The sequence below is a fragment of the Arachis hypogaea genome, chromosome 3 (assembly GCF_003086295.3).
Source record: "Arachis hypogaea cultivar Tifrunner chromosome 3, arahy.Tifrunner.gnm2.J5K5, whole genome shotgun sequence".
Taxonomy (NCBI): Eukaryota; Viridiplantae; Streptophyta; class Magnoliopsida; order Fabales; family Fabaceae; genus Arachis; species Arachis hypogaea.
This window is the reverse complement of record NC_092038.1, coordinates 128158680-128230768: the sequence shown is the minus strand read 5'-3', so window position 1 is coordinate 128230768 and position 72089 is coordinate 128158680. Positions and strand designations below refer to the sequence as shown.

The 72089-nt window shown below is 35.7% G+C and overlaps 3 protein-coding genes across 3 annotated transcripts; 1 reads left to right on the top strand and 2 right to left on the bottom strand.

Annotated features, from left to right (window-relative positions):
• Positions 1-2809: 2809 nt before the first annotated feature.
• LOC112791485 (dof zinc finger protein DOF1.4) lies at positions 2810-5930 on the top strand. Its single transcript, XM_072233503.1, has 2 exons — positions 2810-3991; positions 4154-5930. Exons 1-2 carry the CDS (start codon positions 3944-3946, stop codon positions 5138-5140), a joined length of 1035 nt encoding a protein of 344 aa, XP_072089604.1. The 5' UTR covers positions 2810-3943; the 3' UTR covers positions 5141-5930.
• A 20210-nt stretch (positions 5931-26140) lies between these two features.
• On the bottom strand, positions 26141-27225 carry LOC112791484 (uncharacterized). Its single transcript, XM_025834337.3, has 2 exons — positions 27087-27225; positions 26141-26957 (listed from the first exon to the last, which is right to left on the bottom strand). Exon 2 carries the CDS (start codon positions 26901-26903, stop codon positions 26292-26294), a length of 612 nt encoding a protein of 203 aa, XP_025690122.1. The 5' UTR covers positions 26904-26957; positions 27087-27225; the 3' UTR covers positions 26141-26291.
• Positions 27226-28735: 1510 nt separating this feature from the next.
• LOC112791483 (small ribosomal subunit protein eS6) lies at positions 28736-30718 on the bottom strand. The gene is made up of 6 exons (XM_025834336.3): positions 30544-30718; positions 30386-30450; positions 29906-29963; positions 29713-29821; positions 29264-29536; positions 28736-29149 (listed from the first exon to the last, which is right to left on the bottom strand). The coding sequence occupies exons 1-6, from the start codon at positions 30547-30549 to the stop codon at positions 28914-28916; spliced, it is 747 nt and encodes a 248-aa protein (XP_025690121.1). The 5' UTR covers positions 30550-30718; the 3' UTR covers positions 28736-28913.
• Between the last annotated feature and the right edge of the window lie 41371 nt (positions 30719-72089).

Genomic DNA, 72089 nt, shown 5'->3' with positions numbered 1-72089 from the left:
TGCATGGTGGTTGAGAGAGGACCATCCATTTCCGTTAATTACCATCAAACATACATCCAAGTTGGCATGTGTGGTTTTAATAGATATTTTGGATTATTATAATAAACTAGATTTAGACCAACGCGCAGAATTTGAATGGATATCTAAATTAAAAAGAAATGTTAAACTTATTTTTGATAATGTTATTTGTTACATAGGTTTTTTTTTTATTGTATTTGGTATGAATTTGTATAGTAATATTTTTAGATACAATGCAAATGAGGGTATAATATTTCAATAACTGAAAATAACATTTAGTTTTTTAATTTTAATTTTCATGAATTACAACACCATATATTTTTAATATTATTATTATAATTAAATAATATTCAAAAATATAAAATATTTAAATGGTAAAAACAATATATCTAACAAAGATAATATATATGACCAATGAATATAATTAGACATAATAAAACAAAAATTATAAGAAAATATACATTTTAGTATTTTTGAAAATTCGTTCTAATACATAATGAGTTAATTGTTTAACAAAACGAGGAAAAAAACTTTAATTATAAAAATAATTGTGCAAATATTAGCAAGAATGAAGAGAAGTTAGAATAAGAGGTATGAGATTATGTGCAAAAGATAAAAAAAAATATGAAGTAGATGTTAATTTATTATATAGTAAATATGAGTAGAAGTGAGCATAAAGATAAAAGAATGAATATTTGGTGATTATGATTTGAAAATGAGTGTGAGAGAAAAATATTGTGTATAATTAATAATAGTAATGAGTGAGATCGAGTTAGTGATTGTAATGAGTGAAAAAAAGAATGCAATTGTAATTGTTTTTAGAAATATTATCGATAGAAATCAAATTTGGATAGTAATATAAGAAAAAGATAGACATTTATAGAGTAATATTTATGTGACAAAATTAAAAAATGGTAGAATGTTAAGTTGTTAACTTTTTTATTGTGTGACAATATTAATATTAGTTTTTATATAAATAAAGACTTACATACAGTTATATTTATATAAAATTAATAATTAAAATTATATTATTAAATAATAATTTAATTAAATTTATTAAATTATTTAATAATTTTTAAATATTAATTTTATATGAACACAACTATATATAAATTTTAATTTTTTCTATAATATAAATAGATGTGTATCGGTGCATATATAAGTACAACAGGTACACGCATGATGTCTGAATCTACATATATGTGGAATATTATTAGGCTACGGAAAAATCCATTCACATTCATCTTTGGACTATCATCAATTTTAATCCTTTTAGCATAAAAAATATATGCATAGTGATAACTGAGAAAACAACAAGCAAGAGTGATTTGATGAGCAGCGTATAAGAAGCATCCAACTGTTGTAATATTCATAGAGAAATACGAGACATAACAAATAAAGCAAAGGAAGCAGACAAGGAGGACATCAAAGTCTTTCCACATGAAAAATCTCTCAAAGCAAACAAATTAAATAAGTGGTGGTCACAAATAAAAACAATTGAGATATTATTGAGTTTAGATTAAATTGAATATATTTAACTATTGGTAATATCATATTCTCGTGAAAAAATGAAGTAACATTTCTTTTTCTATTTATGTTTGCATAGGGACATTAAAATGGATTGAATTATGGTTACTAATTATGCTAAAGGAGGAAATGGAGAGTGGAGAGTGGGATCATGTATGTGTGGTCACGTTTTGGTGTGTAGAGTTGGCATGGATTTGATGGTTTGGTCCCCATAATATACATAGCTTCATTCTCTCTCCCTTTAACGTGCGCGTTGGGTTTCTTTCATGTCTGGTGGTGATGCCTAAGGAGGGCCCCACCTCCACCTTCAACCTCTAACGTTGACCAATCTCGCGTGCTTCTTTATTTTCTTCTACTTACCCACATATTTGTACTAATAATCATAATCACACTACCACCACTCATCACCTTTTACAACAACTGATCAATGATGCTGATTGTTCTACATCAAACCTAATCAATTGTTTTATCTTCTATTGCACCCATCTTTATCTTTTTCACAATATATGTTAACCATAGAGTATTAGGTGGGTTAAATTATTTTTCCAATTTTCCTTCACATGAAAATAGTACTACTTAATCATGGCCCATATAGTGTGACTCAATAGAAGAATTATTGAAGAGATATAGTATATAGTAGTGGTAGTCAGTAGTCACCAATTAAAATCCACTTCCTATCATCGTGTTTGTACTGCATAAACATTTATCTTCTAGTGCTGTACTTATTAGAAACATATTACATTTTTTATAGATAACTAAAAATTTGTCACCTATCATAAGTGAATGTTTAGCTTTCATATTTTTTTAAATACAATGAACAATCCTAATAGTATACATATTAAGTAATAAAAGAATTAAATAAAACGAAGGGTGTATAGTGTATAGTGTGTTAGCAACTAGCAAGATCTAAGATGGAGTTGAAGTGGGAAAGAATAATGATGTTGGTAGGGAAGAAGAGAAGATCCCTTGGGGGACTACAAAATCCTCTTGTTCCCTTTATCTCTGCTTTATTTGCTTTTTTCTTTCTTTTTTAATTTTTGGCCTTGCGAGCTGAGTTGCTCACCACATGGTTATGCATGGTTCCTCCCTTGATCACTACTTTCTGACAAATCTCACATTCCATTAACGGTTTACTGTCAACTAGTCTCAACCATTTCAAAAGCAAATTAAGATAGAATAAAAAAGGGGCAAGATCAAGAGAGAATAAAGAGCAACAATGCAAGAGGATATATATATATATATATATATATATATATATATATATATATAGCTAGAGGCTCTTAACTGCAAAGCGTGGTCTATTTATGTTCGAGTGTTGTGACATAAATATCTAGCATAGTGTAGTGGCTTTTTGTCCCTTTCAATTCTTTGCAACTTTTTTGTTTAGTCCCTAATGCAAATACATATATATGCAGGTCTCTCCTTTTATATATAAATCCCGGCAGAGAACAGAAAGCATCTTATATATGCTTGTGTAGTACTCTAACTCTAGCTACTCTCTGCCTTATCTGTAACTATAAATAGTTCATACAATGCCATCAATATGTCTCTTGCTTACTTTTCTTCAGGATAAGATTTGATATTACATGTCTTCACCAAACAAGGAGAAATTTGTGACATTAAACTTAAATTTGTTCCTGTCTTGAGTTACTATATGCTATACTAATTAATTAATTATTTAAGCAAATTGTAAGTGGGATTTTCTCTAATTAATAATGCTTTGGGCATTGAGCCCTTAGGGATTCTCTCTACATATGTTTGTAGTCATCTGATTCTCTCTCCCTCTACATATATTACTTATTCTCTATAAGAAGTGTAAACTCAAGTACCGTTGATTTTACGTAAAATTGATAATTGAGAGACATTAGATGAAAATTTAGTCAAATTATTTAACAGCTCTTAACTATCAACTTTATATAAAATTGACTGCAGTTGAGTTTTCACCCTATACCGACTATACACATACATAATTATAAAAGTACTCGTTATTAAATATAAATTTTATAATAAACGTTAGAGAGAGAGAGAGTAGGGGTTGAGGCACTCGAGATTCATCCTGATATTTGTGCTTTTACCTGTATGTCCTGTAGTTGGATTTCGAATGTCCTTTATTTTCCAATATTCCATTGCATTAAATTAATGATAGAAGGTTTATCTTAGACCAAACTCATGAGCACGTGAAACTAGGCACAATTGAGAGTAGAGACTAGAGAGAGATAATAAATTATTATTATTATTATTCGGTGATTAAATAATAGCAATGAATTATGTACATAGATACATGTGATGATGATGAATTTCTGTTATGGTGTATAAGCATAGGCATATTGAAATCCAGCAAGGTATAGGTAGCAAGCTAGTCCCCATATTTGTTTGAAGTAACGATTCAGATTCCAAAATGTTGGTTAATATCATGCCTCCATCAACGACTAACGAATGGACACAGGTCTTTCTCTCTCTCTCACTCACTCACTCACTCAATTATTTGACAAATACATGACCACCCCAATTTTGTTGTTTTCCTTTTGGAAGAGAATATCGCCCACTGTCTTGTTATTTTTACCCACCTTCTTTCTGCATTATTGTTTAATTAATTTCTCTCATGTAGACTCAAATCATAGATGATCAAAATCACAACACCAAAGCTGAAGCTCCACCACCATCATCGTCATCATCAGCTGCTAGGGTTATGGAAAAACAAGGTCAAGAACATGTTCAGCAGCAGCAGCAGCAACAAGCTCTCAAGTGCCCTCGCTGCGATTCATCCAACACCAAATTCTGCTACTACAACAACTACAGCTTATCGCAGCCTAGACACTTCTGCAAAGCCTGCAAGCGATACTGGACAAGAGGTGGAACCCTCCGCAACGTCCCCGTCGGCGGTGGCTGCAGAAAAAACACCAAGCGTCTCAAGCGCCAATCATCTTCTTCCATCGATGCCACTCCTTCTCCTTCTTCTTCTTCCACTCATCCTCCGGCTTCTAATATCAACCCTTTGTTTTATGGGGTACCTAGTAGTAATAATAATAACAACAACAATAACTCTTGTGATTTGTTGAACCTACCTTCTTTCCCTGGGTTCAGAGTGAGTTCTGGGTATGATAATGATGTTCAGCCTCACCTAAGTGGGTTAGGTTTTTCATCAGGGATCATGTCCAATATGGAAGCTACTGGATTTGGTTCAAATGAGAGTAACTCATTTCTTTCGGCCTACAATTCCATCTTCGGTTCGTGTTCTTCATCAGCTTCTACTACCTTGCTGAGTTCCACTCTACTGCAGCATAAATTCATGAATGGTGGTGGATTCCAAGGGCTAGCTACTCCTGAGGTTGAAGAGATGCAAATGAGAGAGAGGCGTGAGGGAGAAAGAGGAGGAGTCATGGGTTGTTCTTCTTTGAAAGAAGTGAAAGGTGAATTATTGGGAGAAGAAAGAGGGAGAGAGAGGTTGGAGTGGCAGAATCAGATGATGGAACATACCATGGGCTTTTCTGATCCCTCTTCTTCGCTTTATTGGAGCACATCATCATCACCCATGGCTGCTTCTTCTTGGAATGATCAACCCAATATTGGTCCTTCTGTCACTTCACTCATCTAGAGAAACGAAAAACATCCCATGAACCATCCTTTTCAAATCTCTTTCTCTTTGTTTAAGCTCTTTCTTTTTTTCTTTTTAATTTCTCTTTTGGGTTTTGCTTACTACATTGGAACCAAAAAAAAGAAGGGTATTAGATAGTACTAATAATTAGTAATTAAATGGGAACGGGTAATTAGAGATGAGAGGAGTTTGGGATCGGAGCGATCATGTCAGCTGCAAATATTACTCTTTGCCGATCATCATCATCATCTTCTTCTTCTTCTTCAGCTTTGTTAGTTTTAATTTGTCAAGGCTGAATGAAGATTCGCTTCTATTGCGCTGAGAGGAACCTCGGATCCTCTTCTCTCATCAACATAAGAGGAGATATATATCCCAATTTGGTGCAAGTCTACTGTGTTCTTCATATAGTTGAGTAAGTTGGTTATTTTCATTAATTACTGTTGTTATGTAATGTATGTGTATATATTGCAATGACATGTACTTTAATTAGTCTATGCTTTGCTAATGTATTGTGATTAGTTAGATAGGGTGGGGGTGGGGTTTAATTACTTGCTGCATATGTCCTTAATCAAAGGAACTAATTAATATTGGTTTCACTTTTGTTAACTTTTCCAAATTTGGGTTTATCTTGGGGGTCAGTTAAGTATAATGATTAATGGTATAGATGGAAGAGAAGGAGATTATTATTATCATTTATTTTGGATTCGGATTACTTTTGTGTGTATGTTGAGTTTATGGACTAGTTTGGTTGAATTTGATTGATATGTATGTTCAACATTGTGGTTCGAAATTTGGTTCATGCAAAGAAAGAACATTATATTGCATTATTGCTACTGAAATTTTTATGTATCCACTTTAGACAATTAAGATTGAAACTAACCCTACCAAACATATCCTGAAATGGTGTGGGCTAGGAAGTGTTGCGCAAAATAGGAATTGAATTGCAGTGCTCAAACTCACATATTGTCTTTTAGTGACAGTGGGAATTTCGTCAACATGTCATTTCAGGTGCCTAGAGTCAAGCAATAGCTATAGCTGACAGGGATAACTACTGCATTATTATTTTTATGCATTCACAGATAAATAGTGCTTTTCTAGATATAAAGTATTGCTTTTAAATTTACTTATTCAGTAATTTTATCACCATTATTGATTTATTGGTATATATGCATTTTTAGTTACACACTATATATATATTACCAAAAGAAAAAATATAGGTAACTAATTAGAGGTTAAGTAAATTTGATTAAACATTTTAAATTTTTAAAACACGCATTCCCATTATGTATATTGGTCTTCTCCTTCCTCCTCCTCACAATTTCACCTTGAATAGTTTCCTGTACATATTTTCATCATTTTATTAGTATATATGCATTGTTACACACGCTATATATAATATTACAAAAAAAATATAACTAATTAATTAGAGGTGAAGCAAATTTGAGTCAACTTTTAAAATTTTAAAATGATAAAATTTTACGTGCAGTCGACTTCACGTGAAATTGATAACTGAGAGTTGTTAAATAAAAATTTAGTCAAATTAATTAAATTATCTCTCAATTATCAACTTCAAGTAAATTGTACCTGAGTTTTCACTTTTTAAAAAACGTATTCCCAATATTTGCGTTATGTGTGTTCGTCTTCTCCTTCCTCTACTTCCTCAAAATTTCACCTTGAATAGTTTCCTCTTTCCTGTACATATTTTCACTTCCATCACCCTGACCATCATATAAGTTCTTATTTACATTTGAAACTTTTTTTTCCTACTACTTATTTTATCATTTGATTTACATAATTTGACGAGTTCCTAGTTGCAGTGATGAGTCCACTAATAACGCTTAAGCATGCATGAGATGTATATTCTTTGGTACCCGGTATCCCTAAATTAAGAGAGTTTTGAAGTGATTAATTTGAACTTATGATGATATATACTATAGTCTATATGAATAAATAAACTTTAAATAAGTTTTAGAAAATTCCCATTCTTTTTTATTTTGGTCATACAAATTTGTTTCATTAGGTTGTGTTCAATTTGTCATGTAACCATCCTTTCAAAAATTGCCTTTACCATATTAAGTATAGACATTAGTAAAAATATGTAATTCAGTCTATTTAGATATAGTATAATAGAGACCTTATCTCTAAACTAAGTTGGGATTTCTAATATATATATATATATATATATATATATATATATTAAGTATAAATAGTACGGCTATATATGAATGAATAGAATAGTGAGATATGGTATTTTTTATTTTAATAGGCTAAAGATTAATTTATTATAGATCTAAATTTTATTTAAAAATTTATTATTAATTAATAAATTACTATATATATATATATATATATATATATATATAACCGCTCAAATAGTGAAGATGTGAATATGTGCATGCAAAGAAGTGTTCTTCATAATTTGACTGTAAATCTAGTATAGCCTGTTATTAAAATTTATTTTTATCATTGATTAATTATTAATATTTAAAAATATAAACTAAAATATATTATTAAATTATTAAACTAAATAAATTAAATTAATAACTAAATTAAAAATAATAATAATAAATAATAAATTTTGATAATTTTTTAATATTTTTTAATTATGAATTCAACATACTAAATATGTTAACATGGAGTATATGTTCAATTGGAATTTAATAACAAGACATTCAAATAAATCAGATACAGGTTGTTTTTATTAGTTTGAAAAATAATAAAAAAAAACCGTGGACATGCATTAGCTAGGGGATGTTGAATTAATTAATTTAAATTTTCAAAGCTTGCTGCAGTAATAAAACTGAGCCGTTCTTTTCATTGAAAATAACTAGAGAGAAAAATAGAATTTGAGACGCGTGTCTGCCTCCCAGCAAAGAAGCAACCTTCGACCTTAAAATGCTTTACCATGCCTAGTTCTGGTCATTTCTGCAAACAGCATAAATAATGCAAACTCTGCTCTTGAAAAATCAAGATAGACAACAAAAAAAAGAGATTATTATTATTATTATTATTATTATTATTATTATTATTATTATTATTATTATTATACACAAAAAATTATTTACGATAGATTATTCATATAAAATATATGTTAAAAATAAACTAAAATATATAAATATACATGAATATATATAATAACTTAATTATTTGTTATAATTATATAACTATTTTTGTTGTTATTATTATGCAAATACTTTGATAAAGTAGACTACAAATATTTTTAAATAAAATATTATAATCAAATAATAAAAAACATGAGTAAACCATATGAATTAACCATTTTTTTAAACAAAATAAAATAAAATAGTAACTGAAATAAACACATATTCTTAATAACCAATATTAATTTCAAAGGGGTTTGTCGTCTTAACCGTGAACTTGTCCTTAACAATTTTAAAAAAAATTGATTAGTTTGGTTAGTTTAGTAATTCTGAATTTAATTATTTTTAATTTAACTAAAAAATCAAATTTAATTGGTAATGAAAGTTTGTAATATGCCATGTTTCATCGTTTAAATATATTACAACAACAACAAAGCCTTGTTCTACTAGATGGGGTTGACTACAATACATGAATCAAATAATATCATTGTGCTATGTCATGTATCATGTTTACAGAGAGACCGTTACCGTTTACATGTAGATTTCGTTTAACTATTTTATGGATGGTCTTTTTATTAGGTCTTCCTATGCCTTTCACCCATTGTCCATCTTCCATCTCATCCACCCTTCTAACTGGGTGTTCTGTCGGTCTTCTTCTCACATGTCTAAATCACCTGAGACGCGATTCAACCATCTTTTCCATAATGGGTGCTACTCCAACTCTCTCCCTTATATCTTCGTTCCTTATTTTATCCAATCGCGTATGGCCACTCATCCATCTCAACATCTTCATCTCTGCCACACTCACCTTATGTTCGTGTTCCCCTTTGACCGCCCACCACTCTGTACCATAAAACATAGCCGGTCTTATAGCAGTGCGATAGAATTTACCTTTAAGTTTTAAAGATACTTTTTTGTCGCATATAAAATCAGATGCACTCCACAATTTTAACCAACCTGCTTGGATCCTATGATTTACATCTTGTTCAATCTCTCCATTATCCTGTATGATGCACCCAAGATACTTAAAACTTTTAACATTTGGTAGGATGTTTTCTCTTATTTTCACCTCTATCATTTAAATATACTACTTTATCTAAAACAGATATGCTGCACATCCAAATTTTTTGGTAACTAAGTTTAACTAAGTTGGTATAAGTATAACAAAAATCAGTTTTATTAGTAGAGTATGAATACACACTCCAACAACTATGTAAAACGGTTTTGCATTTTTCCTCCTTCTTCTTTCTTCTTTTTCGAGTTCCTTCTTCTTATTTGCATGTTTTTTTCTCATAGTTGTTCTTTTATTGTTATTGCGGGTTTTTTTTCTTTTTCTCCTATTCCTAGTAATTTTGTATCATTATACGTTTCTTTTTTTCTTTCTTTGATTTTTTCTTGTTTTTATTCTTTTTAAAAAAATAAATGAAAAAGTTAAACAAGAAAAAAATAACAAAAAAAAAAAAGAAGAAAATGATGATAATGATGAAGCAGAAGAAGGAAGAGGAGAAGTTTTGAGTTATCATTAAGTAATTTTGGTGCATTCAGGATTTAAATAAGGTAAGCTTTTGGTTTGTTCTTGTTTTGAATTGAGTTTGTTTATGTCTCGTCATTATTAGGTAATTTCGGTGCAATTTGGATTTGAATTTCAGTGAATTCTGAATTTAAATAAGGTGCACTTTTGGCTTGAATTTGTTTTAAATTGAATTTATTTGTGTGTCGTCATTATTAAGTAATTGCAGTGCATTCTGGATTTAAATAAAGTATACTTGTAGTTTGTACTTGTTTTAAATTGAGTTTGTTTGTGTGTCGTTATCGTTAAAGAATTTTGATGTATTCTAAATTTGAACTGTTATACGTATAAAAAGAAAACAATGATAATAACAATAACAATAATAAAAGAAAAAAATGAAAAAAAATGAGAAGAAGAAAAAGCAGCAACTTCTTCTTCAAGTATGTGAAAAGCCATCCCAACCTTTGGGATAAACAGACAAAAAAACATTGAAAACTTATAAGTACGACACATAACATTGAAAATAATACCAAATTATGTTTCAAAATGTATTGAAACTACCATTAAACGTATCATAAATAGATTAATCGAAAAAACAATTCAAAACTCTAGCATTCCATTCAAATTCAAACATTCAACTATGAACACTGATTTTTACAAAAAAAAAAGAAATTATTCAACTCGTAGACAAAACAATTATACCAGCATCAACTACTAATGAACTACATTAACGAGGTTTGAATAAAATTTCATCCACTTAATTCGTTTTAAAATAATAATTCAATTTGCCCTGATTCAATTGACAGTGTGAATTTATATCATTCATTGTCTTCGAAAACAAAATATATGTTTAAACCTGATTTTAAAACTTGATTTAAAAAAAATTGATCCAAATCTTCAAATCAGATAAAAAAAGCATTGATCGTGAATCAAGAAAATATAGAAAGAATAACACAAAAAATGTTGAGAAATTTTGAAAAGAAAAAACAAAATTCGCATAAAAAAACCAGTTATATATAATAGTGGGTTAAATAAAAAAATTGTTAAAAGTAATAATATGTGAAGCTGAATTAAATCATAATAATTTAGTTAGACTTAATTGATTAAATGTATTGGATGTAAAGTTTTATTTTATCTAAAAATATTTGTCCCATACTTAATTTAAAAATCTTTTCATCATTATTGTTATTTTGTATGAGGGGAAAGGGTTAGGGGAGGGAATTGGAGTAATCCGACGGTGCCATCTGGTTAACATCATGAAATTTGATTGGTCAAAGGGGTTTGCCACCACGCATGAAATAGCCAAACACAATTTGAGTTCCAATTCTAACACGTATTCTTTTGAGCCTTTTTTTTCCCTCTTGACTGGTTGTAGAAGATAAAATCAAGAGGAAAAAGAATTCTTAATGATGTCAGAAGAGAGATGTCTTTTAGTGTAGTTAATTAGACATTAGACGATAATATCAAAAGAGAAATATTATATGAGTTGATTAATATTCTTATGTTTATTTTATACTTGAATTAATACTATTTAATTTCGAATTTTTTTTCTATTAAAAATATTATCTCTTAAGTATCTAAAAAAATTATTGAAATTTAAAAGTTTGAAATTCAAGATTTACATTAATTGGTTTTTGTCAATTTTTTTTTTCACTCCTAACATGAATAAGAATATATTACTACTCTTAAATTTTGTGCAAGGAAAAAAAATTAGAATAGAAAAAAATTAATCATCTAAAGAAATAAGAGAAAAAATAATTTTATTGATAAAATTAAAAAAAGATACAAATTATAAATTTTATACTTGTATGACTTTATTACTACTATTTTATTTATAATAAATTTTATTTCTAATAAAAATTTTTAATTAGACCTAATTAAATTTTTTCGCTCATTTTTACTCATCAGATCTTAATTAAGAAAATGAAAAGAATATCTAGCATGTATTCTCATGTTCAGAAAGTTAACCCCCCTCTCTCTCTCTCTCTCTCTCTCTCTCTCTCTCTCTCTCTCTCTCTCTCTCTCTCTCTCTCTCTCTCTCTCTCTCTCTCTCTCTCTCTCTCTCTGGGGTTTTCTCATTTATAATTGCATAAAATATTAGGCCAACAATACAATTCAATGAAGTCCAATGTCATGTTTTAAGTTGGGCCAGTCTTCTGACCTTTCCTAATGTTTAATCGTCCAACCAAAAACCATAGAGTATGCTTACCAAAATAAAAAAAAATTATAGAATATTACCTGAAAAAAGTATAGAATAAATTATTTTTTTATCCATAAAAATTTAAAATATTAATAAATTTATTTATAAATAAATAAAATTAACTTTATATTTATAAAAAAATTATTATTTTTATTATAAAATTCGAAATATTAACAAATATATACATAAATAAAATTCATATTTCAATATTTTTATCACATAAAAACTATTTTTATGAATATAAAATTAATTTTATTGATTCATAATTAAATTTATTAATATTTTAAAATTTTATAGCTAAAAATGATAGTTTATTTAAAAAACCTTCGGATAACAGAACTTCTTTCGAGAGTCGTGGTTTTTATGTTTTTGGCAGCTGCAGTTTTTTCCTCTTCAATTTTCATCTCCTCTATATCTTTACTTATATAATAGTTACATAGTCTCCAACAAATATGTTTATTTGGTAACTTAGTATAGATTTATGAAAAATGGTAGATGGTTATTATCAGAATTTATTGTTTTTTTATTATTTAGTTAGTTATTAATGTATAAAAATATATTATTAGATTATTAAATTAAAAGAATTATACTAAAATAATTGAATTAATAATTAAATAATAATTAAAAATAATAAATTTTAATGATCTTCTAATATTTTTAATATTTATTTAGTGTATATTATTGTGCTATATAACGCATATTTCCTCTTATTTAATATATTCTTATTTTTAATTAAAGTGACTCATAATAAAAATAATTTTATATAAAAATAATAGTTAAAATTACTAAATAATTTAATGTATTTAACATAATATGTGCTAACACTTTAATTATTATCTTTATATAAAAATATTATCACGTGAATAATTACTATGATTAAATTATTTAAAATACTATATTTTTTAACTGTATACCACTTTTGTTTTATATTATTATTATTATTATTTCTTGAACGTGTTTTTTTGGTCCCATGATCCTTGCGTGTTAATGCTTCAATCTCGTTTCATTCTGATATTGGTGGGTACTCTGTTCTTTTATTTCCTCTGTTTCTCATGCATGTGGTTCCACTGATCTACTCCATATATCTCAATCACTGGTTGGATTTGGTGGTATGAGATCTATGTTTGACTAGACCAAAGTATTCTATCTTTTCCTTTTTGAACCAACCTTTGTTTTTAATTAATACCCTCAATTACTAAAACTTTACAATTATTTTAAACTACACAGAAAATTGAATTTATTATTAAAATTTATCTATCATGTACTTAAAGATATATGTTAAATTTTTAATGCATTTATTTGTATTTATTAAATAAAACTTTTAAAAATTTTTACTAACAATCAATTTATTATATGTCCTAAGACCGTGTTTGTTTTATGTACAGTAACACATGTTCATTATTTATTGGTTACTAAGACAAATTTTTAAAGACACGCTCACACACAAATAAACATAATAGACATATATTTAGTGTCTCTACAAAAAATTGAGACACAAGAATGAGTATAGACATTAATTTTTGTGAATTAGTCAATGTCTTTGTAATCAAACAAATTTAATATTAAAGTGTTCTTTTGTGTTTATGTCGTTATATATATTTGTGTCTATATCGAGTAAATCTCTAAAATGGTCTTTTAGATTGAATCTGTGCACCAATGTTGCCCTTCAGTTTTTAAATGTTCTAAATACATCCCGCAATTTAAATTTCGTGCAAAATTCTGGTCCTTCCACTCAATTCCGACATGACTCAATAGTCGGAGCACTGAGCTGGCGGTTCCACCACCTCCATGTAGGCTTCATCACCTTCCACCATCACCATCATTCCTCCTCTTCTCCCAACGGAGCCATTACCATTCTCTCTTCTTCCAATCCTCCTTTCCCTTTCTCCCTTCCTCAAGCATTGTAGCCTTTTCTATTGGCCTAAGGCTGAACCACCGCCGCAAGCCACCATAGCCTCCACTATCTGCGACCACTGCGTCCAACCTCCTCCCTCTATCCTCTCCTTTCCCGCCAGATCCAGAGACGTCGAGCTTTGTTCTTGAAGAACCACCTCCGTCGGACCCGAGCTTATTGTCGCTACCAATCTGCCATCTTCATCACCCTCTTCCACGCACCGAACCCTAGCCTTATCGCAGCTTCCAGCATCTCCATCGCCACCACCATCACCTCCGGCCTTTACCCAGCGCTGCCACATCTTCCTCCCCCATTTCCTCTTCTCAACTAAAGAGTCGGGTACCTTCATCTTTGTTCCTCATCACCGAACTACTGCTACCGCAATAGTCGCTGTAACCACTACTCTGCCAGTGTCCTCCCCTCGTCTACTTCTCCTTGTCATTTCCATCACCCACGATGACTAACCCCCTTCTCCTTTCTCATGTTTCAGTTTGTCTTCTTTCCTTGTCTGACCACCCCAACTTTCCCTATTAGTTTAGGTTTATTTAGAATTTAGTTTTAATTTTCACTAGTCTTAGGCTTAGTTTAGTTTAATTATCTGTTGTAATTGATTTTAGGTGGTTATGATAGGTTAATTTAGTTTGTTGGATTCTGATTGTTGCTGAAAGTGTATGGAAATATTCTCCAAACTTGAGGAAGAAGAGAAAAGAAGAGAGGAAGAAGAAAAGAGAAAGGGTTGCGACGGTGGTTCTGAGGTAGTGATCTGAAGGCTGGTGAACTGAGAGAAGGAAAGGGCTACAATGCTTGAAGAAGAAAGAAAGGGAAAGGAGGATTGGACGAAAAGAGAAGGGTAGTGGCTCTGTTGGGAGAAGAGGAGAAATGATGGTGATGGTGAAGGGTGATGAAGCCTACGTGGAGGTGGTGGAACTGCCAGCTCAACGTTCCGGCTGCTGAGTCATGTCGAAATTAGGTGGATGGACTAGAATTTCGCACGGAACTGGAATTGGATGGTGCATTTAGAGCATTAAGAAACTGAAGGACAATATTGGTGCATGGACCCAATCTGGAGGACTATTTTGGAGATTTACTCGTCTATATCTCAAAATTTTGAGACACTGACAAAATGGAACCTAAAATACATATTAGCTAAACGTATATTATTATTATTAGCAATTGATAATTAATGAAACCTTGACTTAATTAATTATGAACAACATCAGTTTCATCTCATTGCTTTCTTGCCGACATAATCAATAATACAAAAAACCATAGGTATAACTAGAATCAATTCCTGCTGACGAAAACGAGTCTCTAATAACAATATACTCCTATTTTCCTTTCAAGTAGTGGCAATTAAGCCAAACAAAATGTTAGTACTTGATGTTTATCTTACCCACCAAATTCATTAACAAACTTGGGTTAGTTAAACATTCTTTAATCAAAGTTCACTACTCACCAAATAGGAAGAAGACAAGTGATCCCAACCAAACAGGAGCATAGTTGTATGGTTGTGACTTGTGAGTTGACAAATTTCATCATCCCTTTTTTTCTCTGAAGCAGACAACAACTTAATTAACTGTTACAAGCATGCCTGCCCTTATGTGCAAAACCATATAAATTCGTCAAATCTTAATTAGCAAAACTTTAGCCACAAGCAATCCCAACATAAAAAGTCATTAGGAGAATATTTGAACATGTGTTGCCTGGTCAAAACTAGCTAGGTTGAAATATGTGTGAGTGCCAATTATATTCCTTCTTCTTCAGGTTAAAGAAAAGGATCAACTGTATTCACTACTATTCACTCAACTTTTTATATTATTTTTTCTTTTTCAAATAAATCCCCCACCATGCATGCATGTATGCTCTCCTTTTCGGTTTCGGACTTTATTGAAGGCCTTCCCTTCAGTGCACTATAGCAATGTAAAACGATATTTAATACAACAACAATAATAATAAAGTAATTTTATTATTAATATTGTTTCTCAATTGTGAAAGCAAATCTAATATAAAGACGAGAATTCGAGTTTTGTCTAATATGGTTAAGACTCATATTTTAGTAAGTGATTTATAAATAGTTTATAAGCACTCATTGAATAAATATTTCTAATTAATATTAATCAGATTGAACTCTAGATTTTTTGGTCATCGAAATTTTATATCATAAAATTATTTTTTTTAAAAAAAATTAAACTGATAAAAGAGTTATATGAATAGTTATATTTTTAACGAAAAAAAATAATAATTGTATTTTATTATATATGCGATTACACGAAGGTTCAAGCATGACGTAAGAATTATGTGGCTAATTTTAAGTGATAAACAATTTTAGGGTTTCAGCACTCATATTGTGTTAGTTCATGACGAGATAATTACAGCATCGTTCAAGAACTGCATCCTAGCTAGGGGATAAATTTGGGTCCAGGTGGGGGCTTTAATTTTCGTGTTACTTGAAGAAATTATGGTTTATTCATCATGAGAAGTAAAACCTAACGAGCATAATATAATTAGAAAGTGACATCCAATATGAAAAAGTATTTAATAAATGCCTCAGTGAATAATATGGTCGAGAGATATTGAGTGCTTGAGTACTTGTTACTTCATCTTAAAAGTTTAAAGTTCAAATTTTATTTTAATAAATAATGCGTGCTAGGATTGCTACTTGGTTAATTTATTGCTTTTGTGTTAGTTGTACTGCCTTTATGATCTTGTATTCTCTTTTAGTTGTTTGTGGTATTTTCTTGTATTTTTTTACTGTATTTATCAATTATAAAATGAGTTTAATTAAAAAATTAACTTTTTTAACCAATAACTTTTGTTATTTTAAATTTTAAATCTTAAATTTTAATTTAAAATTTAAAATTTTTTAAAAATAAAAATTAAAAATAATTTTATGATAAAAAATTAGCTAATTATATATATATATATATATATATATATATATATATATATATATATATATATATATATATATATATATATATATATATATATATATATATATATACGAATAATTTATGTAAGAACATTTTATATTATAAATTTTAGGAGAAAGTTTTAGACGTTCCTACATATGAGAGCTGCATGATGTTCCCTATGTGACATATATTATATATAGGGTAAAGTATATTTTTTGTCCTTTAAGTTTGGTAAAAGTTTTAAAAATATCTCTAAGTTTTATTTTATTTTAATTTTGTCTTAAAAAAATTTTATTTGCATTAAATATACCATCGACGGCTAAATTTTCAAGAAATTTAAGACCAATAATCTAGCAATAATGCATGAAAATTATACTTGATTTGCTTGTATTGAGGGTTATTCTTATGAAGTTGTTGTTGAATTGGTCTTAAATTTTTTTAAAACTTAGCCATCAAAAGTATATTTAATGCAAATAAAAAATTTTTAGGACAAAATTGAAATAAAATAAAACTTAGGGATATTTTTAAAACTTTTGTCAAACTTCAAAGACAACAAATATATTTTACCCTTATATATATAATCGATAAAAGAGTTGTTATTAGAAAATATTAATTATATATTAAAATCAACTACTATAATATATATATATATATATATATTAATTTATTTTTAATATATAATTATACTTCATATATATTTATATTTAGCTTATTTTAATAATTAGTTTTAATATATATTTAGCATAGTTAATCATTATATATAAATACAAGTTTAATTTATACATCTTTTTTACACTAGTTACTGATACGAAAATAAATTTATTAATATTAGTCAATTCTTAATTAGTTAAAATTAGTCAATTTTAGAGAATTTAAGTCTATAATTTAAAATTTAGGATTAAAAGATTATAATTTAGAGTTTAGATTTAAGATAAATAAAATAATTTTTTAAAAAGTAAAAAAAGTTATATATAGTATAATTATCAGAATTTAATTAGTAATTGGTCAAAATGTAATTGTATCCATTTATTAATTCAATGCACAAGACTCTCTCTTTCTTTCTCTCTCTCTTTCTCTCTCCAACTCAAATTTCTGATACCTTCCATGATATTATAGCTTCAGTTATGATCCATAAAAAAATCCACAATTTTCGCTCCTAACAATCAAGCATTGTCGTTAATAGCCAACTTTCTAGCAACAATCAACTCAATGAAAATAATCACAAAACATAGAAATGCTAAGCCCTAGCATGCATTAAGGCGAACCAATTGCAAAATCACATCAGCAATGGATTAGTTCCAAGAAGGTTTGTCAATGATAAAGACAAAGCAGAAGGAAATGTCTCTCAGGAATTTGACAATTGGGAGCAACGAGATCAATGCTTAGTCGCATGGATACTATTAGCGATGGATGAGACGTTTGTGCACAAAGTTGTAGAATACGAGTTTGCATACGAGGTCTGGGAAGCGTTAGAAGAAAATTTTGCAGCAAGATTGAAATCAAAGATGGGAGTGCTAAAAACTCAGCTCAAGTCAATCAAGAAGTTCAATTCTACAGCCGCATAATATATAACCAAGATTAACAAGGTAACAAATGCGTTAGTAGCTTTTGGAGCACTATTGTCCAAAGAGGAATTTTTTGAGTTTGCATTAGGAGGCTTAAATGTAGAATTTAGTACTTTCATCACCATGATCAATGAAAAATCTGAGCACATGTCAATCAGTGAGTTTGAATCCCAACTTCTTGCTCAAGAAGAGGTAAACGAATGGTTTAGAAAGTCATATTTAACTATGATGCATGCTAATTTAGTTAAAAAAGAACCAGAATCTGAAAAAGAAGAAACCAGATATCTTGAGTATGATAACTATGGCAGAGATTATGGAAGAGGCCAAACTAGTAAAAGAGGTAGAGGAAGAAACTTTAGAGGAAGACGCTCTTAGTGGCAAGGTCGCGAACCCCAATGCTAATTGTGCGGAAGGATTGGCCACACTGTCTGGCAATGTTACCATAGATTGAACCCCAATTATCAAAATTCTCAGCTGCAAAACTCAAATGACCCTCCCCCACCCAATGTCTATTTTCATCATGAACTCCATCTTCAATCCCTCCTTATAGTTCCATCCAGCAACTTGGATTTAGGGTGATATCCAGATTCAGGCGCCTCTCACCACATCACTTTTGATAAGATGAACCTGGTCTCTAGCTCAGAATATGATAGACCTAAATAGGTGTTTAGAGGTAATGAAAAATGTACGAGTATTGCTAATATTGGAAGATCTATCATGCATGCACCTAAATCAAACAAGTTTTTTAAACTTTAGAATTTGATATATGTTCCAACTATCTCAAAAACTTTGGTCAATGTTTCAAAATTTGCATTAGACAATAGGGTAATTTTCAAATTTTGGCCTTATACATATACTGTAAAATGCCAGGAGTAAAAGAAAATCCTCTTACAAGGCAAGCTTAGAAACGGTCTGTATAAGTTTGAGGATGTTCAGATTTCAAGGTCAATTTGGAATGCATAAAAAGTAAAAGAATTCAGCAATGATTAAAAGCATATGTATGCAAACATTGCTACAAAAAGACTAATACAAAATTAAGAAAGCATGACAAGCTCAGAATCAGCAAAAGACTATAATATCACAGCAAAAGTCACAAATAGTAGTGGGAGTAGCTTAGATTGTAACATTGATAGTAAAATTGATAATGAATCTAATGAGAATGTTGTAAACAATCAAAACAATTATGACAATGTAACATTTTCTTTTGCAAATAAATAAGAGCCAAATAAAACTTTCAATAAGTGTTTTATAAACTCTGACCAATCTAAACATTCAATTCTTACTGCATCTGCAAATTCTGAACTCAACTACATCCATCTCATCTCATACTGTATTTGCATAACTCTATAACTTCAAACCTTGACAGCAACTCTCACACTCCAACAGATTCACCACAAATAAACCCACACCAAACCTCTACTACTACTCCTTGCTATAATCCCTCACCCCTTCACCTCATCATATCAGCATCTCACTTGACCCATGGCACAGAAAGCTTGGTCATCCCTCCACCCAAATAACCAAATACATACTGAGCAACAATAATATCTCCATACCAAAAACTAACTCAACCATAAATCCTCAGCCTTGTAAAGGCTGCTACATTAATAAAATCCATCAACTACCTTTCCTCCCTTTAACACTCAATACACTCAATCTTTAGAACTCATCTATTCAGATATTTGGAGATTAGTACTAACTCCCAGCAAGTCTAGTCCTTTATTGATGCCTTCAGCAGATATACATATACTTATATCTTAAATGCAAAATCCCAAACCTTCAATATCTTCTGTCAATTCAAAACATCAATAGAAACCAAAACAAGCCATAAAATCAAGTCTTTACAAACTGACAATAGGGGGAGGGGAATATATGCCCACAGCCTTCACCCGGATTATTAACTCCCACGACATCCAACTAGGCTATCATGCCCATACACACATACACACAAACATCAGCAGAATAGCTATGCTGAAAGAAAGCGCATGTATCTAACCGAGACCTCATTAGCACTCTTGTCTCAAGCATCCTTACCTCTATTCTTTTGGGATGAAGCCCTTCTTATTGCAAGCTACCTAATCAATCGGTTATCCATGTAAGTGCTCAATCTCAAATAGCCAATTGAAATATTTTTTTAGCAAATTTCAGATTATAATTTTCTCAAACTATTCGAATGTGCCTGTTTTCCCTCCTGAGGCCATACAATCGCCACAAATCTAATCACAAATCTCACAAGTGTGTCTTCATTGGCTCCAACCAAAATCATAAGGGATACAAATATCTATCCCCAACTGGCAGAGTTTACATAGCTAAAAATATCGTGTTCAATGAAAATGAATTTCCCTTTCTCTCCTTCTTCAGCAAAGTCTCTCCGAAATAAACTCTCTCATCCACAACAACTATCCTCACAATGACATACACAATCCTTCCCAAATCTCAAAACCAATCCTCTCTCTCACAGTCCAACCACACCAACCCACAGTCTTAGATGTTTATGATGCATCTCCCACTAATATCAATACTATATATACTTCATTGCCTATTACATTAGTTTCCTTTCCTAAAAATTTTGCATCTTCTACTACTCATGAATTTTTACATACAACACCGAATGAGGCTCTCCCTTCACAGGTCATGCCCAGTTGACAAGCACCAGCGGCTTCCGTTCCTCTTCAGCAAACCTAAATTATTCATCCTATGTAGTCCAGAAGCAAAAGTGATATCTTCAAACCAAAGACACTCACGGCCACAATCTCCAAAGCCGCTGATTCTGCTGCCCAAATAGATACTGCTTAACTTCTTCTGAAGACAATTACTAAAGTCCTTGTCCACCCCCGGTGGAAGTGGAAGGCCACAATGGAAGAGGAATATAACGCGCTTTTAAAGAACAATACCTGGAAACTTGTTGATCCACCACCAAACTCCACAACAATTGGTTGTCGATGGGTTTTTAGAGTCAAATGGCACCCTAATGGGACTATCCAAAAATACAAAGCTAGGCTAGTAGTCAAGGGTTTTCATAAAAAAATAGGGATAAATTATTATGAGATTTGTCAGAGTAGTATTAACTGTAGCACTTGCAAAAGGGTGGAGAATCTATCAATAGGATTTCAACAATGCCTTCCTTAACGATAGTCTCCATCAAACAGTTCACATGTCACAACCAGAAGGTTTTGTCTCGCAGTCATCCTATCAATTTTGCAAGCTTCAGAGGTCTATCTACGGCCTCAAACAGGCTCCTCGAGCTTGGTTCACCAAGTTAAGCTCGACCCTTCAACAATTCGGATTTGTCAACACAAAGTTTGATGTCTCCTTATTCACCAGATTCTCGCCCTCTTTTACTACCTACATTGTTGTCTATGTTGACAACATCCTGGTCACCAAAAACTCAGAATCAGAAATCAACAATCTCATTTCGCAATTACACTGTGTCTTCTCACTAAAAGTCTTAGGTGAAATCGGTTACTTTTTTGGAATCAAAACTAAAAGAGAGCCAAATGGATCTATGACTTTAACACAGACAAAAATACATCAAAGACTTACTGAAAAAGGCTGATATGAGCAATTCTAAGCCAATGCCCACGCCCATGACTGCTGCCCTAAAAGTATTAGCCTTTGAAGGTATCCCTTTTGACAATCCAACCTTGTACATGTCGGTTGTTAGAGGACTATAATATGCTACACTAGACCAAAAATCTCTTATGTTGTTAACAAGGTAGCTCAATTTCTGCACTGTCCACTTGAGACTCACTGGAAGGTAGTAAAAAGGATCTTACGTTACTTGTCAGGAACAATGCATCATGATCTCCACTTCAGTTCGTCTCCAAACCTAAGAATCTACAGCTTCTGTGACTTATATTGGACAAGTGATGTTGATGATAGAAAATTCACAAATGAATTTGATATGTTTCTAGCTTTGAACTTGGTGTCCTCAGCCAGTAAAACATAAACGGCAGTATTGAAAAGCATCATAGAGACTGAATTTAGAGAAATCACTGACACATTATGGAAATGAAACTAGTCTGTTCCACTAAGCCAGTCATCTATTGTGATAATCAAAGCGCAGTGATGCTATCATCAAATTCAATCATGCACAACAGATCCAAACACTTTGTTTTCAACCAATCTTCTGTCAGAGATTATGTTGTTAGGAAAGAAGTTTTTGTCTAATACATTCCAGCACAAGATCAATTAGCCGATACTCTCACCAAAACTTTGTTAGCATCAACCTTCCTAAAATTTAAAAAACAACTAAGAGTTTAAGAAGCACAGCAACAATTCTAGCTAAAATGTTAGACAGTTAGAGTATGAATCTCAGAATAACCGGTGCAGGCAGAGTTAGTTAGCCACTGCCAAAATCAGTTTAAGTTCACCCTAGCTTATACTCAATATAAATGCCCAAAATGTAATTGTATCCATTTATTAATTCAATACACAAAACTCATTTTCTCTCGCTCTCCTTCTTTCTCTCCCTCTCTATTTCTCTTTTATCTCTTTTAAGCTCAAACTTCTGTTAACTGAATGATCCAGAAAAAAAATTAAATAATTATGTAAAAGTAAACTCTACTATTTATAGTAATAAATATCACTTTTTAAAACAATGTTATACGCTTTTTTTTGTGTCTCAATTTTTTTTTTGTTTCTAATGTTATACTTATTACATTCTTTTAAGTATTTATTGAAAAAAATAATAATAATAAAGATCATAATAAAAAAAAGAAAATATATTTTTATATTTTTCTTTTAAATATGTAGGTATTCAATAAAGTTTAATGATTATTTTAATAATTACATACAATTAAAAAGTAGTCCCAAATAAAATTGAGAAGGAATAAATAGGTTAAAAACTAAAGTTTAATAAATATATGTTATTATTAAAAATTATATAAAAATATTATGTATACAATAAAATCAACCATTTTATATTTTTGTATAAATATATGTGTAGTTTAATTTATTTTTAATATATATTTTATATTTTATGTGTATTCTATATTAGTAGATGATTTTAATAACCAATTTTAATGTACATCTAATATAGTATGATTAAAAGTTATATACTTTTGTGGGTTTTTTTATGGGTTGTTAAGCTTTAGACTTTTTAATTAAAGTAATTCGATAACTGATTATATTAATTTATTACTCCGCTAGATAACCAACTAGGAGTATAGCCAATTAGAACCAATTAATTGAAAAATAATAGATTTATTATAGAAAAAAATTATCCCTCACTATTCTAATTTTCAAATTTTTCTAGACTTATACATTAATTTAATAGTTAATAAATAGAGCCATGCTACACATACAAGTCTTTTTGACTTACAAGTCTTACAAATTGCTACACATACGGGCCTTTTAATGCGTTATTCAACCGTTTCATATTTTCAAACCGCTACACTCACCATGTATTATGAACGACTCTTCTTCTTCTTCTCATTCTTCTTCCTCTTTCTCTCCCTCTCCCTCTCCCTCTCCCTCTCCCTCCTCTTCTTCTTCTTCTTATTCGTTTTTTTTATTTTCATGGTTTCTGAAATCAAGCTTTGAAATTGTTTGAATATAATGGAATTTCAGAAATACACCCAAACGATTACAGAAATACACCCAAATAGTTACAGAAATTCACCCAAACGATTATAGAAATACACCCAAAAGATTACAGAAATACACCCAAAGGATTTAAGAAATACACCCAAAATTCGTTGAAGTACACCTTATGCATAATTCAGAATTCTTTCTCTTTCTCCTCTTTATCTTATGCTGCTTCTTCTTCTTCAAAAACGATTTCAGAGCTTGATGTCAAAAAACAGTGGAAATTGAAAATAACGAAGAAAGAAAACAGAGAGAAAAGCACGTAAATGAAGAAGAAGAAGAAGACGAGGAAGAAGAACGTGCAGTAAGAAGAAGAAGAATGAGAAAGAGAAGGCAAAAAGAAACGAAAGAAAATGAGAAGAAGAAGAGTAAGAGAAAGAAGAACGTGCAGCAAGAAGAAGAAGAAGGAGAAAGAGAAGGCAAGAAACGAAAGAAAAGAAGAAGAAGAAGATGAAGAGGAAGAAGAACCGTTCGAAACGCGTTTTGAGCGTTGGTTTTAATTAGACTTGTAAGACCTACAAGCCTTAATCGCTTGTATGCGAAAAATTTCTCTAAAAAATAATATCAGATGTCCAATAACAAATAAAGGAACTTACAACAAACGGTTTAACATTGTTTTTAAATAGTTGGTCCAGCAGCTATAGATCAAATAATTATTTGATTTTTAAGCTCAAAAGGCTAGGTCTATTAAGCTATAAGCTAGTCAATGAAATGGATGAGTTATACCCAAAATCACGAATCAGCGATAGAAAGTAGGCAACCCTAGTTCAACCGATTTGATGGTCCAATTGACTAATCACTAAGGTAAGTAATGAGATGTGTGGGTCCACCTTTCATTCATGCTAAAGTTGTTATTGATATATATACATTTCTCTCATAGATCAGAGACTAGAGAAGAAGCTAATTAGATATGAAAGATTAGGTCCACAAACATATATCTAGAGTGATGAATATATTTCATCAGAATCATATATAGTGATAGTGGTAATTAAGTTTATACACTAGAATGGTTGTACATGCATGTGTCACTCACAGCTTTATGATGAAGAAATTGCTAATTAGACCAATGAATAATGGAACAGATGGAGAAGGTTCCCCACTCCCACTTTCTTCAATTTCATTATATGTGACCAAGGTTTAAACTTTTAACAACTTTGGATTCTCCAAATCACATCATGTTGAAGTCGACTTTAATCTTAAACAACCAAACAAATTAAACTTCAGTCAGCTTCACGCATGCCACACAAATTATATTATTCGTGCAAGATCACTATTCAAGAATTGAATTAGATCAGATGATTGCCACTTTTTAACCGTGTATGAGTACGTACAGTCCATGATATAGTTTGTATATGATTCTTATTTCCACAAATTTTCTGTTTTTCGAAAATTCACTGCCTCAACATCCAAATATGACTTGGTCCAGATATATATGACTTGGTCTCATCATTCATAAAATGCACATGGTAGAAATGTCACGACTAGTATTAACAATTAACAACTATTTAAATAAAAATATCAAAAATATTTTTTTTGCAGATATTTTGTATAAAAATATAATTTATTTATTTAGCCATACTCTAAATAAAAAAATATTTTTATAATATATCAAAATCTAGTTGCTATATCAAAATCCGCTATTACTCAGCTCTGATTTATGCTGTCTTAATTAGTTGGTTTGTTCGTAGAATATTTTGTGAGCTTGAATGTTTGCAGCAAATTAATTAATGAGGAGTGATAGAGTCAGTAATTTTTATGATTTGTAGCTATCAAGTAGTCATCAATGATGTTTTTAATGGTGTGTGATTATTCATTTTTCTTTTACTGATTACATGTTGTCCAGAATTTAATAAAGTTGTTCGCTGCTAAACTTTTCCTAGTATCTAAAAGCTTGATTAAAGCTTCTGCTTTCAGAAGTCCTCTAAGTGTATGTGAAGTAAATTAACCTTAATTCTAATGGAAAACAATGACAATTAAATAAACTAGTTTTGCATACTGCACCATAAAGCATAGCAGCGATGACGTACTGATGAGTGAACCGCGCACAGAGCTGAGTTGTGAATCTTAGAGCATTTGGATCGACAATGCTCAACACGGAACCATCTTTTCCAATTCTTCCATCGTCTTTTTGAACTAAGAAAGAAAATGGACACTCTTGATTTCTTGGTGATCACCAATTATACATATTATATCTTCATTTTAGACGTCAGTTTGGGCATATATATCTTTGGTGGAATTAAATGGTAAAGAAATTAAAATTAGATTTCCAAACCTAATACAAATTAAACCAGAAAAGGAAATGACGAAATTAAACATTAGGTGGTAAACTGGTAATAATTAATAATATGATGATGGAGATGGTGCAAATGCAATGCAATCATGGAGGAGGCATAGGGTGGTTCCATTTGAGATGTGGCCATTGATTTGGTGTGATGAAAGAAGGAGAGGAAGAAGCTGCTGTTCTTGGCATGATATTGGTCTGTGACTGAGAAGAGTTGTTATTATTAGCGCTTATGGAAGAAGTGGTGCAGACAGTAGTACTCCAGAAAGAGTAGTTGGCATGAGAGGGCCATTGATGATGAAGGTGAGAAGCAGCAGCAGTTGTATATTCTGCCATGCTGCTCCCTGATGTTGCTGCTGCTGCTGCTGCTGATGATGCAGTAGAACCAGCAGCATGATGATGAGAGGAAGAAGAAGTAGTAGTAGCAGTGTTGAAGGTACGCTTGTTGGGCTTGTTCTTGATCTTGTTCTTGGAAGCACCAAGAGGAATATTCCTGAGGGTTCCACCTTGTGTCCAGTACCTCTTACATGCTTTGCACAAGTATCGAGGCTGTGACAGGCTGTAGTTATTGTAATAGCAGAACTTGGTGTTGTCTGAATCACACCGTGGGCATTTATGCTGTGGCGGCGGCCGAGGCGGAGGCAGAGGCGGAGGTGGAGGCAGAGGCCCAGCAACTTGCTCTTTACTGACCTCTCCTTCTTTCTCCATAGTGAGAGACAGTGAGACAGCTAGCTATATATGCATGGTATCATATTTGGAGGACTGAACAATGATTGATTATAGTTGGCATGTTAAATTAATTAAAGGAGTAATGAAATTGCTGCATGTCATATAGTATACTATACAGTGCACAAGAAATAATAATGCACTGAAAAAGTGCAAAGACCAAACCTAATTTTCTCAGAGGGGAGGGGAGGGAGTGGCGCGTTCTCTTGCTGCTTCCACTCTTTTCGTACATGCATGTGCTATTATATATAATGTCACTTTCTTTTTCTACTAGATAAACAATCATTCTTTATCGACATTTCTTTTCAAATTTTAGCAACAAACATAACCACTTACTCTAAATTATTTTATATGACTTACTTATGAATCAAAACGTATTATAAGAATCTGGTTCATTATCCCCTTCTATGCTTGTTGTTAATCTTTTTTAAAAGCAATAATAGATTATAGGTACATATGTGAAGCAGATCTAGATTCCGGCCTCGTTAAGCACATGATGGAAAGAGAGTGGGAGTTCAATGTACTTCACAAACTGCAAGGAGCATACATGTGTGTCGTGTATGTATGTCATCCAGAAAAATCTGGGAACAAGCTAAGTAATGCAGACCTTATACATAACAATAACTTTTGAATAGTCGTAGTCGTAGAGATTAGAGAATATGGATGTATGTATATATGATGTTATATTATAGGGAGCTACTCAAATGAAGATGCAAAAAACATCTTTTTATGAAGATGCTTTGTATAAAAATGTGATTTATTGATTTGGCCACACTTCAAATAAAAACAACACTTTTATAACATATCAAAATCTAACCCTACACTCTATCATCTAAGGGTCAAAAAGAAAAATCATCACATGAAGATAATTATAATATCTTCATGGGAGTACCCACCTATATTATATCCACCTCATGGCTTGTTTGTGTCTATAATGATTATGCGTAGTTAAAAAAGAATGATAGGTAGGTTGAAATGACGCATATCTAAGGTTGTGGTCTCATCCAGATGTCATGCATGAGATGACCTCCTTTGACCAACTGCTCCAACCACCTGGCTTTTCACGCTAGTGCCTACACGTTGTCTTAAGTAATCATTTCTGTGAATGAGGAGTTGGGTAGTTATGCATAACTGTTCCTATTGAGCGACATTAGATCTCGCCCGCCAAGTTCAACTCTTTTCCTGAATGGAGCTATTAATCAGCCACAGTATGCAGATTTTGCCGCTTTCTTTCATGTTTCTTGTTTAATTAAAAATTTAGAGCTAGTATTAGGAAATAGAAACTCTTGTTGGAACTTTTATTTCTTGCCTCATTCATTCTCTCGCTCAAGGCTCTGTTTCACGCCCTTCCTTTGTAGCATCTCTCCCTATTATAACGTTTTTACCTGAAACCAAACCCCCAAAAGGGAAAGACCTATACATACATGCTGAATAATTTGAAGCACTAATGGAGACTAGCCTATAAGGGACGCCAAGGAAAGCTTTGCAAGTGCAACTGATCGATACTCAAGTCAAAAGGTATGGTGGGGGGCTAGACGGCTAACGCGTGGAGATGTGCACACTGTCACGTTCTAATTGTTCATTTTTCTTTGTTGGATAACCTGTATTATTCAGTATTGCTTATTGAATGTATCAACCAATTTCATCAAGCCATCGCATTATATGGCTATCCTGCGGTTATTTAATTCGGCTGCAGTACTGTTGAAGTGAGTGTTTTCATTACATGTAATAACACTTGAGATCAGACCCACCCACTGCAAACATACAATTTCAAGGCAATAATCAAAGTAATCCATTCGTTAGGAAATTTCAGCTAGACGAAAATCTTCAATTCAATTTAACTCTCAAACAAATAGGTGCCAAATCCGTCAATAAACTCGACATAATAAAGAAATCATTAATGTTCATCACAATCACCCTCATGGAAAATAAGGACTACCAAAAACTAGGATGAAGTTTACAACTTCACCACACTACCCCTGAAATGAGGGCCTACGCAGTTGCCTTGGCAGCCGCACTGGAAAGCTTGGATCTCCTCTTGGCCAAGCTCTCACTACGGCGCTCCCTCTGTTCCTTCAACCTCGATGCAAGCAACTTCTGATACTCTGCTGCTTCTGACTTGGCCTTGGCAATTCTCTTCTTCTTGTCAGCAATCCTTGCTCGCTTCCTTTGGAGTGTCAAAGGTGTCACCAGTCTTTGTATCTTAGGAGCCTTGCTCACCTTTTTGCCTGAAACCAAACATCCACTACTCAGCCTAGAATTCATCACTAATTGAACCAATATTGGTTCATATCGACAGAAGCATAAAGAGACTAAGAAATTTCGGTGCATAACAAAATTACCATTTTTGGTTGTAAAGGTTCTGCGGTAGGTGTTAACATACTTCCTCACATCATCCTCCTTTGAGAGGTTGAACAGCTTGCGGATTTTGGATGCTCTCTTTGGCCCCCTCATCCTTGGCTTCTCAACATCAGTCAGGCCGGGAAGATCATTGTCACCCTTCTTCACAATCACCAAGTTCAAAACTGAGAGATCAGGGCTGACAATGCACCCGCGAACAGACTTTCTCCTACGCTCTCCATTGCGCCTTCCATATCCACGGAAGCAAGGAGTTCCTGCCCAGTGCATGGCAATCAACATTAAGTCAAAAGAGCTAAAAAACACTTGGTAATGAAAATCATGAATCATGCACCCTACTTATTGCAGGACAAAGCCAAAATGAATGGCGTGTATTATTTAACAGTTTATAGTCAACCAAGGAAGGAACCTTTAAGCTTTACAATAATCATACCTCTGTGAAGCAAAAGACGAACACGACCAGGGGTCAACACTCCTTGCTTCATTGGGAATCCTTGCTTGTCACAGCCACCAGTGATTTTGAAGACATAGCCTTTGAATTCCTGTATGAAAAAGGTTTATAAATAATGGAACAACTATTGAAGAGATAGAGAAGACATCGAATATTCAAGGGGAATCCAACATACCTCTCCAAGAGCATCACCAAGGACCTCCTGTGAGATCCTCTTGTCCCAAAATGCACGTCTGCATTTTAAAGTAGAATAACAATATGACGAACAAAATTCAGTATGAACAAATCTCTACCGAAAAACTAACAATCTAACATCATCTATCGAAAGTCAGCATAATGAACAACCAGAAGAACAAACTCACAATCAATCTAAAGCACGAACATGTTGCCATAAGGAAACTAGGGTTCATTATGTAATCGATATCAATAGATGAATCTGAAAAAAAATACTACATTTGCACTAAACAGCAATGGGGCAAAAAATACAAAGCTTCAAATTCTAACAAGAAATCCGGAGCACGATAATGTATAAAGCAAAATTAAAAGAAGCACTGTTCCAGAGCAGCGCCACTTCAAAGTGGCAATCTTTAACATAACACAGTATACAACAACAATAGCAATAAGAAAGAATTGAAAAGAGGAACGAAGAAATTACAGCTTCTGGTCATCGTCGATCTCGAGCTTCTTCTGGCATCCAGTAGTGGGATTAGCAATGTTGAACTGCAGAAAAAAAAAATTCGAAGATTGTTGCTCAGCCACAAAAACATTAAAAAAAATCGAAGCTGAAGACAAAGTAGGGTTTTGAAAGAAGACCTTCATTGTGATGCCGCCGCTGCGAGCTCTCTGCGTGCCTTCCGATTTTGAGCTTAGAACATGCGGCTGGTCAGAGAAGATAGGGTTAACTCGTTCTCTGCTTTTATATATTCTACTCCTCTCTTAAGGGCCCCTTAATTGGGCTTCATAAGCCCATATCCTAACAAACCCAGGCAAAAGCTTGGAAGGAGTATGGGCTTCATATTCTGTACGAGGCCCACTCATCCGTAGTTTAAGTCCCTTAACCTTTTTTCTTTAAATTTACAGTTTAACTTTAACATTCCCTTTACCTGTTATACTATGTGGCTATGTGCACTTTAGCCTTAAAATGGTTTATAATGCAAATAGTTCCCTCTTAAACTTTGAAAATTTTTAAATATGCAAATTTATAACTTAAATTTTTGTTGGTTTTATTAACATTTAATCGAAAAATGACAGATAAATGATTAGATCAAAAGAGATTGTATTTAATGAAATTTTAGTTAAAATTTTGAGAATGGATTAAAATCTAGGATCACTAACGGTAATAAGGTAGATAGGAATTGTATAATTTGAAGGAAATTAATGTTAAGGATCCATATGAATAATTGATTAATTACTAATTTGAATTATTGACATTTTTTATCTACAAATAATTTTAACGAAATGAAGATTAGCTTTTTTTTTTTTAAAGAAAAGCTCAATAGATAAAGTGAAACAACAAAGACGAAACAAAATTTAGTTAATCTAAAGTTATTATGAATAACATAAATTCAAATAGAAGGACATATAATATAACTTTTGCATATAAACATCAATGCCCTCTATATATTGTTCATTTCAGTGCGAGTAATCTTTTTACCTCACGACAAGCTATGAATGAAATCTGAAATGATTTCATTTCCATTATTGGTCTTCCTCCTTCATTCTTTCTTCTTCCTTCCTACGACATTTTGGATTTTCTTGATCACTTGTCAAGAACATATAAATCATTGATTCTCTTCCACCTTTGTTTGTATTTCTATAGACATATACGGCGTAGAACATAGACCACCATTCTTTTAGGAATTCTCCTTCGGGTGCATCAATCTCTGAAAGTAACTAATAAATTTTAGGTGAATTTCAAGGTTTGCATACTCTTTATTTGTACCTGGCCAGATTCTCCATACAAACCAAGAAACGATGACAAAACTGTCGACATTTCAGCATTGTTTCTGAATCAAAAGGAGTAGAGATCCATTTCCTTTTCTAAACAAGGCCACTTCTTAAACTCCATAGTGTTTTCTAAGTTTTACTTATCATTCTCTGTATTATAAGAGGATTTCTTTATTCTTCTGCGAAATTCCTTACAGTGAAGCTTCCACAAACAATATTCAGCATCTTGACGGCTGCGTAGGGACACAAAGACACAAAACAGAGGAGATATGGATAGAAACAATATGTTCATGGATATTAAATTAGTATATTTTGTATTCATCCTTATAGGAAGGACACAACTTATTTTTTATTTTTTTATTTTTTTGTTAATTTTTTATTATTATATTTTTCGTCTCAAATTTTTTTAAATAAAAAAATGAGAATAAATTAGATTTTTATAATTTTTTTAGTTTATTACCGAATAAAATACAAAAACACAAAAATTTATATCTCGTTCCCAATATTTTGTTTTGTCTTGTTCTAAAAAACAAACACAGCCGAAGTTCTGGATTAGTGTGGCTATCCAAAATTGTTCTCTCATAACAAGTCTTGCGCGTCGGAGTCTAATAGGCCTTTAGAATGGATCAGTCCCCACAGCTGCTTCTGAGAGTTAAGGATGTTGAGAATATATTTCCTGAGCCTATATCATTACTAAGAATGATAGTTATAGAAATTCAACTCAATGAGAATCAGTTCTTCTTTGGGATGAGTTCCAGGAAGAGATGGATTAGTCGTCATAGTCAAAACGGAAGGGCTCCTTTCAAAGGTTATGCATCTGCTTGGCACAAAACGCACTACCTAACCTAGCACTATGTTTGGTGGTACCAATCTTGACCAAAGGGAAATGAAAAATATTTAGGAGGCTAATCTTAAAGATATAGTTCAGAAAAACTTGTTTGGAGTTTTAATTTCAATTGGTTAAAGACCACGATCAATGCAACAATTGAGTTGAATATTCCACTACAGTATAATACATGTAACAAACACAGAGTATATTTCTATTTTTGTGAATGTAAAAAATGAAATATCTGATGTTAATGCAGTTTTATACCTTAAATAACCATTGTAGGTTGAGATCTCAGATAAGTGAATTCATTTGAGAAAACAGGTGACAGTGAAATATAAGTCAGGGTTTCAGACTAATAAACAAACAAACCAGTTTTCTACCTCATCAACATGCATAAATAAAGACACAATTAGGTTAAAGCATATGAGAAAAGGAGATAGGAAAGTAGAGTGTTGATGAGCAGAGTCACATGCATGCCAGGTGGCAAAGCTGGAATAGTTACTTGAAACCAACGGCAATGAATGAATGAATAGACAAGGTTTCATTATATTATGGTCAAAAGAAAAAAACCTGCACTCAAAACAGTATATAACAAAGAGTTTAGGAACCAGAAAGAAAAGAAGATTACCTATCAGTAGTAGTAGTAACAGCCAATGCTTGAACCAGAAGACACACACACATTCACTGAACCGCCTAATGTGAAATAATCCTTTTTTATTTTCTTTCTTTGAAAACAAGAAGCTTCTTCTACTTCTCCTTTCTTTCTTTTTTTTCTCGTTCTCAAAATAGGAGCCATGAACACCATAGTTAGTTTATGGAGACACAAAACCAGCCATATATAATTATTACTGACTACTATTGGCATTAAGACAATTTTTTCAATCGCAACAGAGATTTTTCTCATGACAAAAAAGAGACTGTAAATATAGTTCAAGTAACAACTAACAAGTGATCTATGCTGTTTGAGTCGGTAATTTTTAGTCTATGAGACGACATGGCAAATGAATGCAAATGTGATATCAGTTTCTTTGTTTTTCGTGGTATTTTCCAAGCTAGTAAGTCAAGAACTAATTCGCCGCATGTACTGATATTTATTTAAAGGTTTATTATTGGCCAATGAATTATTGTATTCACAAGACGAAATTTAAAATTTCAACACTTAAATGAATTAGTGAGTTAACACTGTATCAGCCCAACTTAGTTGATGTGATCTCAGTTTTGTTAATGTAAATTATTAGTTTCAGTCTCTTCATTTGCAATTTTAGGCCTGACAGTTTTTGATTTGCAAGGGCCAACCTACGGTATCCTTTTGGGCATCCTCCAGTAACATGGTACGGGCCTTAATTAGTCAGATCCCCCAATTGGGGGCCCAGTTCTGCTCCTCCTTACTAAACTATCCTAAGAACTCCCAAACAAAACAGGGGCATATTTGCGTTCATGGGTAGCCTTTTAAATCGAGTAATAGATATTTGCCATAAACTTATATAGTTACGTGTCCTTGAAAACAATATAAATTATTAAAACTAGTATGTTTATCCGTAATAATGTTATGAACATTACTAAACTGTAAGGTTTTTAAAATAAGCTGTTGTTCAATATTTATTTTTTTATTATAAAATTTTAAAAGCTAATAGTACGTAATGATTTTGTAATAAATATTAAAAATTTTATCAAATAAACAAAAAAAGTGTTATCGTGACAAAACAGTAGCATGTAAATAAATAATTTAAAAAGAATAATATTTTGGTAATAAAATTTAGAAATTGTAGTATATAAATTAAAAAATAAAAAAATAGAATGCAAAAAATATTTTAATTGCAATAACATAAAATAATATGTGATATATTTTAATAACATAGAATGCCATGTGATATATATTAATTGTAAAATTAGTAATTAATAATTAAAAATAATATATAAGAGATTGAATAAGTAAAAAAATAAAAAGATAGAAAAGAGATAAAAAATATTCAATTCAATTATAACGAGAAAATATTACGTAATATATTTTAATTATAAATTAATAAATATATATAACGGATAAATTTGTCTGGCATTAACTTTAGAAAAGGAGTTTAGAAATATTTTTGAATTATAATGTATGTCCATTTTTTTTACTCTAAAGGGTTTTTGAAATTTTCCATCTATTGGTACTTTTAAGATTAATTGTGATGCTAATTATTTTGGTTTGGGTGATAGTGTTGGTTTTGCTTGTGTTATTAGAGATTGTAATAGGAGTTGACAAATGGGATGTTTGGAAATGATCGAGAGTAATAGTATTTTTTAAGGAGAATTGTTTGCTATTTGGAGATGATATCTCTTAGTTTAGGATGTGGGTCAACGAGATGTTATTTGTGAGACGAATTGTGTTGAAGCATTTAATCTTATTACTCAGGATGGTTTTGGGTTTATTGATTCATTAGTGCTCAAAATAAGAAATATCATGCGTTGGAATTGGCGTGTTGATTTCCGTTTAATTATAAAAGATGCAAATACGGTGGCAGATACTATGACAAAGATAACGATAAAATTACAACTTTCGCATGTAAAACTTCTTTTACCGTAGAAGAAGTTTAAAAGTAGTTTTAAATAAAATTATCCTTCTATTTAAACAATTCATTATTTTATTTATTTTTTTTATTTAATTTATTTCAGTCACCAAGACGAATAAATGTTTACATAATTTTATACAACTCACTGAAAATAAGCATCCAACCAAAGACAATTTATACAGCACATTATATAGATGACAAAATACCTACGATTGGGATGAGCATGCGATGAAGCGATACTCTTTTTGAGTGTTTAATTTCTTGTGACTTTGAGAATGGTGGGGGTGAGGTCATCTTAAAGTACGTGATTGCAGCAGAGCAGAGTCTGGGTCTTTGGCCTACGAGAATGCAATCAATAACACACGCCACTTGTTATTGATATCAATTCAGTGTCCAAATTTACGCTCACTTGTTCCACGTCACACACTCACTACCTCAAAGGGCAAATTAGGCATTTCAAAATTCAAACCTAAAATAGATCTACGTGGCTATTTGAAAAGCAAATGTATGAGGCTAAATATGCATTTATTTATTAATTATTTAACAGTAGTTTCTTGAATATTGATATTGATTAATAATTTGTGGATAGTTTTGTCACTATCTTCATTGGTGCTGATGCATCTGAAAAGTCGAAAGACTCAATTCTGATTTGGCGGCAGATAAAGAATAACCAACTTTGCTAGCTACTATACTACTACGCTACTACTACTCCTGCTTAGTTTTCAAAGTCACACATGGAATAATAATATTATAACTCAAATTGCATTGTACGTTCGAAAATCCAAACTAAGGTTAGGCAACTTGGATCCTTATCGGTTGTCCTTATGCAGTTAAAGTACCACTATTTACATTATTATTCATTTTATTAGTCAACAGAATATATAGCAAACTAACATAACATGCTAAGGCGCGCGTTTAACCATTATTCTAAAGTTAGTTCTGCTCACAATTCACAAACAATGCCAAACCTAGTTATTTTTAGGGTGCATGTATTTCAAGTATTATTTTATTATTCAAATTTTATTTGTATGAAAATAAAATATATTTTAAAAAAATTAAAAATTAAAGTGATGGTATTTTAATTTTATGATATTAAATTTATTTAAAAATAATTTTTTAAACTTTAAACTAAATATAAAAATATGATATTTTTATCTTAAAATTTTTAAAAATTATTTATAATTTTTTCAATTACACACATTTTTGTAGTAAAAATTTAAATATAATTAACTTTATATAAATTTAATAGTTAAAAATTATTAAATAATTTAATAAATTTAATTAAATTATTATCTAATAATTTTTAACTATTAATTTTATATAAAATTAACTGCTGTTAATTTTCTACGTATTTTTATTCTTTTGCAAAAGATTTAGTAGGAGTTAAAAGACTGATGGTTAATTAACGTTGAAATTGCTCTTGCTTTATTGCGCTCATATCACTATTCATAACTATATCATAATCATCGTTATATTCTTTTAGATTATTGATGAATGGGACCGTATTAGTTCACTTCCCTAATATACCTGTGCAATCTCATTTTGATTGAATCAATAATTGTTCAGTCTTCCCACCCGTGATGTATGATTGGTCTGTATAATTTGATATATATGGTCATGGTCATATCAAGAAAAAGAAAAGAAAAATCCACATATATGTTATTGTTAAATGAGCGGGGCTCATTTTTTGGATATGTAAATTTTGTGTCTATTGTGTATGATTATAGAAGTAGGTGTATTAAGTAATTATTATGTTTATTGCTTAATTAGAATAGTTGCTAAATTAAAGGTGATTAGTAATAATGTATCCTAATTAATTATAGCTTATATATATATATATTGGTACTGTTTGTTTTTAAATAATAAAAAAAATAAGAGGATTCTGCCGTTCAATCTTTATATGTCCCTGTTTTTTTTTTTAGTAATTTTTCATTTTATTTCATTCATTGTTGGTGTGCTCTCAAAGCTTCAGTGCTTTATCATGGTGCGGTGAGCCTTTCTCCTCTTTTCTTTTTCTTTCTTCACACAACTCTCCAATAGAAATTGCTGGAAGTACATCGCCACCTTTTTCTGCAATTGTGTGCAAGATGGCGACTCCAATCAACAAATAAGCGAAGAAAAGATTTTGATTTGTTCAATTTCGTGGTAACTCCATGGCAGACTCTGTTTTCAGTGATGGTGCTTCTCCAGGGTTTGATGTTCACACTCTATCTCATCTCCTCAATCAACTCAAGCACTTGCAGTCGCAATTGAATCGTAAAAGTGTGAGTCCTCTTTCTGATTCCTCAAGTGTATTCTTTCTTCATCCAAGCGAAAATCCTGGGTTTTAATTATTTCTGTCAAATTGGATACCAAGAACTATAATAAATGGTCCAGAGCAATGTTAGTTGCGCTAAAATCTAAGAATAAGCTTGGCTTTATGGATGACACATTACCGAAACCGAGTGTAGATGATACTAATTTTTCAGCTTGGGACAAGTGTAATATCTTTGTTGTGGCATGGATTATTCAATCCCTGAGTAATGAAATTTTAAGAAGTGTCATTTGGAATGATATAGCTGTGGATATCTGGAATGATTTGAGGCATCGTTACTATCAAGGTGATATCTTTAAGATTGCAGAATTGGAAGAAAAATTGTTCTCTTTGAAGTAGGGGGATTCAAGCATCACTGCTTACTTTACAAAATTGTATAGCATGTGAATCCACGTGTGTTTGTGGGCTGGAAAAGCTTCGAATTCAGAAAAGGAGACTTATACTGTTCGATCCTTAGAGGATTAAATGAGCAATACCACAATATTCGTTCTCAAGTCATGCTTGCTAAACCTCTTCCAGATGTTAATGAAATCTTTTCTTTGCTCACATAACAAGAGAGACATTTGAATTTGACTGACAAAAATGTACATGATCCACAAATTGTGCTCGCTGCTGCAAATTCTAATAGCTTCGTTAACCGTGACGGTAATTCAAGATTCAATTCTCGTGGTAGGGGTGGATATGGAAGAAGCAATAGAGGGAGGGATCGAGGTAATTTTGGTCGAGGCTACCCTAAAATCTGCTCATTTTGCAATAAGGCTGGGCACTTGGTAGATGTTTGCTACCAAAAACACGGGTTCCCTCCCATATGAAGCAGCAGCCTAGAAGCGCTAGCATCAATATGGCTGCAGAAAAGAAATGTGATGACAAAAGCAGTGCAAACTCAACTCAACTGGCAGATCCAACTAGCTCTACAGTGACATTGTCTCTTGCACAAAGGCAACTCCTTATGTCTATCCTCCAACAAGAAGACACTCAGCCTCAAAGTGCCAATCCAGCTCCTCACTCAATCAACCCTTCCAACACCTCAGGTAACTTTTGTGCTTTGTCAATGAGTACACATATTTCTTACTTGCTTACAATAAAAAATTTCTTTTCAAAATCTTGGATTGTGGACACAGGAGCCACTGACCATGTTACTCACACCATATCAAATTTTGCAAGTTATAGACACATCAATCCTGTTTTAGTTAAACTTTCCAATGACTCACAAATTACAACACAAATAATTGGCACTATTTTTTCAGCAAAGACTTATTTCTCACCAATGTATTGTATATTCCATCATTCAATTTTAATCTCATTTCAGTTTTAAAATTAACTAAAAATTTGCATTGTAAGTGTTCTATAACTGACTCAAGATGTGAGATTCAAAAATTGAATACCTAGAAGATGATTGGCACAGCTGAGGTGGATCAAGGACTTTACATGCTCACACTGTCTGCAAATCAAAATTTATTTTCTCCTCCAACTCAAGTCATATCACACATAGCACAAATAGACATAGCACCTGGATTAGATAATAAAGAAGTTTTGTGGCATTTTAGACTAGGACACATGCCACAAGATAGGATGCATAGCATTCAGAAACTGCACCCATTCATTCATTGTAAAAACATCATACCATGTGATTCTTGTCATTTTTCAAGACAAAGAAAATTGCCTTTTATTGACAGTGTTACAGAAATAAAATGTTGCTTTGATCTTATTCATGTGGATATATGGGGACCCATTGCTACTCCTTCTATTAATGGTTACAAGTATTTTCTTATTATTGTAGATGAAAAAAGTAAATTTACATGGATATTTTTTTTGAAATTCAAATCAGAGGCAAGTTCCTCTTACAGGCTTCTGTTAATTTGATTCTAACTCAATTCGAAAAAACTATAAAATGCATAAGAAATGATAATGGACTTGAATTTCATCTTAAAACCTTTTTTTATTCCAAAGGCATACAACATCAAACTAGTTGTGTTGAGACTCCACAACAAAATGGTGGTGTGGAAAGGAAACATCAAACCATTCTCAACACAGCTAGAGCCCTCATATTTTAATCCAATGTTCCTAAATTTTTTTGGCATTTTGCTGTTAGCCATGCTGTCCATTTTATCAATCGAATGCCTAGTAAAAAATTGCATGAAAAATCTTCATTTTAAATTTTGTTTCATGAATTACCTGATCTAAAAATTTTGAAAGTGTTTGGGTGTTTAGCTTATGCTTCCACTTTAACTGCTAATCGAAGAAAATTAGATAGCAGAACTAGAAAATGTATATTTTTGGGATTTAAACAAGGAACCAAAGGATACATTCTATTTGACTTGAATTCTAGAGAACTTTTTATTTCAAGACATGTATAATTTTATGAGCTTCATTTTCCATACAAGTTCAAAGACAATAACTCAAGCTCCCAACATGCATCACATACATGCATACCATCTCACAACATTACTAACCTTGATTTATTCGCAATATATCTTGAACCACCGCATATTACACACACTTCCACACATACTCCACACGTTATCATGGAACATCCCATGTCTTCCCCTACACAAGTACTAAGCACTTTCTCACACACTTCAGGCACAACACTGCATGATACACAAGATTCACAAACATCTTTAGCACATTCAGAAAAAGTACAACTGGCTGAAATTACACCACACCCACATATGGCACCGAGAAGGACCACCAGAGAAAGAAGACCCCCTTCTTATTTGCAGGATTATCATTGCATGCTTCTGTCCACATCCACCAAAGCTTAAGTGCCAACCACACACAGGTATCCACTCTTTGAGGTAGTAGATTATGATACTCTTTCGCAAAATCATAAGTGTTTTGCACTACATCTCTCATCCGACCCCGAACCAAAATCCTATCAAGAGGCTGTGGTGCACGAATGTTGGAGAATAGCCATACAAGATGAACTTTTGGCTCTTGAGAATAATAGAACTTGGTATCTAGTTGATTTACCAATTGGAAAGAGACCCATTGGCTGTAAGTGGATATTCAAGACAAAATACAATCATGATGGTACAGTAGAGCACTATAAAGCGCGATTGGTTGCACAAGGATTCACTCAGAGGCCTGGCTTTGATTTTCTCGACACGTTCAACCCCGTAGTAAGGATGAACACTCTACAAATATTACTTGTTGTTGCCACAAGCAGAAACTGGTTCCTTCATCAGCTGGATGTCAACACAGCGTTCTTACATGGAGACTTATCCGAAGAAGTTTACATGCGAGCACCACCAGGTCTTGATGCTCCAAAAGGAAAAGTCTACAAGTTGGAATGATCCTTATATGGACTAAAACAAGCAAGTAGAATGTGGAATTTGAAGTTGATTGGAGTGCTACAAAGAGAAGATTTTGTTCAGTCAAAACATGATTACTCTCTATTTACTAAAGCCACCGAGAATGGATTTACAGCAATTCTAGTTTATGTAGACGACCTTATTCTCTCTGGAAATGACATGGAAGAAATCAGCACTGTGAAAAAGGTGTTGGATGAGAAGTTTAAAATCAAGGATATTGGCAGACTGAAGTACTTTCTAGGATTGGAATTTGTTCACAGTTCAAAAGGACTGGCAATTTGCCAACGCAAGTACACATTAGACCTCTTAGAAGAATTTGGTATGTTGGGTGCCAAGCCAGCAAGCACTCCTATGCAATATTCAGCTGCCCTCTTCAAGAATTCAGGGACGAAGTTGAGTGATTCACTACGGTACAGGAAACTAGTTGGCAGGTTGCTATATCTCACCAATACTCGACCAGATATTTCATATGCTGTAGGATGTTTGAGCCAATTTCTCGACTGCTCCACTGATCAACATTTTCAAGCAGGTCTCCATGTACTTCGGTATCTCAAGAGTGATCCGAGTTCGGGTTTGTTTTTGTCCAAAGACAATAACTTGAAACTCACAGGGTTTGTTAATTCAGACTGGGCAACTTGTCTAGATACTAGAAGATCTGTAACTGGTTATTGTTTTTTTTTGTGGAACTCTTGTATGTTGGCGCAGCAGGAAGCAAACTACTGTTTCCTGTTCTTCATCAGAGGCAGAATATAGGGCAATGAGCCAGGCAACTAGAGAAGGACAATGGCTAGTGTATCTTCTGAAAGAACTCTAGGCTGAGTATAAGACACCTTTTAGTCTCTTTTGTGACAATCAATCCGCTCTTCACATAGCTGCGAATCTCGTCTTCCATGAAAGGACAAAGCATTTAGAAGTGGACTGTCATTTGGTCAGGGACAAGACTCAAGAAGGAGTGGTGAAGTTGTTGCCCATCAAGACAACTGAACAAACAGCAGACATTCTTACTAAAGCTTTATCTCCGGCTCCCTTCAACACGTGTCGTAGCAAGCTAGGATTATTGAATCTCTATACTCCTAGCTTGAGGGCGGGTATCACGTAACTATCATGCCTATTGCCTAATTAAAATAGTTGCTAAATTATAGGTGATTAGTAACAATGTAACCTAATTAGTGATAGCTTGTATATATATTGGTACTATTTGTTTTCAAATAACAAAAAAAGGATTCTGCCGTTCAACCCTTATATGCCCCTGGTTTTTTTCTTCTTGGTAATTGTTCATTCTATTTTATTTATTGTTGGTGTGCTCTCAAAGCTTCAGTGCTTTATTAGGGTGGTACTAAATATGAATGTGGGGATAATTTTTTTTAAACTATGAAGTGAAGAAAACGGATTGTTTAATTTTTTTATTAAAAGAAATTAAAAACCCAAATCGCATGGTTCAATTTGTGTGGGAGGAAAAATCAGAGGGTCTGATTTGTATTTTTTAATTTTTTTATTTTAAAAACAAAAATCGAATGGTCCGATTTTAATATTAAAATTTTTTTAATTGTCTAAAACATAAATCGGACGGTCCGATTTGTGTACTACAAATTTTTATAATTTTTTAAATACAAATCGGAGGATCTGATTTACTCTTGACACCACAACTGTATAAAATACTTATACACTTTATAATCGTGTCTTACACTATTTTTTTCCATATCTAAATTAAAAAGTGAATGAACATAATATATCTTTCTAATTTTTATTTAATTATCTTCTTAATTTTTAAATTTTATATATAAGTTAATTAAATATTTATTTATTTACTTAATGATTTATATATAGTAGCCCAGTCTAGCTACAAGATGCACTCAACAGTCTATATAATTATTACACTAAAAATAAAAAAGTGTTTAAAAAGAATTGCTGCATTTATGATTTATCTTTTTCTTTGCGGGATTTACGTTCTTTCTAAAAGGGATGGCAATTACCTCCAAAAAATAACAAAACAAAGATTGTGTAACCACAACAATATAATTTTTTGGAGTATTAGAAATTAGCAAATTTTGTAATTTATAGTCGTTAATTAATTATTATTAATATTTTTAATAATATTAAATTATATCTAATAGTATAGAATTATTTACTTTTTTTAATAATTAAGTATTGTCCAAATTTTAATAAAAGTACTAGTCCCCTAAACTTTTTTTTTATAATTCAACGATACACACAAAATTCTTATGAGTATGTAGTATTTTAATAAAAGTACTAGTCCCCTAAACTTTTTTTTATAATTCAACGATACACACAAAATTCTTATGAGTATGTAGTATAGCTGTGTCTCACAGTAGATTTTAGAAAGTTAAATTTAACAGTGTTTGTATAGTTTTCTAGAATATTTGAGAATGCTCTAGATGGTTCAGGAACGTTCTAGAATGTTTTAGAAGGTCCTGGAATACCTTAGAAGGTTCTAGAAGACTCTGGAAAGTCATAGTGTTCTAAAAGAGTGTAGATGTATATAAAAGTATAAAGAGTGGTATGGAATAATCTAGAAACATTTAGATTGTTGTGGTAGGATAGATATTTGTAAAAAAGGTTCTGGATGATTAATCTAGACCGTTGATTAGATTTAATCCTAACCATCCATTGAGGATGTGGATGACTATAAATAGGAGATGAGAATTAGTGTGAATAGTGTGTGAATCATTTGTAACAAACACTTGACCAATAAAGTGTTCTTTCCACCAAGCTTCCTTTCTCTTGTGTTCTCTTGTGTTCTTAGCTTTCTTGCTAAGCATTGAGGGTTAGGCTGACTTGGTCTTACCTCAAGAGGTTGAGTAAGTCTGAGTGTCGGCACGGTAGCGTTGGAGTGTGTCAAATGCCGTGACAAATTTGGCATCAGAGCAAGGTTTGAGAGAGAGCACAAGTGGTTTGTGGGTATGACTTCTAGTATCACCATTGAGCATGTTGAGTCTCAAAGGGGAAGGGATGCTATTCCTTCTCAATGGAGAGGCAAGAAGGTCCGTTCTTCAAGTGAGCCTAGAGGTAAGGACTCTAACTTCTTAGAAGAAAGAGTTTCTATGTTTGAAAATGTTCTATCCTCTATGGATGAGCGCTTCCAAAGGATAGAACATGACAAAGAGACCCTCAAGGCTCATGTGTTGGGAGAACTAGATGCTTTCAAAGAAGGTATGCTCCAAATTGAAGAAAAGCTTGAGAATTCCTTGAAGCTATTTGAGGAAATTCGAGTTTGGTTCGAGTAGGCAAAATCTCGACCAACCATTATAAGGGAGATGACCAAGATTGATCTCCCAAAGCCAAAGGAGTTCAAGGGTGTGAGGGACACTCGAGAGGTGGAGAACTTCCTATGGCAAATGGAGAGGTACTTTGAAGGCCAAGGGGTGGTCGAAGAAGCAATTAAGGTACGTGTTCATACCCTGGGTCAAGCTGTCCGACCCGGGATGTTTAGCGACAAGCCGACCGACCTCTTCAGGTCAGACTATCCGACCTCTTCTCAAAGAGCTCGGCCAAATCGCCAAAGGAGCCCAAAGCAGGCCCAAAATGAAGGAACACAGCCCAATCTAAAGGCAGCTGGTGCACGAAATTGTGATCAATACTTTTCACAACTCAAATAATCCCCGGTGATGAAACCAAAAACTTGGTGTTCAATACCATGGCATAAACACAACTTCGCACAACTAACCAGCAAGTGTATTGGGTCGTCCAAGTAATAAACCTTACGCGAGTAAGGGTCGATCCCACAGAGATTGTTGGTATGAAGCAAGCTATGGTCACCTTGTAAATCTTAGTCAGGCAAACTCAAATGGATATGAATGATATACAAATAAAACATAAAGATAAAGATAGAGATACTTATGTAATTCATTGGTAGGAATTTCAGATAAGCGTATGAAGATGCTGTCCCTTCCGTCTCTCTGCTTTCCTACTGCCTTCATCCAATCCTTCTTACTCCTTTCCATGGCAAGCTTAAGCAAGGGTTTCACCGTTGTCAGTGGCTACCTCCCATCCTCTCAGTGGAAATGTTCAACGCACCCTGTCACGGCACGGCTATCCATCTGTCGGTTCTCGATCAGGCCGGAATAGAATCCAATGATTCTTTTGCGTCTGTCACTAACGCCCCGCCTTCAGGAGTTTGAAGCACGTCACATTCATTCAATCATTGAATCCTACTCAGAATACCACAGACAAGGTTAGACCTTCTGGATTCTCTTGAATGCCGCCATCAGTTCTAGCCTATACCACGAAGATTCCGGTTAAAGAATCCAAGAGATATTCACCCAATCTAAGGTAGAACGGAGGTGGTTGTCAGGCACACGTTCATAGGTGAGAATGATGATGAGTGTCACGGATCATCACATTCATCAAGTTGAAGAACAAGTGATATCTTAGAACAAGAACAAGCGGAATTGAATAGAAGAACAATAGTAATTGCATTAATACTCGAGGTACAGCAGAGCTCCACACCTTAATCTATGGTGTGTAGAAACTCCACCGTTGAAAATACATAAGTACAAGGTCTAGGCATGGCCGAATGGCCAGCCTCCCAATGATCTAAGATAGCATAAAAAAAATGAAGATAGCTACCCAGATGTCTCAATACAATAGTAAAAGGTCCTACTTATAGAAAACTAGTAGCCTAGGGTTTACAGAGATGAGTAAATGACATAAAAATCTACTTCCGGGCCCACTTGGTGTGTGCTAAAGCTGAGCATTGAAGCGTTTTCGTGTAGAGACTCTTCTTGGAGTTAAACGCCAGCTTTGGTGCCAGTTTGGGCGTTTAACTCCCATTCTTGTGCCAGTTCCGGCGTTTAACGCTGGGAATTCTGAGGGTGACTTTGAACGCCGGTTTGGGCCATCAAATCTTGGGCAAAGTATGGACTATCATATATTGCTGGAAAGCCCAGGATGTCTAATTTCCAACGCTGTTGAGAGCGCGCCAATTGGGGTTCTTTAGCTCCAGAAAATTCACTTCGAGTGCAGGGAGGTCAGAATCCAACAGCATCTGCAGTCCTTTTTAGTCTCTGAATCAGATTTTTGCTCAGGTCCCTCAATTTCAGCCAGAAAAATACCTGAAATCACAGAAAAATACACAAACTCATAGTAAAGTCCAGAAAAGTGAATTTTAACTAAAAACTAATAAAAATATACTAAAAACTAACTAGATCATACTAAAAACATACTAAAAACAATGCCAAAAAGCATACAAATTATCCGCTCATCACAACACCAAACTTAAATTGTTGCTTGTCCTCAAGCAACTGAAAATCAAACAAGATAAAAAAGAAGAGAATATGCAATGAATTCCAAAAACATCTATGAAGATCAGTATTAATTAGATGAGCGGGGCTTTTAGCTTTTTGCCTCTGAACAGTTTTGGCATCTCACTCTATCCTTTGAAATTCAGAATGATTGGCTTCTTTAGGAACTCAGAATCCAGATAGTGTCATTGATTCTCCTAGTTAAGTATGATGATTCTTGAACATAGCTACTTATTGAGTCTTGGCCGTGGCCCAAAGCACTCTGTCTTCCAGTATTACCACCGGATACATACATGCCACAGACACATAATTGGGTGAACCTTTTCAGATTGTGACTCAGCTTTGCTAGAGTCCCCAACTAGAGGTGTCCAGGGTTCTTAAGCACACTCTTTTTGCCTTGGATCACAACTTTATTTCTTTCTTTCTTCTCTCTCTTTTTTTTTTCGTTTTCTTTTTCTCTTTTTTTTTTTTGAAATTTTCTCTCTTTTTTTTATTGCTTTTTCTTGCTTCAAGAATCATTTTTATGATTTTTTAGATCCTCAGTAACATGTCTCCTTTTTCATCATTCTTTCAAGAGCCAACATTCATGAACCACAAATTCAAAAGACATATGCACTGTTTAAGCATACATTCAAAGAACAAAAATATTGCCACCACATCAAATTAATTAAACTGTTATAAAATTCACAATTCATGCAATTCTTTTCTTTTTCAATTAAGAACATTTTTTTATTTAAGAGAGGTGATGGATTCATAGGACATTCATAACTTTAAGGCATAGACACTAAGACACTAATGATCACAAGACACAAACATAGACAAACATAAGCACTAAAATTCGAAAAACAGCAAATAAAGAACAAGGAAATTAAAGAACGGGTCCACCTTAGTGATGGCGGCTTGTTCTTCCTTTTGAAGATCCTATGGAGTGCTTGAGCTCCTCAATGTCTCTCCCTTGTCTTTGTTGCTCCTCTCTCATGATTCTTTGATCTTCTCTAATTTCATGGAGGATGATGGAGTGTTCTTGGTGCTCCACCCTTAGTTGTCCCATGTTGGAACTCAATTCTCCTAGGGAGGTGTTTAGTTGCTCCCAATAGTTTTGTGGAGGAAAGTGCATCCCTTGAGGAATCTCAGGGATCTCATGATGAGTGGGGTCTCTTGTGTGCTCCATCCTCTTCTTAGTGATGGGCTTGTCCTCATCAATAGGGATGTCTCCCTCTATGTCAACTCCAACTGAATAACAGAGGTGACAAATGAGATGAGGAAAGGCTAACCTTGCCAAGGTAGAGGACTTGTCCGCCACCTTATAGAGTTCTTGAGCTATAACCTCATGAACTTCTATTTCTTCTCCAATCATGATGCTATGAATCATGATAGCCCGGTCTATAGTAACTTCGGACTGGTTGCTAGTGGGAATGATTGAGCGTTGGATGAACTCTAACCATCCTCTAGCCACGGGCTTGAGGTCATGCCTTCTCAATTGAACCGGCTTCCCTCTTGAATCTCTCTTCCATTGGGCGCCCTCTTCACATATGACTGTGAGGACTTGGTCCAACCTTTGATCAAAGTTGACCCTTCTAGTGTAAGGATGTTCATCTCCTTGCATCATGGGCAAGTTGAATGCCAACCTTACATTTTCCGGACTAAAAACCAAGTATTTCCCCCGAACCATAGTAAGCCAATTCTTTGGATCCGGGTTCATACTTTGGTCATGGTTCTTGGTGATCCATGCATTGGCATAGAACTCTTGAACCATCAAGATTCCGACTTGTTGAATGGGATTGGTAAGAACTTCCCAACCTCTTCTTCGGATCTCATGTCGGATCTCCGGATATTCACCCTTTTTTGAGTGAAAAAGGGACCTCGGGGATCACCTTCTTCAAGGCCACAACTTCATAGAAGTGGTCTTGATGCACCCTTGAGATGAATCTCTCCATCTCCCATGACTCGGAGGTAGAAGCTTTTGCCTTCCCTTTCCTCTTTCTAGAGGTTTCTCCGGCCTTCGATGCCATAAATGGTTATGGAAAAACAAAAAGCAATGCTTTTACCACACCAAACTTAAAAGGTTTGCTCGTCCTCGAGCAAAAGAAGAAAGAAGAGAGTAGAAGAAGAAGAAATGAGGAAGAAGGGAATGGCTTTGTGTTCGGCCAAAAGGGGAAGAAGTGGTGTTTAGGTTGTGTGAAAATGAAGGAGTGAAGATGGGTTTATATAGAAGTGGGGAGGGGCTTGGTTCGGTCATGTATGGGAGGGTTTGGGAGGGAAAGTGGTTTGAATTTGAAGGGTGAGGTAGGCGGGGTTTTATGAAGGATGGATGTGAGTGGTGAAGAGAAAGATGGGATTTGATAGGTGAAGGGTTTTTGGGGAAGAGGTGTTGAGGTGATTGGTGAATGGTTGAAGAAGAGAGAGAGTGGTGGGGTAGGTGGGGATCCTGTGGGATCCACAGATCCTGAGGTGTCAAGGAAAAGTCATCCCTGCACCAAATGGCATGCAAAAATGCGTTTTTAGCCAATTCTGGAGTTAAACGCCGGGCTGGTGCCCATTTCTGGCGTTTAACGCCAGCTTCTTGCCCTTTTCTGGCGTTTAACGCCAGTCTGGTGCCCGACTGGGCGTTAAACGCCCAACAGCTAGCCTTACTGGCGTTTAAACGCCAGTACGCTCTCCTCCAGGGTGTGCTATTTTTCCTTCTGCTTTTCATTCTGTTTTTGCTTTTTTCATTGATTTTGTGACTTCTCATGATCATCAACCTACAAAAGACATAAAATAACAAAAGAGAATAGATAAAATATAACATTGGGTTGCCTCCCAACAAGCGCTTCTTTAATGTCATGAGCTTGACAGAGGACTCTCATGGAGCCTCAGAAATGCTCAGAGCTATGTTGGAACCTCCCAACACCAAACTTAGAGTTTGAAAGTGGGGGTTTAACACCAAACTTAGAAGTTGGTTGTGGCCTCCCAACACCAAACTTAGAGTTTGACTGTGGGGGCTCTGTTTGGCTCTGTTTTGAGAGAAGCTCTTCATGCTTCCTCTCCATGGTGACAGAGGGATATCCTTGAGCCTTAAACACAAGGGATTCTTCATTCACTTGAATGATCAATTCTCCTCTATCAACATCAATCACATCCTTTGTTGTGGCTAGGAAGGGTCTGCCAAGGATGATGGATTCATCCATGCACTTCCCAGTCTCTAGGACTATGAAATCAGTAGGGATGTAATGGTTTTCAAATTTTACCAGAACATCCTCTACAAGTCCATAAGCTTGTTTTCTTGAGTTGTCTGCCATCTCTAGTGAGATTTTTGCAGCTTGCACCTCAAAGATCCCTAGCTTCTCCATTACAGAGAGAGGCATGAGGTTTATACTTGACCCTAGGTCACACAAGGCCTTCTCGAAGGTCATGGTGCCAATGGTACAAGGTATTGAAAACTTCCCAGGGTCTTGTCTCTTTTGAGGTAATTTTTGCCTAGACAAGTCATCCAGTTCTTTGGTGAGCAAAGGGGGTTCATCCTCCCAAGTCTCATTTCCAAATAACTTGTCATTTAGCTTCATGATTGCTCCAAGGTATTTAGCAACTTGCTCTTCAGTGACATACTCATCCTCTTTAGAGGAAGAATACTCATCAGAGCTCATGAATGGCAGAAGTAAATCCAATGGAATCTCTATGGTCTCATTTTGAGCCTCAGATTCCCACGGTTCCTCATTAGGGAACTCATTGGAGGCCAGTGGACGTCCATTGAGGTCTTCCTCAGTGGCGTTCACTGCCTCTCTTGCCTCTCCAAATTCGGCCATGTTGATGGCTTTGCACTCTCCTTTTGGATTTTCTTCTGTATTGCTTGGAAGAGTACTAGGAGGGTGTTCAGTAATTTTCTTGCTCAGCTGACCCACTTGTGCCTCCAAATTTCTAATGGAGGATCTTGTTTCAGTCATGAAACTTTGAGTGGTTTTGATCAGATCAGAGACCATGGTTGCTAAGTCAGAGGTGTTCTGCTTAGAACTCTCTGTCTGCTGCTGAGAAGATGATGGAAAAGGCTTGCTATTGCTAAACCTGTTTCTTCCACCATTATTATTATTGAAACCTTGTTGAGGTCTCTGTTGATCCTTCCATGAAAGATTTGGATGATTTCTCCATGAAGGATTATAGGTGTTTCCATAGGGTTCTCCCATGTAATTCACCTCTTCCATTGAAGGGTTCTCAGGATCATAAGCTTCTTCTTCAGATGAAGCTTCTTTAGTACTGCTTGGTGCATTTTGCATTCCAGACAGACTTTGAGAAATCAAATTGACTTGCTGAGTCAATATTTTATTCTGAGCCAATATGGCGTTCAGAGTGTCAATCTCAAGAATTCCTTTCTTCTGATTAGTCCCATTGTTCACAGGATTCCTTTCAGAAGTGTACATGAATTGGTTATTTGCAACCATTTCAATCAGCTCTTGAGCTTCTGTAGGCGTCTTCTTCAGATGAAGAGATCCTCTAGCAGAGCTATCCAAAGACATCTTGGATAGTTCAGAGAGACCATCATAGAAAATACCTATGATGCTCCATTCAGAAAGCATGTCAGAGGGACACTTTCTGATTAATTGTTTGTATCTTTCCCAAGCTTCATAGAGGGATTCTCCTTCCTTCTGTCTGAAGGTTTGGACTTCCACTCTAAGCTTACTCAATTTTTGAGGTGGAAAGAACTTTGCCAAGAAGGCATTGACTAGCTTTTCCCAAGAGTCCAGGCTTTCTTTAGGTTGTGAGTCCAACCATGTCCTAGCTCTGTCTCTTACAGCAAAAGGGAATAGCATAAGTCTGTAGACCTCAGGGTCAACCCCATTAGTCTTGACAGTGTCACAGATTTGCAAGAATTCAGCTAAGAACTGATGAGGATCTTCCAATGGAAGTCCATGGAACTTGCAATTCTGTTGCATTAGAGAAAATAATTGAGGCTTAAGCTCAAAGTTGTTTACTCCAATGGCAGGGATAGAGATGCTTCTCCCATAGAAGTCGGGAGTAGGTGCAGTAAAGTCACCCAGCACCTTCCTTGCATTGTTGGCATTGTTGTTGTTTTCGGCTGCCATGAGTTCTTCTTCTTTGAAGAATTTGGTTAGGTCCTCTACAGAGAGTTGTGCCTTAGCTTCTCTTAGCTTTCGCTTCAAGGTCCTTTCAGGTTCAGGATCAGCCTCAACAAGAATGCTTTTGTCTTTGCTCCTGCTCATAAGAAAGAGAAGAGAACAAGAAAATATGGAATCCTCTATGTCACAGTATAGAGATTCCTTGAGGTGTCAGAGGAAAAGAAAATGGAAGGCAGAAGTAGAAAATTCGAACTTGTCAAAGAGGATGGTGTTTGAATTTTGCATCAAGGAATAGTGTTAGTCCATAAATAGAAGGATGTGAGAAGAAGGGAAGCAATTTTCGAAAATTAAGTAAAAGATTTTGAAAACATTTTGAAAAACACTAATTGATTTTCGAAAACCAAGAGTGGAAAAGAAATCAAGTGATTTTTGAAAAAGATTTTGAAATTAGAAATAAAAAAGATTTGATTGAAAATTATTTTGAAAAAGATGTGGTTAAGAAGATATGATTGATTTTAAAAAGATGTGATTGAGAAGATATGATTTGAAAAACATTTTAAAAGATTTGATTTTGAAAATTAATGACTTGGCTATCAAGAAAAGATATGATTCAAACATTAAACCTTTCTCAACAGAAAAGGCAACATACTTGAAAATGTTGAATCAAATCATTAATTGATAGCAAGTATCTTTGAAAAAGGAAAGAAATTGATTTTGAAAACATATGATTGAAAAGATATGATTTGAAAAAGATTTGATTTTGAAAAACTTTGAAAACTTGAAAAAAATCTGAATTGAAAAACAGAATCTTCCCTCTTGTGTCATCCTGGCGTTAAACGCCCAGAATGGTGCACATTCTGGCGTTTAACGCCCAAAACACTACCTTTTTGGGCGTTAAACGCCCAACCAGGTACCCTGGCTGGCGTTTAAACGCCAGTCTGTCCTTCTTCACTGGGCGTTTTGAACGCCCAGCTTTTTCTGTATAATTCCTCTGCAGTATGTTCTGAATCTTCAATTCTCTGTATTATTGACTTGAAAAGACACAAATTAAAAATATTTTTGGATTTTTAATAGTGAGGAATAATCAAAATGCAACTAAAATCAAATAACAATGCATGCAAGACACCAAACTTAGCAGTTTGTATACTACTGACACTAATGAGAATGCATATGAGACACATAAACACTCAAGTCAAGAGAATTCAAAGATTAGAGTAAGAAATCATCAATAACAACTTGAAGATCCTTAAGACACATGAATGAATGTATGCAATTGACACCAAACTTAAAATGAAACACTAAACTCAAAAATATTTTTGGATTTTATGATTTTGTAAATTTTTTTGTGCTTTTTTCGAAAATAAAGTGGAAAAAGGTATCAAAATTCTTAATGAGAATTCCAGGAATCATGCAATGTTAGTCTAAAGCTTCAGTCTAAAGGAATTAGACATGGTCAGCCAAGCTTCAGCAGAACATTGCATTCAAGAGCTAAATTGATGAAGATCAATCATCTTTGGTGATGATAAGAACATCACCTTGAAACACTAGAATTCATTCTTAAGAACTCTGAAGAAAAAAATACCTAATCTAAGCAACAAGATGAACCGTCAGTTGTCCAAACTCAACAATTCCCCGGCAACGGCGCCAAAAACTTGGTGCACGAAATTGTGATCAATACTTTTCACAACTCAAATAATCCCCGGTGATGAAACCAAAAACTTGGTGTTCAATACCATGGCATAAACACAACTTCGCACAACTAACCAGCAAGTGTACTGGGTCGTCCAAGTAATAAACCTTACGCGAGTAAGGGTCGATCCCACAGAGATTGTTGGTATGAAGCAAGCTATGGTCACCTTGTAAATCTTAGTCAGGCAAACTCAAATGGATATGAATGATATACGAATAAAACATAAAGATAAAGATAGAGATACTTATGTAATTCATTGGTAGGAATTTCAGATAAGCGTATGAAGATGCTGTCCCTTCCGTCTCTCTGCTTTCCTACTGCCTTCATCCAATCCTTCTTACTCCTTTCCATGGCAAGCTTAAGCAAGGGTTTCACCGTTGTCAGTGGCTACCTCCCATCCTCTCAGTGGAAATGTTCAACGCACCCTGTCACGGCACGTCTATCCATCTGTCGGTTCTCGATCAGGCCGGAATAGAATCCAGTGATTCTTTTGCGTCTGTCACTAACGCCCCGCCTTCAGGAGTTTGAAGCACGTCACAATCATTCAATCATTGAATCCTACTCAGAATACCACAGACAAGGTTAGACCTTCCGGATTCTCTTGAATGCCGCCATCAGTTCTAGCCTATACCACGAAGATTCCGGTTAAAGAATCCAAGAGATATTCACCCAATCTAAGGTAGAACGGAGGTGGTTGTCAGGCACACGTTCATAGGTGAGAATGATGATGAGTGTCACGGATCATCACATTCATCAAGTTGAAGAACAAGTGATATCTTAGAACAAGAACAAGCGGAATTGAATAGAAGAACAATAGTAATTGCATTAATACTCGAGGTACAGCAGAGCTCCACACCTTAATCTATGGTGTGTAGAAACTCCACCGTTGAAAATACATAAGTACAAGGTCTAGGCATGGCCGAATGGCCAGCCTCCCAATGATCTAAGATAGCATAAAAAAATGAAGATAGCTACCCAGATGTCTCAATACAATAGTAAAAGGTCCTACTTATAGAAAACTAGTAGCCTAGGGTTTACAGAGATGAGTAAATGACATAAAAATCTACTTCCGGGCCCACTTGGTGTGTGCTAAAGCTGAGCATTGAAGCATTTTCGTGTAGAGACTCTTCTTGGAGTTAAACGCCAGCTTTGGTGCCAGTTTGGGCGTTTAACTCCCATTCTTGTGCCAGTTCCGGCGTTTAACGCTGGGAATTCTGAGGGTGACTTTGAACGCCGGTTTGGGCCATCAAATCTTGAGCAAAGTATGGACTATCATATATTGCTGGAAAGCCCAGGATGTCTACTTTCCAACGCCGTTAAGAGCGCGCCAATTGGGCTTCTGTAACTCTAGAAAATTCACTTCGAGTGCAGGGAGGTCAGAATCCAACAGCATCTGCAGTCCTTTTTAGTCTCTGAATCAGATTTTTGCTCAGGTCCCTCAATTTCAGCCAGAAAATACCTGAAATCACAGAAAAACACACAAACTCATAGTAAAGTCCAGAAAAGTGAATTTTAACTAAAAACTAATAAAAATATACTAAAAACTAACTAGATCATACTAAAAACATACTAAAAACAATGCCAAAAAGCGTACAAATTATCCGCTCATCAGCAGCCAAAGCCCAGAAAGATAAAGGTGGTTCCTCTAAAGATAAGATGACTTCACTCAAAGATAAGATAAGATAACTATCTTATCTCTAGAGAGGCCACTCCTCACCATTATAAATACACTGGAGCACCCAGGTATAACTCATACTCTGATTTTACATAAAACCTGCTTATTACCCTTGCTAACTTAAGCATCGGAGTCCCTTGCAGGTACCCCCCACCCTTCGGTGACAGAGGATCAGCAGCACCATCAGTCCAACAAGTCGGACGTACCAGCTCCGGCTGTCATCCACCTGTCGGACACACTAGCTACGACCAGTACGGAAGATCTCGTCCGAGATCGACCTCCAGTTTCAGGTAACCCTCGGAACATTGGTGCCGTTGCCGAGGAACCTGGAAGTCATCCCAACACCATGGCGGACAACCATGACAACGACCACGACTCAGGTTTGGAAGATAGAACGCCACACAAAAACACGGATGCTATACTTAAAGATACTCCGGAATCCAATGGAGACAAAAATTCATCAAATCCTGGGGCGATAGAAGCACTTCAAAATCGATTAAAGCAACTTGAAAAAGAAGCCCAACACCAACGCGAAAAAGAAGAGGATCTACATCGGGAGATAAAACGACGCCGGAAATTGGAGGACAAACTCCTAAAACTCGAAGCCGATCTCAAGGCCAAAGCTAATCAATCCTATCATGAGGATAGCTCCTGCAAGGACCAAGATCCATTCACCAAAGAGATCATGAAAGCTAAAGGTCCCAAAGGACTTCAAAGCTCCAGACATGACCCCGTACGACGGCACATCAGATCCAAGCCATCATCTTAGCAATTTCAAAAGCAGGATGTATTTCACGGAGGCTTCAGATGCAATCAGTTATTCTCCATCCAGAAGGACAAAGCCAAACACGCACCGAGCCTATTAGGGATCAAGCAAGGAGATCGAGAGAGCCTTCGCAACAACATGGAAAGATTCAACAAAACATGTATGGCATACAAAGTCTGCCAACAGAAGCAGCTATCAGGGGCCTCATCAATGGTCTACGAGAAGAACCTTTTAGCCACTCAATATCCAGGAAGCACCCAAACATCTCTAAACGAGGTACAAGAACGAGCAGAGAAGTACATCAACATGGAGGAAAACTCTTGACTAGGAGAGATCTCAAAAACCGAACATTCCTACTCCTCTTGGGATAAGGATAAAGAGTCCAAGAAAAAAGAAGATCAACATGAAGAGAAGCCTAGAAAATACCACAATTACACCCCCTTCGGGTGTCTGTTGTGGATGTCTACCGAGAAATATGCAACACTGAGAAGATCCCATCAACTCACCCAATCAAAAACAAAAGAGGTCGGACGCGTTGAAGGTCCACCTCACACCAAAGAGGTCGGACAAAGTTGAAGGTCCACCTCACACCAAAGAGGGCGGACAAAGTTGAAGGTCCACCTCACACCAAAGAGGTCGGTCGAGTTGAAGGTCCACCTCACACCAAAGAAGTCGGATGCGTTGAAAGTCCACCTCACACCAAAGTGGTCGGACAAGTTGAAGGTCCACCTCAACCAAAGAGGTCGGACAAGTTGAAGGTCAACCTCATACCAAAGAGGTCGGACAAGTCGAACGTCTCATACTTTAAGATTTTGAGTTGGATGTGGTGTCTTCTCATCTTATGTTCTCGCACTTGATTCCTCCTCGAAGAGTTACACATATATCGTTACGACATTTACTAATAGATGCCATGTTTTATGAGGTCGGACAAGACGTCCACCTCACACCCTTGAGAGACATGTTCATGGAGGATTCATAGGAGGAAGGATCTCTAAATCATCTCGCAAAGGACACCTCAAAGAGGTATATTAAGGAAGGGAGAGAGGTTTGAATAGGACTACGGGGTGCAAACAAGCCTTCCGAGATTTTGAAAATTCTTGGGGCAACCACCCATTCTTACCCAACCAAGGAAAAGTGAAAAGTTCATATTATACCTCGTAGTGGGAAGTCTGGCAATAGCCTCATCACTAGTTAAAGAAGACAAAAGTGGGCAACAACCCGTCTACTTCATCATCAAGGCTCTACAAGGGGCCGAACTAAACTATCAAAAGATAGAAAAGTTCACCTACGCCCTCACATTCTCTTCTCGACAACTCTGCCCATATTTTCAAGCTCACACTATTAGAGTTCGGACCAACCAGCCCATAAAAGGCACCCTACAGAAAACAGACTTAGCTGGAAGAATCCTACAGTGGGCAATCGAGTTATCTGAATTTGATCTTTGACATAAAGCTCGGACAGCCATCAAATCACAGTATCTGGCCGACTTCATTACAGAGTACACTGACATCCCGGGAACTCCTACAAAATGGAAACTCTACAAGGACGACTCTCCAAACAAAACCGGGAGTGGTGCAGGTGTAATTATAGAAAACGATCAGGGAAGCCAAATCAAGCTAAATAACCAAGCTGAATACGAGGCACTACTGGCTGGTTTAAGGCTAGCTAAGAAGATAGGAGCTTACCGTGTCCAGTGATTCACAAGTAGTCACCTCAAAAATAGAAGGGAGCAACCAAGCTGAGGATCCCGCCATGAAAAAATAGCCCGGACAATTCGGGGGACCCTGGACAAAACCAGAGAACAGCCCGAACAATTCGGGGAATATGAAGTCCGACACATACCTCGGGAGTAGAATGCCCGAGCTAATGCATTTTCAAAACTAGCCAACACCAAACCAGGGGGCAATAACAGAAGCCTCATCCAGGCTATATTACAAGACCACAACAAGGAAGGAAAACAAACCCTCTCCTCGGGGTCCGGCGACACCAACTCATTCTACGGAACCTCCTAAGTTGCACACAGTACTCAGGGTCAGCCATAGTAACACGCATTAAAACTATGGAATCCAGTCAATCAGACATGCCGTCCGGGATCTTAGTAGACATCTCAGCAATATTTTTTCAAGAAGATGTAGGTCAACCGTGGGGTTATTACCAAACAACTTGGACAAATAAGGAAACAACTCGGACAATAACAACAAAACATCAAGTGTCAGATACAACAGTAAAGGGGAAATCCCAGGACTCACACGAAAGTCCAGGGGCACCCTTTGGGGGCAACAAAAGAGCAAAAACCCAAATACAAGGTCAAAGCTTTACATCAAAAGCATGTTAGCTTCTACATTGCCCCACCAGAGGAACTCATCAATGTAACATCACCTTGGCCGTTCGCAGAATGGGGACTCGACCTCTTCGGACCCCTTCCCCAAGGATCGGGACAAGTCATGTTCCTCATTATAGGGATGGATTACTTCACAAAATGGATTAAGGCAGAGCCCCTAGCTAATGCCACTGCTAAAAAAAGTCAGAAATTCTTGTACAGAAACATTGTTACAAGGTGTGGGGTTCCTTACTCCATCACCACAGACAATGACACTCAATTCACAGACGCAGGCTTTAGAAAGTTGGTAGCCGACTTGAAAATAAATCACCAATTCACATCTGTAGAACACCCACAGGCTAATGGACAAGCAGAAGCTGCCAATAAGGTCATACTAGTCGGGTTAAAATGGAGGCTACAAGACGCAAAGGGAGCTTGGGCTAAAGAGCTCCCACAAGTCCTATGGGTATATCGGACAACTCCACATTTCACCACAAAGGAATCACTTTTCCGATTGGCTTATGGAATGGAGGCAATGATACCGGTAGAAGTCAAAGAAGGATCTCCCAAAACGATCCTCTACAACGAAAAAGCTCATCCTAAATGACATCGGAACAAGTCGACCGGGAGAGGAAAAGCTAGCAGCTAATTGGAAAGAACCCTGCCAAGTCACGGAAGTACTGGGTAAAGGTCACCACAAAGTGTCCGACCTCGAGGGGTGAGAGCTACCAAGGTCATGGCATGCCTGCAAAAGGCGCCAAGCCGAGATCTAAAAGATTGCCCAACCTAGAAGGGCAAGCACTAACATGTACACACTCTTATTCATATCTTCATTTTATTGTTTAAAAGTTTGCAGATTCCCTAAAAAGTTTCCTACCAAGACGTCCGATTACGACAGGTCGGTAAGGTGAAAACCAAATTCACCGCCTGATCACGACAAAGGTCGGCAAAGTGAAAACCAACTTCACCGCCCGACCACGATGAAAACCGAATTCATCGTTTGATTTCGACAAAGGTCGGCAAGGTGAAAACCAAATTCACCGTCCGATCACGACAAAGGTCGACAAAGTGAAAACCAAATTTACTGCTCAATCAAGACGCATTAATCTGAAGCATTCATCGTCCGATTATAAAGCAACAGATCGATAGAAAGTGAAGAACATATTTACTGTACGATCTCGATAGGAATGATCGTCCGACAAAGGTGAAAACACGATTCACCTAAAGGATGATCAAACCGGGACAGAAACCACCATCTACAAATCGGCAAAGATGAACACAGAATAATGCAAGAAGTTATCGAAAGTGATCCTAAAAAGAACTTGACGAGGTCTTATGGATTGCTATATAATAACTTAAAAAGACTGGCCGACACTAAAAAGTCGGACTAAGTCAACCCAAGTTATCAGCAAATCCCTGGAAAGAGGTCTGGCCAACCCTATTAAAGAGGAATTGCTATAACTTAGAAGAGATCGACCTAACGAAGTCGGTTTCCTACAAAGTGGAGATAGTCGCACGTAATGACAGATCACGACCATATTATTAAAAGCTTGGGGCAGAGAACCCATCGCTGTCTCGGCTGTGCTACCAGAGGCTCTGGGGAAGTCGGAATTTTCTCTATAAATAGAATAAGGTTCAGATATTGATAGAATTCATACAATTCTTCTTTGTACTACAATGCTTTTGTGAATTTCGCTTCATTTATCATATCATATTTGTCATTTAGTTTAGTTTTAATTTCGATTTTTCATTTTTTAATTAAAAAGGGAGTCTTTATGTCACGCTCCAGAGGGCTTCGTTTCAAAAAAATACGCTATCTGGGGACTTTACCTGGACTAACTAGTAAAAAGCATACAGTCGGAAGCGAATTTAGAAACCAATCACGCTCTGGTAAAAAATCTCAATATCGTATTCGTTTAGAAAAAAAAACAAAAATTGCGTTTTCATTATGGTCTTACAGAACGCCAATTGCTTAAATACATTCGTATCGCCGGAAAAGCCAAGGGGTCAACCGGTCAGGTTTTACTACAATTACTTCAAATGCGTTTGGATAACATACTTTTTAGATGGGGTATGGCTTCGACTATTCCTCAAGCCCGCCAATTAGTTAACCATAAACATGTTTTAGTTAATGGTCGTATAGTAGATATACCAAGTTATCGCTGCAAACCTCAAGATATTATTACAACGAAAGATGAACAAAAATCAAAAGCTCTGATTCAAAATTCTCTGGATTCAGCCCCACGTGAGGAATTGCCAAACCATTTAACCCTTCATCCATTCCAATATAAAGGATTAGTAAATCAAATAATATATAGTCAAAAGTTATAAAAGTAATTCCTGAAAGAGACCTAACAAAAGTCCAAGAAAGAGGATTACAAAAATAACTTAGAAGAGATCGACCTAACGAAGTTGGTTTCCTACAGAATAAGTTATAAAAGTAATTCCTGAAAGAGACCTGAACAAGGTCTAAGAAAGAGGATTACAAAAATAACTAAGGAGAGCCCGACATGACAAAGTCGGCCCAAACGACAAAAGAGTTATAAAAGTAATCCCTGAAAGAGACCTGAACAAGGTCCAAGAAAGAGGATTACAAAAATAACTCAGGAGAGCCCCGATACGACGAAAGTCGGCCCACAACACAAAAATTATAAAAGTAATCCCTGAAAGAGACCTGAACAAGGTCCAAGAAAGAGGATTACAGAAATAACTTGGAAAGCTATAGATTGGACCGACAAGAAGAAGTCGGACCAACGAAAGCTACAGCTTGGACCGACAAGAAGAAGTTGGACCAACGAAAGCTACAGATTGGACCGACAAGAAGAAATCAGACCAACGAAAGCTAAGATTAGACTGACAAGAAGAAGTCGGACCAACAAAAGCTACATATTGGACCGACAAGAAGAAGTCGGACCAACAAAAGCTACAGCTTGGACCGATAAGAAGAAGTCGGACCAACGAAAGCTACAGCTTGGACCGACAGGAAGAAGTCGGACCAATGAAAGCTACAGCTTGGACCGACAAGAAGAAGTCGGACCAACGAAAAACGTGCGCTAAAATGGACATAGCTCCGCCAAAAAAACCACGGCTCCATGACAAGGCTATCAAAATTGTTCAGAATGACTAAAAAGTGTTCTACGAAAACACTAAAAGGTCGTCGGACAAATTAGCCCCAAGGACCACCTCGACCAAGCAGAAAGTGGACAAAATCAGAAGTGATCAAAAGAAGTCGGACAACAAAGTACTGACACTCTACAAAGATCCACAAAAATGGACAAAGACATCTTTCAAATGGCCAGAGGAAGGCCAGGAATGTTTTGCTAAAAGGTACGAAGTCTTGAAAAAAGACACTACTTATAAAGCGAAAAGCACAGCCTCAAAGGCAGAGCTAAAAAGTCATCCAAACAAACTATAAAAAGGTTCCCCATCAGAATACTACCTAAAAAGTTGTTGGATTATGACTAAAAAGCCCGAATAAGCGAAGACAAACAAGTCGGAAGAAGGCTAAAAAGTCCCCTCAACAAAGTAAAAGGGGCAATACCAGACTCGCACAAGGAGAAACTACTCAAAGATCGACCAAAGTCACGATGCTTGAGCACGACTTCCCCGAAGAGATCGAAACTCTGAAAGCACGGTCTCATGGAAAAGTTCGAACTCAAGCAGGGGCAAAGTCATACAGGTTGACGTCAGCTAAAGAAGAGGCGCAAGTACGACTTCAAAAAAGAACAAGCCAAAAGGTTGAGAAACAACTTAAGGCTCAAATGCGCTTAGCCAAAAAGGATACAACTCCACTCAAAGAAGGCACAATCTCAAACAGGGCTACGAACATCATCCAAGACTAAAAAAGGTTCTATATAAAGAATGCTAAAAAGTCATTGGACAAATCACTAAAAGTCCGGATATCAAGCCGCAAGGACAACTTCGCCAAAGCAGAGGGTTGTCAACACAAACTTAAAGCAATGCGTGATCCAGAAGGCAAGCGTAGAAAACCGATGCTACCACTCAAAAGAGGTTGGACTGTGAAGTACCAAACCTCTAGAAAATCTGCAAGATTGCAAAGCAATGAAGAAACAAGCAAGATAGATGCTTGAGCACTACTTCCAAAGAGATCGAAGCTCTGAAAAGCACGATCTCATGGAAAGATCGAACTCAAGCAGGGGCACTGTTCATACCATGGGTCAAGCTGTCCGACCCGGGATGTTTAGCGACAAGCCAACTGACCTCTTCAGGTCAGACTATCCGACCTCTTCTCAAAGAGCTCGGCCAATGCCCAACCTCTTCTCAAAGAGCTCGGCCAAATCGCCAAAGGAGTCCAAAGCAGGCCCAAAATGAAGGAACACAGCCCAATCTAAAGGCAGCCAAAGCCCAGAAAGATAAAGGCGGTTCCCCTAAAGATAAGATGACTTCACTCAAAGATAAGATAAGATAACTATCTTATCTCTAGAGAGGTCACTCCTCACCATTATAAATACACTGGAGCACCCAGGTATAACTCATACTCTGATTTTACATAAAACCTGCTTATTACCCTTGCTAACTTAAGCATCGGAGTCCCTTGCAGGTACCCCCATCCTTCGATGACAGAGGATCAGTGGTGCACAAAATTGCAATCACACTTCTGCAATTCCGCACAACTAACCAGCAAGTGCACTGGGTCGTCCAAGTAATACCTTACGTGAGTAAGGGTCGATCCCACGGAGATTGTCGGCTTGAAGCAAGCTATGGTTATCTTGTAACTCTTAGTCAGGATATCAATAATTATCAGGGTTGATTGTGAAAAGTAAAAGAACATGAAATAAGTACTTGTTTTGCAGTAATGGAGAACATGTTGAGGTTTTGGAGATGCTCTATCTTCTGAATCTCTGCTTTCCTACTGTCTTCTTCTTCAAACACGCAAGGCTCCTTCCATGGCAAGCTGTATGTAGGGTTTCACCGTTGTCAATGGCTACCTCCCATCCTCTCAGTGAAAATGTTCAACGCACCCTGTCACGGCACGGCTAATCATCTGTCGGTTCTCAATCAGGTTGGAATAGAATCCAGTGATTCTTTTGCGTCTGTCACTAACGCCCAGCCTTCAGGAGTTTGAAGCTCGTCACAGTCATTCAATCCTTGAATCCTACTCAGAATACCACAGACAAGGTTTAGACCTTCCGGATTCTCTTGAATGCCGCCATCAATTCTAGCTTATACCACGAAGATTCTGATTAAGGAATCCAAGAGATATCTACTCAATCTAAAGTAGAACGGAGGTGGTTGTCAGACACACGTTCATAGTTGAGAATGATGATGAGTGTCACGAATCATCACATTCATCAGGTTTAAGAACAAGTGATATCTTAGAATGGAAGCAAGCATGATTGAATGAAAAACAGTAGTAATTGCATTAATCCATCAAGACACAGCAGAGCTCCTCACCCCCAACCATGGGGTTTAGAGACTCATGCTGTAGAAGATACAATGAGAAACGTGTAAAGTGTCATGAGGTACAGATACAATGTCAAAAGATCATATTAATAGTGAACTAGTAACCTAGGGTATACAGAAATGAGTAAATGACCTAAAAATCCACTTCCGGGGTCCACTTGGTGTGTGCTTGGGCTGAGCATTGAAGCTTTCATGTGTAGAGACTTTTTAGGGAGTTAAACGCCAGCTTTTATGCCAGTTTGGGCATTTAACTCCAATTCTTATGCCAGTTCCAGCGTTAAACGCTGGGAATTCTGAAGCTGATTTGCAACGCCAGTTTGGACCATCAAATCTCGGGCAAAGTATGGACTATTATATATTTCTGGAAAGCCCAGGATGTCTACTTTCCAACGCCATTGAGAACGCGCCAATTGGGCTTCTGTAGCTCCAGAAAATCCACTTCTAGTGCAGGGAGGTCAGAATCCAACAGCATCTGCAGTCCTTTTCAGCCTCTGAATCAGATTTTTGCTCAGGACCCTCAATTTCAGCCAGAAAATACCTGAAATCACAGAAAAATACACAAACTCATAGTAAAGTCCAGAAAAGTGAATTTTAACTAAAAACTAATAAAAATATAGTAAAAACTAATTAAAACATACTAAAAACATACTGAAAACAATGCCAAAAAGCGTATAAATTATCCGCTCATCACAACACCAAACTTAAATTGTTGCTTGTCCCCAAGCAACTGAAAATCAAAATAGAATAAAAAGAAGAGAATATACTATAGACTCCAAAATATCAAAGAAACTTAGCTCCAATTAGATGAGCGGGACTATTAGCTTTTTGCTTCCGAACAGTTTTGGCATCTCACTTTATCCTTTGAAGTTTAGAATGATTGGCATCTATAGGAACTCAGAATTCAGATAGTGTTATTGATTCTCCTAGTTAAGTATGATGATTCTTGAACATAGCTACTTTATGAGTCTTGGCTGTGGCCCAAAGCACACTGTCTTCCAGTATTACCACCGGATACATACATGCCACAGACACATAACTGGGTGAACCTTTTTAGATTGTGACTCAGCTTTGCTAGAGTCCCCAATTAGAGGTGTCCAGGGTTCTTAAGCACACTCTTTTTGCCTTGGATCACAACTTTATTATTTTTTTTCTTTTTCCTCTTCTCTCATTTCATTTTTTTTCGTTTTTTTTTTTGCTTTTTCTTGCTTCAAGAATCATTTTTATGATTTTTCAGATCCTCAGTAACATGTCTCCTTTTCCATCATTCTTTCGAGAGCCAACAATTTTAACATTCTTAAAACAACAAATTCAAAAGACATATGCACTGTTCAGGCATTCATTCAGAAAACAAAAAGTATTGTCACCACATCAAACTAATTCAACTAGTTTCAGAGATAAATTCGAAGTCCTGTACTTCTTGTTCTTTTGTAATAAAAACATTTTTCATTTAAGAAAGGTTATGGATTCATAGGACATTCATAGCTTTAAGGCATAGACACTAAGATACTAATAATCATGTAATAAGACACAAACATAGATAAACATAAGCATAAAAATTCGAAAAAAATAAAAAATAAAGAACAAGGAGATTAAAGAACGGGTCCACCTTAGTGATGGCGGCTTGTTCTTCCTCTTGAAGATCTTATGGAGTGCTTGAGCTCCTCAATGTCTCTTCCTTGCCTTTTTTGCTCCTCTCTCATGATTCTATGATCTTCTTTAATTTCATGGAGGAGGATGGAATGTTCTTGGTGCTCCACCCTTAGTTGTCCCATGTTGGAACTCAATTCTCCTAGGGAGGTGTTGATTTGCTCCCAATAGTTTTGTGGAGGAAAGTGCATCCCTTGAGATGAATATATCCATCTCCCATGGCTCGGAGGTGGAAGCTTTTGCCTTCCCTTTCCTCTTTCTAGAGGTTTCTCCGGCCTTAGGTGCCATAAATGATTATGGAGAAACAAAAAGCAACGCTTTTACCACACCAAACTTAAAAGGTTTGCTCGTCCTCGAGCAAAAGAAGAAAGAATAGAGAGAGTGGTGGGGTAGGTGGGGATCCTGTGGGGTCCACAGATCCTGAGGTGTCAAGGATAATTCATCCCTGCACCAAGTGGCGAGCAAAAATGCTCCTTCTCCCATTCCTGGCGTTAAACGCCGGGCTGGTGCCCATTTCTGGCGTTTAACGCCAGCTTGGTGCCCATTCCTGGCGTTTAACGCCAGTCTGGTGCCCCTTTCTGGCGTTAAATGCCCAGAATGGTGCCAGACTGGGCGTTAAACGCCCATTTGCTGCCCTTACTGGCGTTTAAAGGCCAGCAAGTTTTCCTCCAGGGTGTGCTATTTTTCTTTCTGTTTTTCATTCTGTTTCTGGTTTTTCAATTAATTTTGTGACTTTTCATGATCATCAACCTATAGAAAACATAAAATAACAAAGGAAAATAATAAATATAACATTGGGTTGCCTCTCAACAAGCGCTTCTTTAATGTCAGTAGCTTGACAGTGGGCTCTCATGGAGCCTCACAGATACTCAGAGCCATGTTGGAACCTCCCAACACCAAACTTAGAGTTTGAATGTGGGGGTTCAACACCAAACTTAGAAGTTGGTTGTGGCCTCCCAACACCAAACTTAAAGTTTGACTGTGGGGGCTCTGTTTGACTCAGTTTTGAGAGAAGCTCTTCATGCTTCCTTTCCATGGTTACAGAAGAGGAACCTTGAGTCTTATAGTTTGCACTTTCTGTAAGCCACGGAGCTTCCTGAATGGCAAATAATTGCTCATCCGGAAAGGTTTCAGAGATCTCAGTAGGAGGGAGGGGTGCTCCTGCTACTGGTTCTATCCGAGACAGGTGATCAGCTACTTGATTCTCTGTCCCTTTTCTGTCTCTTATTTCTATATCAAACTCTTGCAGAAGCAACACCCATCTTAAGAGCCTGGGTTTTGAATCCTGCTTTGTGAGTAGATATTTAAGAGCAGCATGGTCAGTGTACACAATCACTTTTGATCCTACTAAATAAGATCTGAACTTGTCAATGGCATAAACCACTGCAAGTAACTCCTTTTCTGTGGTTGTGTAGTTTTTCTGTGCATCATTTAGAATACGGCTGCCATAATAAATGACGTGCAGAAGCTTACCATGCCTTTGTCCCAATACTGCACCAATGGCATGGTCACTGGCATCACACATTAGTTCAAATGGTAATGCCCAGTCTGGTGCAGAGATGACTGGTGCTGTGACCAGCTTAGCTTTCAGAGTCTCAAACACCTGCAGACACTCATTATCAAAAATAAATCGAGTGTCAGCAGCTAGCAGATTACTCAGAGGTTTGGCAATTTTTGAAAAATCCTTTATAAACCTTCTGTAGAATCCTGCATGCCCCAGAAAGCTTCTGATTGCATTAACATTGGTAGGTGGTGGTAATTTTTCAATTACTTCAACTTTAGCTTGATCCACCTCTATTCCCTTGTTTGAAATTTTATGCCCAAGGACAATCCCTTCAGTCACCATAAAGTGACATTTTTCCCAGTTTAAAACTAGGTTGGTCTCTTGGCATCTTTTCAGAACAAGTGCTAGATGGTTAAGGCAGGAGCTGAATGAGTCTCCAAATACTGAAAAGTCATCCATGAAGACTTCCAGAAATTTCTCTACCATATCTGAGAAGATAGAGAGCATGCACCTCTGAAAGGTTGTAGGTGCATTGCACAGACCAAAAGGCATCCTTCTGTAGGCAAATACTCCAGAAGGACATGTAAATGCTGTTTTCTCTTGGTCCTGAGGATCTACTGCAATTTGGTTGTAACCTAAATAGCCATCCAAAAAGCAGTAGTATTCATGACCTGCTAGTCTCTCTAGCATCTGGTCTATGAATGGTAAAAGAAAATGATCCTTTCTGGTGACTGTATTGAGCCTCCTGTAGTCAATACACATGCGCCACCCTGTAACTGTTCTTGTAGGAACCAGTTCATTCTTTTCATTATGAACCACTGTCATGCCTCCCTTCTTGGGGACAACGTGGACAGGGCTCACCCAGGGGCTATCTGAAATAGGATAAATAATCCCAGCCTCTAGTAACTTAGTGACCTCTTTCTGCACCACCTCCTTCATGGCTGGATTTAGCCGCCTTTGTGGTTGAACCACTGGCTTAGCATCATCCTCCAATAGGATCTTGTGCATGCATCTTGCTGGGCTAATGCCCTTAAGATCACTTATGGACCACCCAAGAGCTGTCTTGTGTGTCCTTAGCACTTGAATTAGTGCTTCCTCTTCCTGTGGATTTAAAGTAGAGCTTATGATCACTGGAAAAGTGTCACTTTCTCCCAGAAATGCATATTTCAGGGATGGTGGTAGTGGCTTGAGCTTGGGTTTAGGAGGCTTATCTTCTTCTTGAGGAATTTTCAGAATTTCTTTTATTTCCTTTAGTTCCTCCAGATCAGGCTGAACATCTTTAAAGATGTCATCTAGCTCTGATTCAAGACTTTCAGTCATATTGACCTCCTCCACCAAAGAGTCAATAATATCAGTGCTCATGCAGTCATTTGATGTGTCTGGATGCTGCATAGCTTTGACAACATTCAACTTGAACTCATCCTCATTGACTCTCAGGGTTAATTCCCCTTTTTGGACATCAATGAGGGTCCGTCCAGTTGCTAGGAAAGGTCTTCCTAGAATGAGAGTTGCACTCTTGTGCTCCTCCATTTCCAACACTACAAAGTCAGTGGGAAAGGCAAATGGCCCAACCTTGACAATCATGTCCTCAATTATGCCTGATGGGTATTTAATAGAGCCATCAGCAAGTTGGAGACATATCCTGGTTGATTTGACTTCTTCAGTCAAGCCAAGCTTTCAGATAGTGGATGCAGGTATTAGGTTGATACTTGCCCCAAGATCACATAGAGCTTTCTTGGTACAAGTACCCTCTAATGTGCATGGTATCATAAAGCTTCCAGGATCTTTAAGCTTCTCCGGTAAGCTCTTTAATATGATTGCACTGCATTCTTCAGTGAGAAAAACTTTTTCAGTTTCTCTCCAATCCTTCTTATGACTTAAGATCTCTTTCATGAACTTAGCATAAGAAGGTATTTGCTCAAGTGCCTCTGCAAATGAAATCTTTATTTCAAGAGTCCTTAGATAGTCTGCAAAGCGGGCAAATTGCTTATCCTGTTCCGCTTGGCGGAGTTTCTGAGGATAAGGCATCTTGGCTTTATATTCTTCAACCTTAGTTGCTGCAGGTTTATTTCCTACAGAAGTGGTTGGAGAAGCCTGCTTAAGGGGGTTGTTATCAGCACTTGCAAGTGTCTGACCCCTTTGTGGCGTTTGAACGCCAGGATTGGGTGCTTTTTGGGCATTTGACGCCATATTGCAACCCTTTTCTGGCGTTTGAATGCCAGAAGTGGCTACCCATTGGGCGTTTAACGCCACTTTCTTACCCTTTTCTGGCGTTTGAACGCCAGAATCATTCCTCTCTGGGCTCTTACTGTCCTCAGAGGGATTTTGGATAGTTGGTTGGTCATCCTCTGTCAGTTGTTCCTTTCTTAGCTTTCTGCTGCTTTGAGTTGATATATTCAATGTCCTCCCACTCCTTAATTTAACAGCTTGGCATTCTTCTGTTATCTGTTTAGATAGTTGCTGTCTTGTTTGATTCAATTGTGCTTCCATATTCTTGTTAGCATTTTTAGTGTCTTGGAGCATCTCTTTAAATTCTGCTAATTGTTTTGTCATAAGGAGTAATTGCTGATTAAGCTCAACCATCTGTTCTTGAGGGTTAGGATCAGTAGTTACTGCCATAGCTTCTTCTTTTATAGAGGACTCACTGCTTGAGTATAAATGTTGATTTCTAGCAACAGTATCTATGAGCTCTTGAGCCTCTTCAATTGTCTTTCTCATATGTATAGATCCACCAGCTGAGTGATCTAGAGACATCTGAGCTTTTTCTGTAAGCCCATAATAGAAGATGTCTAACTGTACCCACTCTGAAAATATTTCAGAGGGGCATTTTCTTAGCATACCTCTATACCTCTCCCAGGCATTATAAAGGGATTCATTATCCTCTTGTTTAAAGCCTTGGATGTCCAGCCTTAGCTGTGTCATCCTTTTTGGAGGGTAAAATTGATTCAGGAATTTGTCTGATAACTGTTTCCATGTCTGTATGCTTGCTGCAGGTTGGTTATTCAACCACCTCTTAGCTTGATCTTTTACAGCAAATGGAAACAGTAATAATCTGTAGACATCCTAATCCACCTCTTTATCACGTACTGTGTCAGCAAGTTGTAGGAATTGTGCCAGAAACTCAGTAGGTTCTTCCTGTGGAAGACCGGAATACTGGCAATTTTGCTGCACCATGATAATGAGTTGAGGATTTAGCTCAAAGCTGCTTGCTTTGATGGGAGGTATACAGATGCTACTCCCATATGCAGCTGTAATGGGGTTAGCATATGACCCCAGAGTCCTTCTGGACTGCTCAATTCCACTTAGGTCCATGATGGAGAAAGGGAAATGATGCAGATATTATTTTATTTTTATTTTTTTATTTTAATTAAAAGTGACCGAAAATAATAAAATAAAATAAAATTTCGAAAAATAAAATCAAAGCAAATTGAAAACTAAATTAATTAATTAATTAAAAAGATTTTGGAATTAGCAATTAAAAAAGATATGATTGAGAATTATTTTGAAAAAGATATGATTGAGAAGATATGATTGCAAACAAAAATGATTAAAAAGATATGATTTTGAAAATCTTTGACTAATTTAATGCAAAATTTCGAAAATTATGAGTAAAACAAGGAAAGGATATTTTTTTATTTTTAAATTTTAATGAGGAAAGAGAAAAACAACAGAACGACACTAAACTTAGAAATTTTAGATCAAAACAAAGAGAACCAACAAGAAAACTTTGAATGTCAAGATGAACACCAAGAATACTTTGAAGATCAAGATGAACACCAAGAACAAATTTTTGAAAAATTTTTAAGTGAATAAAAGCACAAAAGACACCAAACTTAAAATTTTTAGAAAATCAAACACAAATTTTTGAAAACTTAAAGGAAAACACAAAGAAGACACCAAACTTAAAATATAAAACTAAACTCAAATAAAAGACTCTAAACCAACAAAAATAAAACAGTCCTAATCTAAGCAACAAGATAAACCGTCAGTTGTCCAAACTCGAAACAATCCCCGGCAACGGCGCCAAAAACTTGGTGCACGAAATTGCAATCAGACTTCTGCAATTCCGCACAACTAACCAGCAAGTGCACTGGGTCGTCCAAGTAATACCTTACGTGAGTAAGGGTCGATCCCACAGAGATTGTCGGCTTGAAGCAAGCTATGGTTATCTTGTAACTCTTAGTCAGGATATCAATAATTATCAGGGTTGATTGTGAAAAGTAAAAGAACATGAAATAAGTACTTGTTTTGCAGTAATGGAGAACAGGTTGAGGTTTTGGAGATGCTCTATCTTCTGAATCTCTGCTTTCCTACTGTCTTCTTCTTCAAACACGCAAGGCTTCTTCCATGGCAAGCTGTATGTAGGGTTTCACCGTTGTCAATGGCTACCTCCCATCCTCTCAGTGAAAATGTTCAACGCACCCTGTCACGGCACGGCTAATCATCTGTCGGTTCTCAATCAGGTTGGAATAGAATCCAGTGATTCTTTTGCGTCTGTCACTAACGCCCAGCCTTCAGGAGTTTGAAGCTCGTCACAGTCATTCAATCCTTGAATCCTACTCAGAATACCACAGACAAGGTTTAGACCTTCCGGATTCTCTTGAATGCCGCCATCAATTCTAGCTTATACCACGAAGATTCTGATTAAGGAATCCAAGAGATATCTACTCAATCTAAAGTAGAACGGAGGTGGTTGTCAGGCACACGTTCATAGTTGAGAATGATGATGAGTGTCACGAATCATCACATTCATCAGGTTTAAGAACAAGTGATATCTTAGAATGGAAGCAAGCATGATTGAATGAAAAACAGTAGTAATTGCATTAATCCATTAAGACACAGCAGAGCTCCTCACCCCCAACCATGGGGTTTAGAGACTCATGCTGTAGAAGATACAATGAGAAACGTGTAAAGTGTCATGAGGTACAGATACAATGTCAAAAGATCATATTAATAGTGAACTAGTAACCTAGGGTATACAGAAATGAGTAAATGACCTAAAAATCCACTTCCGGGGTCCACTTGGTGTGTGCTTGGGCTGAGCATTGAAGCTTTCATGTGTAGAGACTTTTTCTGGAGTTAAACGCCAGCTTTTATGCCAGTTTGAGCGTTTAACTCCAATTCTTATGCCAGTTCCAGCGTTAAACGCTGGGAATTCTGAAGCTGATTTGCAACGCTGGTTTGGGCCATCAAATCTCGGGCAAAGTATGGACTATTATATATTGCTGGAAAGCCCAGGATGTCTACTTTCCAACGCCGTTGAGAACGCGCCAATTGGGCTTCTGTAGCTCTAGAAAATCCACTTCTAGTGCAGGAAGGTCAGAATCCAACAGCATCTGCAGTCCTTTTCAGCCTCTGAATCAGATTTTTGCTCAGGACCCTCAATTTCAGCCAGAAAATACCTGAAATCACAGAAAAACACACAAACTCATAGTAAATTCTAGAAAAGTGAATTTTAACTAAAAACTAATAAAAATATAGTAAAAACTAATTAAAACATACTAAAAACATACTGAAAACAATGCCAAAAAGCGTATAAATTATCCGCTCATCAATCAGCAGCACCATCAGTCCAACAAGTCGGACATACCAGCTCCGGCTGTCATCCACCTGCCGGACACACCAGCTACGACCAGTACGGAAGATCTCGTCCGAGATCGACCTCCAGTTTCAGGTAACCCTCGGAACAGTACGCATTGCAGCTCTCTACCTTTCTGATAATGCTACTTTGTGGTGGAGGAGAAAATGCGTAGATATAGAGAAAGGTACTTGCAACATAGCCACATGGAAAGATTTCAAAAGGGAGTTGAAAAGACAATTCTTCCCTGAGAATGTGGTTTATGAAGTAAGGAAGAAGTTGAGGGAGTTGAAGCACAAGAGTACGATTAGCGATTACGTAAAGGAGTTCACTACTCTCACGCTTCAAATCCCCAACTTAGCATTAGAGGATGCATTGTTCTTCTTTATTGATGGACTCCAACAATGGGCAAAGCAAGAACTACGAAGAAGGAATGTTAAGGATGTTGATGAGGCCATCGTGGTGGCTGAATCACTCACTAAGTATC

Coding starts and splice junctions, on each gene's coding strand:
- LOC112791483 (XM_025834336.3), bottom strand. Junction 29,964..30,385: donor ATCGACGATGACCAGAAGCT/GTAATTTCTTCG, acceptor TTTAAAATGCAG/ACGTGCATTTTGGGACAAGA. Junction 29,537..29,712: donor TCGTCTTTTGCTTCACAGAG/GTATGATTATTG, acceptor TGCACTGGGCAG/GAACTCCTTGCTTCCGTGGA.
- LOC112791484 (XM_025834337.3), bottom strand. CDS start 26,903: ATGGAGAAAGAAGGAGAGGTCAGTAAAGAGCAAGTTGCTGGGCCTCTG.
- LOC112791485 (XM_072233503.1), top strand. CDS start 3,944: ATGTTGGTTAATATCATGCCTCCATCAACGACTAACGAATGGACACAG. Junction 3,992..4,153: donor CGACTAACGAATGGACACAG/GTCTTTCTCTCT, acceptor TCTCTCATGTAG/ACTCAAATCATAGATGATCA.